At 39.3% G+C, this 72,089-nt stretch overlaps 3 protein-coding genes across 5 annotated transcripts; 1 reads left to right on the forward strand and 2 right to left on the reverse strand.

Annotated features, from left to right (window-relative positions):
• Positions 1–12,816: 12,816 nt before the first annotated feature.
• Positions 12,817–25,729, reverse strand: ndfip1l (Nedd4 family interacting protein 1, like). 3 transcript variants are annotated; one of them, XM_079586800.1, is made up of 9 exons: positions 25,223–25,414; positions 22,787–22,874; positions 18,861–18,991; positions 18,677–18,727; positions 16,262–16,349; positions 15,559–15,683; positions 14,725–14,791; positions 14,401–14,501; positions 12,817–13,954 (listed from the first exon to the last, which is right to left on the reverse strand). In XM_079586800.1, exons 1-8 carry the CDS (start codon positions 25,250–25,252, stop codon positions 14,401–14,403), a joined length of 681 nt encoding a protein of 226 aa, XP_079442926.1. In that variant the 5' UTR covers positions 25,253–25,414; the 3' UTR covers positions 12,817–13,954. The 3 variants fall into 3 exon arrangements, with proteins under 3 accessions (XP_079442926.1, XP_079442927.1, XP_079442928.1); XM_079586801.1 differs by lacking the exon at positions 18,677–18,727 and adding an exon at positions 25,599–25,729 and having other exon boundaries at positions 12,817–14,501; positions 25,223–25,417; XM_079586802.1 differs by lacking the exon at positions 18,677–18,727 and having other exon boundaries at positions 25,223–25,437.
• Positions 25,730–27,372: 1,643 nt separating this feature from the next.
• On the forward strand, positions 27,373–30,112 carry LOC306984631 (uncharacterized protein). Its single transcript, XM_079586139.1, has 2 exons — positions 27,373–27,659; positions 28,726–30,112. The coding sequence occupies exons 1-2, from the start codon at positions 27,461–27,463 to the stop codon at positions 29,892–29,894; spliced, it is 1,368 nt and encodes a 455-aa protein (XP_079442265.1). The 5' UTR covers positions 27,373–27,460; the 3' UTR covers positions 29,895–30,112.
• Positions 30,113–40,543: 10,431 nt separating this feature from the next.
• On the reverse strand, positions 40,544–68,503 carry mpp1 (MAGUK p55 scaffold protein 1). Its single transcript, XM_079585106.1, has 12 exons — positions 68,093–68,503; positions 49,985–50,113; positions 49,697–49,775; positions 48,653–48,738; positions 47,044–47,112; positions 45,639–45,835; positions 45,436–45,542; positions 44,864–44,944; positions 43,530–43,610; positions 42,148–42,350; positions 41,918–41,992; positions 40,544–41,261 (listed from the first exon to the last, which is right to left on the reverse strand). Exons 1-12 carry the CDS (start codon positions 68,213–68,215, stop codon positions 41,085–41,087), a joined length of 1,407 nt encoding a protein of 468 aa, XP_079441232.1. The 5' UTR covers positions 68,216–68,503; the 3' UTR covers positions 40,544–41,084.
• Between the last annotated feature and the right edge of the window lie 3,586 nt (positions 68,504–72,089).

A 72,089-nucleotide genomic window follows, 5' to 3' on the forward strand; every position in this document is an offset into this window, starting at 1 on the left:
GGGTTATGCTACTGCTAAACCGGATGTTGACGTCACTTCTGTGAGTTGAGAAAAGTCAGTAAAATTCCTGGCAGATCTCGGATCGTCATCACACTACATCTTTATGCTTCGCCAATGTCCGGTTTAGCAGTAGCATAACCCATCAGGCAAGTGTTATTTTAATAAACTTATGATGTACTTACAAACTTTCCAATGCCTCGTTTTATGAGTACAGATGAGTATGAGTACAGGTAATTTACGAGATACATATTTGGAGCCGTTAGCATTGCACTAAGGCATTTGGCTGATTTCTCTAAATAAGCTATAACTTTAATATTGTTCGACCAAGGAAAAAAGGCTTCTGGGGGGGGTGTTTGGCTCGAGGTCATGGTGCAAAGGATCCTAGGTTGATATCACTCCGGATCATTCCTTTAAGATGCCGCCAAAGAAAGTAAATGGAGTCAATAGGCAGCGAAGCTGCTTGACGAATACAAGTCTCTTCCCTTTATGGTATTCCCTTCATTTCCTTGTTATTCAGGAAAAAATACAATATATTGGAATTGGAACTAATGGAATTAAAAGGTCAGGCCTTCAGGTAGCCAATGATGTGCTGTTTTTTCAGGTCAAATGACATTTGAATGTTCCTCCAAAACTCTCGTTCCCACTGTCACCCTCACACAGAAGACCCCCGTTGAAGTGCTACAGAAATTGCTCTATTAACCTCATTTCTAAATATCTCTTCTCAATAGGGATCATTTTTGCTGCATCTTTGGAAAGTGAATTAGATATTTTTATTCACAAATCAACTTTGTCTAACATAGTTTTACTGTGAATTGAGAAAATATAAATGTTTACATATGGCAGTGCAGTACCACAGTGGAACAGTAGGCTTATGTTTTATTTTATTTTATAGATAGTAGCATCAGTAATATGATTGCAGTTATTATAATAATTTTGTTAGTGTTTATTGTAGTATAGTTGCATATAAATAACAAATTGATTTCTTCTTTTCAGAAAACGAATACAGCAATATTGTACGGAAAGGGCAATAGCATTCTCCTTCAGTTAGCCTTCAGTGACTGTGACGATTAGATGAGGATTCATGAGGATTCATTCAAAGTTTGTATGTTCGACAAGGTATTGTGCATGTTCCAAGCTACCATATATGTACTTACCTTTTTTTAATACTTTCTAAAAAGGCTTTTTTTTTTTTGGTTTCTAAATGCCAAACAATAAACAGCGGATGAATTTTAATCCAAATGATGCATATATGGTACAAAAGTGCCTATTTCTCATCCGTTTGTAAGCAATATTATAATACTTTTAAGAACCATTTTGAAGGTTAAATGATAGGGATCTACTTATTTTTGGTTTGCATTTTTTTCTTCTTCCTGAAAATCTGTTTTAATTTGTATGATTGAAGCTAGTTACATATTTGAAAAATATGCATAATTCATACCATAATAGTTAGATTAAGTTTATTTTGTTATTATTATGTTTATTTTGTCGGCAGTTAAAGAGTACACTAGCATATATGACCTCATAACTGATAGATATGCATTAACATTTTGATTTCATGTGTTTTTAAATAGCTAGTAATAATTATTTTTTTGTCATTTTTAGATTGAAGTTAAGAATACAGGATTACATGACTATAAGGTCAGGCTGTAGCTCTTTCACTGAGGCGGCACACTCCGCTATCACCTTAGTTAAATGTGCTGCTGTCATAATAACAAGCATGAATGACTACTTCGTACAATGCTTTTTGACAGTTTAACCTAACAGAGTTACCACATCCATTTACAGACTTAACCCATTAGGCAGTTATCAGGATCCTTGTGTAATGGTTCATATAACAGGGTTATGTCCCCTACTGAGAACACTGTGCCCTTTGCCTTGAGCTGTCCTGCCAGATTAAGTTAACTACCAAATCCCACCTACAACTCTTTTATAAAAGTCTTACAAACTTTGCCACTGTTAAAGAGGAATGCAAAAGCCCAAAAGATTCCCAGGGTCGGTCCCTTTGGCCGCTGAGAGGATGATACAGTCCCGGGCCAGGATGTCATTACAATGGAATGCATTCTGCAAGACCAAAAACAAGATCTATAGGTTCCATATGCGATTGCAGCTGGCGGCCAGTTTGCCGCAGAAGAGAGAGAATGCTAATGCTAAGTAAACAGCCCTCTGTGTTTCCCCCGCTCGCTGTTTAGCAATCCCTGTGCTGGGATTGATATACTGATATTTAGATGTGTTCTGATATAAAGTTGCTCAATTCATCTTACATGTTTACGGATCGAGTAGAGGGCAGAGCAATCATTTTAATTTTGTGTAAACAGACGTCGTCATTACCGTCAATTCAAGTAAAACCTATTATTATTAATAATTAATTTACACTGAACACAAGCCTTGATTACTATATCTAGAATGCATGTCATTTTTTATGCTAACATTTGTCCAAGTTTTATCTGGATAAGAATCTACTACTAATCTCCCTCTATCCATCCATCCATCCATCCATCTCCCTCCCTCCCTCCCTCCCTCCCTCCCTCCCTCCCTCCCTCCCTCCCTCCCTCCCTCCCTCCCTCCCTCCCTCCCTCCATCCCTCCATCCATCCATCCATCCATCTCCCTCCCTCCCTCCATCCCTCCCTCCATCCATCCCTCCATCCATCCATCTCCCTCCCTCCCTCCCTCCCTCCCTCCATCCATCCATCCATCCATCCATCCATCCATCCATCTCCCTCCCTCCATCCATCCATCCATCCATCCATCTCCCTCCCTCCCTCCCTCCCTCCATCCATCCATCCATCCATCCATCCATCCATCCATCCAAAGTTTTGGATCGGTAAGATTTTTAATGTTTTTAAAAGAAGTCTCTTCTGCTCACCAAGGCTGCATTTATTTGATTAAAACAACAACAACAACAACAAACAGTAACATTGTAAAATATTATTACAGTTTAAAACAGTTGTTTTCTATGTGAGTAAAGTGTCATTTATTCCTGTGATCAAAGCTGTATTTTCAGTATTATTACTCCAGTCTTCAGTGTCACATGATCCTTCAGAAGTCATTATAATATGATGATTTGGTAATCAAGAAACATTTCCCATTATTACCAATGTTGAAAACAGTTATTACAATTTTTATTGCAGGATTCTTCGATGAATAGAACGTTTAAAAGAACAGCATTTATCTGATATAGAAAGCTATTTTAACATTAAACACTACTGTTCAAAAGTTTAGGGTCAGTAATTTTTTTGGGGGAAATAAATCAATACTTTTATTCATCAAGGATGAATTAAATTGATCAATAGTTACAGTAAAGACATTTATAATGTTACAAAATATTCTATTTCAAATAAATGCTTTTCTTTTTAACTTTCTATTCATCAAAGAATCCTGAAAAAAAATTGTACACAACTGTTTTCAACATTAATAATAATAATAAATGTTTTTTGAGCATCAAATAGACTGGAGTAATGATGCTGAAAACTTAACTTTTGATAACAGGAATGAATTACATTTGAAAATATATTAAAATAGAAAACAGTCATTTTAAATTGTCATAATATTGAACAATATTACTGTTTTTTGTTGTTGTATTTTTAATCAAATAAATGCAGCCTTGGTGAGCAGAAGAGACTTCTTTTAAAAACATTACAAATCTTACTGATCCAACATTTTTGACTGGTAGTGTGTATATATTGCATCCTGTCTTGTAAGGAAATGGACTGAATTTCCTTCTCTGTGTGATATCTTCTGGATGATGCATTGAAGACTCCAGCCTGGCCAGTGTGGAGGCAGGAAGACCCGACTAGAGATGGGTTAGTCAGGCAAGAATAAGTGATTCCATGGAGATCCCACTCCTGGCAGAGAGGAACAGCAGCGGGGGAGTGTATGACTCACTGTCCATCCCGAGAAGATTCCACACACACCAGCAAACAGTGATGCGGACACGATGAGTAGAGGATATGCGTGTGGCTTTAAAAGCCCACTCGAGACACCATTGCTGAGCGCCAAAACTGTACTAAATACAACTGCTTCCTAAAAAACAGATGCTAAACAAGCTTTTTAAATTGTAATAAACAAGTTGTAGGATGTCATAATCCACTAATAATTATGAATTGTGACACATAACTATATTTGTAGTTACTCGATGTTCCTTGCAAGAGCTTTGTTTGCTGGACTCTGCTGATTTTGAAGATCTAATAACTAAGCAGAAAGAGGCCCGTTCTCCCACCATGAACTCACACTAATGACAAAAACACATTTTGTTCGGGAGGACATGCAGAAACACACACACACACACACACACACACACACACACACACACACACACACACACACACACACACACACACACACACACACACACACACCAGAGTGTTTCTGGACTGCAGGAGAGGCCGCAGTGGCATTCTAGGTTTACTCAGCTCAGCATCTATTCTTTCGTCCTTTTCTTTCAACCACCTCTCGGTTTCTTCATCTCAGTGGAATGGTATTCTGAAGCATTTGGTTGGATCATTCCAGGCCATAAGTCGTGCAGGCGGCTAATTATAGGCCACACTGTAGACCCGAGGGCCGGATGTGACAGCATGCAGTGTGTGTGTGTGAAAGAGAGAGAGAGAGAGAAAGAGAGAAATCATGCATGCGAGTATGTTGAACTGGGTTTGCAGCAGGGGATCCAACCTTAGCTCCTCCCACAGAGCACTGCAGCAGTGACTCATTCAGGATCAAGCAGAGACGGACAGGGTCTGAACACGCAAACGCATTTCTCCAGCCCCGCACACACACACAACGCACTCACATACACACAGCTTCAGCTCCCCAGTATGCACTCAAATACACCCCGTGTCAAATCATTCACAAAAATATGGACATACAGGACGATAGTTAGCAAAACAGTATAACTAGATCATTCTAGGCAAATAAGATAAGATATAAAGACAATATATAGAATAGAATTGAATAGAAACAGAACACCGTAGAAGAGTAAAACAGAACAGATCAGAATAGAATAGAAACAACATAAACAAAGCAAAACAGAATACAGCAGAATAGAAATAGAGTAGGAGCAGAACATAGCCTAATACATCTGAGTTGAACATAATAGAGAAAACTAGAATGTACATTTCCAGAAGAAAATGTGAATGGTGCTTGCAGTGGCAAAACTCGACACTCGGTTGCTAGAGTGTGGTACATGATTGCATACGAGCCAACAACCATGTACGATGTTCTGCTGCTGAGATATGGCTTATTCATGTTGTTTGGGTGGTTGCTAGGGTGTTCTGGGTGGTTGCTAGGGTGTTCTGGGTGGTTGCTGGGCAGTTGCTAGGGTGTTCTGGGTGGTTGGTAGGGCGTTGCTAGGCAGTTGCTAGGGTGTTCTGGGTGGTCTAAATTAATTAAATAGAACAGATTACTAATATAACAAAACAGTAGCAGAATAGAATTGAATCAGAATAGCATGGAAGCAGAGCAAAATAGAGCTTGAATGGAATCAATCTGTGTAGAACATAATAGAATAGGAGCAAGAGCAGTATGAGCAGTACAGAACAGATTCGAATATACACAAATACAACAGCAGAATACAAGAAGAATAGAATAGAAAAATATTATAATTGAACATAAACAGTAGAATTTTATAAGAACAGCAAAGAATAGAATAGGAGCAGAATATAATAAATCTCAGTTGAAAATAATAGAGAAAATTAACAAAATAGAACAGATTACTAATTTAACAGAACAGTAGCAGAATAGAATTGAATCAGAATAGCATGGGAGCAGAGCAAAATAGAGCTTGAATGGAATCAATCTGTGTAGAACATAGAATAGGAGCAAGAGCAGTGTGAGCAGAACAGATTAGAATATAAACAGAATACAACAGAAGAATAGAATAGAGTAGAATTTAATAAGAGCAGTACAGAAGAAAGCTGAGTAGAATAGAATAGAAGCAGAATAGGATAGGAGCGTAACAGAACATGTATGAGCAGAAGAGAATACAACAGGAGCAGAACTGCACACAATAGAAATAGAACAGAAGAATAGAACAGGATAGAAATGGACAGGAACAGAGTACAATGGAGTAAAACCGGTACAGAATAGAGCTGATTAGAACAGAATAGAACTGAGCAGAAAGTACAGTAGGAACCGAACTGAATAGAGTCAAACAGAACAGGAGCAAAGTAGAATAGGACTTCAGCAGCAAACTGACATCACACATTTACAAGGTTTGTTCCTCATTACTGGAGACACGGTTCAGTTACGCTTCCATGTACAGTGCACTTAATATTTGTGTTAATGCTGGTGTCTGTAATTATAACGAAACAATAGCTATTACATTGTCATTGTCTGTAATGAACGATATTAATTATGTATATCCACCAGCACACGCACAGTGTAAAGCGAACACTCGCTGTCACCTTCATGCGTTCTGCCTACATGTGTGACAAAGAGTGAGATCAGCATTGAACTCAGTGAAGCTCTATTCAGAGCCGATGCCAAGGAAGCCAGCAGTTTTTTCTCCACTTCCTTCCCCCCCCCCCCTCGATGAACAAGTGACGTGCTTCTGCCTCACTCCACCCAAACCCCCTCCCCACAGGGAACAGAGCGGCTCATTCATACGCGCACTCAGCCAATCGGCTGCCAGGAGGAAGCGGGGGTGGTCTGTGACGAATAGGTCACCTGTATTACATCACTGGGCTCCAGGAGCAGCGAGCGAGAGAATCAGAATGAAGAGCGAGCCCTCCCCACTCGCTCTTTCTCTCAATGTCTCCAGCATGAGTCAGAGGCAGTCTGATTCCCTTGATGCACTGCGGAAGCGTAGCATGACGTCTCCTCGCTCTTTCTGTGTGTGTGTGTGTGTGTGTTTGGGGGGTGTGTGATTGAATGAGTCTTCTGCAGCCAATCGCAGCATCCCAGCATCCATTCAGTATCTCTCCTCATTCATAAAAATATGAAATGTGGATGTAGATAGCTGGATAATAAGGCTGGCCTGCATTTCAGCATCTCAAAGACTCCTTAGGACACTTGCATCACTGCATGATGCTATGCCTCATAGAAGTGATTCCCATCTGGGGGTATACTTTTTTTAAATGTAATGTTTGTTAATGGGATAGCTCACCGAAATATTAGAATGTCGTCATCCTTTACTCATCCTCATGTCGATTGCAAGCCTGTATAGACTTAAATGCATTTTTCTGTGGAACACAAGATAAAATATTTTCAAAAATGTCAATACAGTTAAAATCAGTGGGATCCATTTTTGTTTTGGACCCCACTGACTTTCATTGTTTGGACAAAACGGGTGACACTTTCTTCAAAATGTCTTCTCATGTTCAACAGGGGGATTTTTTTTTTTTAGTTTGGAACAACATTAGGGTGAGTAAATTATAACATGTTTTTAAATCAATTATGCAGTTATTTAACAAAAAAATTTTTTCACTTCATGCACTCATCTCTCACAGCTTTAATTACGTATTGGAGGGGGAAGGGCAATCGTACTCAGACGCTGAATGATATAACCTTGTAAAAAGTATACACTAGACCAGGGGTTTTCAAACCTATCCTGGAGCATCCCCAGCACTGCACATTGTAGGTGCGTTCACGCCATGTCGTAATTGCCGTCACAATTCTGAACTTAAAAAACCTTCATATGCTTATTGAAGTTGTAATTACAACGTGTTAACTCATAATTTTCTGACTTGTACCACGTGGCCGCTGTACCACCTGACCACTGCAGATATAAGATGTGTTCAATTTGAAGCAGCGCTGTGCAGGCCGAACGGTGTATGACATCAAAGTACCGCGAGAGTGATTCGAAAGCATGCAGAGCTTTATTTACGGTAATTACGGCATGGTGTGATCGCAGCATTAGCATGTCTCCCTCATCTAACACACCTGATTCAACTCATCAGCTCATTAGTTGAGATTGCAAGACCTGGGCTGCGTCCAAAATCTCCCCCTATACTCTATTTGGGCGCTATTTGAAGGGACAGCCTTTTGTAGTGGTGTTTGAAACCATAGTGGACGTTATCGAGTGAACTCATTCAACCCCACAATGCACCAGAATAACGACTGTACAACCGATGTACACTCAATGGCTAGAGAATACCCATAATGCACTGTAAGAGTTGTGCGCCGAATGAATTGCTGTGTCTGACCAGAAGATGGCGTCTGCATCTGAATCATCCATTTTCCAAAACGCTGGTCAAATGTGGGTACAGCGCGATATCATACAGTTATAAATTCCTTTTTTAATCGATTATTAAATTGTTTAATTAAGGTTTATACATAGTTTCAATGACAGAGTTCAAGATAAATCTCTTCATCTTGCTACTGGAGGAGCTGCCAGTTTTCTAAGTTGCAAACGATTATTAAACGGCAAGCATAAACTATGCAAAAGCGACAGCCCTTCCGGTGCACTCAGGCCCTGTTTACAGCTGGTATTAAGATATGTTTTGGTCAATCAGATCACAATTGGACGACGCTAAATACAGGAGTAAACGGGGTCTAAATAATTTTTAGCTTGTCCATATTCGATCGTAGTCAAACACGCATTCGACCGGGTTTCTGTCAGGACCACTATGGCAAATATAATTGGTGTCGTGTTGGCGGCCCCTGACTTAATGACTAATGATCTTCGCAACTTTACTGTTACGCTAATTTCTATTACCCCTGTAAAGCTGCTTTGAAGCAATCCATACTGTTAAAAGCGCTATATAAATGAAGGTGACTTGACTTGACAATTAGCATACAGTTTGGATTGGCGGTATGGTTCCACTGTGGGTGGGAACTCCCTGCGTATCCAAGCAGTCTAGCATGGATAAGAGCAGGGAGAGCAGCAATAACCCCCATTGGGGCAAACAGAACAGAACCACCATGAATGTATGCAAATATAATTAATTCAAGATTTTAAAGTACAACAGAATTTGAGAATTTATTCTGATTCAAGGGGAATCAGAATGCCAAATCCTGACTGGGCGAGAGGAGGAGGGTAATTCGCTCATGAGAACGCGATAGCTGCTGATAATACTGAAGGAGCTTATATATGTATACGGTGATAGGCGTCGTATTCCTATAGGTAGATGTGGATCAGCTGAGAGTCAGCTGATGCGAGCTTGACTTAACGTGACCTGCCAGAACTAACGCTACGCTTGATTGCTTTTGTAGTGCTCATGTGGTTGAATGCGCAAACATTATGGGAAGAGCGCTAGCCAGACGGGATTTAAACTTTGTTGGCTGGAGACACAAGTTTGGTTAGAAGATGAAAATGTACCAAGCACAATGTTCTCTCGCCATTCTTGATTTCTGACACACAAATCACGTGTTCGGCGTGGTCCTAAACAAAAACGGATGCTCTCCGTATGTTTTTCCATTGTCTCTGGGCGCGTTTAAATGTAAATTGCGTGAGTTTATTTCATCTATTAGAACGAAATATCTGAAAAAGCCCATACATACATTTACCCGCCCCTTAGACCCTCACCTCAAAGAAATCAGGACGAAGTGGAAAAGAGACTGCCTCTTCTACTTGTGATCCGATTAGACTAAAACGTATCTTAAAACCAGGTGTAAACAGGGCCCCAGTGTCCGAGTTCACTCCCTCAAGTGAACTATATTAGTGGACCAATGTAGGGAATAGTGAATGAGAGTATAGGGGGCGATTTAAGTGTGTCAGATAAAGGAGTACTCCAGGACAGGTCTGAAAACCCCTGCAGACCGTAGAGTACATACGGCATAGTATAAGTGCATAGTGTATTTGGGACACACTATTGTAATTTTAATAATACAAATGTTGATGCTATGAAGTGGTTTTTGAGCTTCATTTGTGTGGCTGTGTGGACTCATAAAACCAAAAAGGTAAGGAAACACTGTAGAGTCATGGCAGCAGTTTATATGACCGTCATTGATTGCCGGCTGGGAAATCAGTTGATATGGGATGAGCAAAAATACAGAGATTGTGAATGAACGCCATTCACAAACAGAGGGATGATAGAGAGAGGCGCAGAAAGCAAGTGTGAGCAGAATACATTGGACTCATCACCGCCAGCAGCAGCAGCCGCCGATGAGTCACCAATCTCTTGGCCGTCACTCCTGGTAACTGGTCCGCCTTCGCCACGGTAACCAGTCAGATTCCTCGCGCCGTTCGATTGACTTTATCAGCGCAGAGACAGAGACACACACACACACCAACAAAACATCTATGTCAAATGTGTGTTTATGGGGGTAGGGGGGCTGTATGAGTCATAAGTGACTAAATCCCCCGCCCCCACCTTTGCTAAGAGCTGAGGCGGTACCATGGTACAGTCAAATCAAGGCAGCTTTATTTTTATATAACGCTTTTTACAATATAGATTGTATCAAAGCAGCTTTACAGAGATAACAGGAAAATAATGCAACTGTTTGTTTCTGCTGTACAGCAGATCTAGAAGAAAATAGTGTCATATTCCAGCTTAAGTAAGTTCAGTGATGGTTTATTTCTGTTGTAAAAAAGTTATTAAGTTCATTTATCTATACAGCCGCTCAGGAGAAAACAGTGATGTTATCGTCCAGCTCAGTTCAGTTCTCATATAATGGTGTCATAAGGAAGATCAATAATATTGTTGAATATTAAGCGTCTGCTTTGCATCTTCTTGACACTGGAAACCTGCAGTGTGTGGAAGGAGAGATGGATTCATTGAAGTATCAGGAAATCCTAAGTGATAAAAGCTGAAGCTTGGGCGTCATTGGACCTTCCAACAGGACAGTGATCCCAAGCGTACCTCAAGTTTAAGGCTCGGTTGCAGAAGTCGTCCTGGAAGATTCTACAGTGGCCTCACAGTCACCTGACTTGAATAGCTGACAAACAGCTGTAGATTTTGCCAATAATTTTGATTGCAACTGTACATCGACAGGGAGGTAGGACATCATATTGTTGCATTTGGATCCAATGCAATGATTGGACAAACATTTTATGGCCCTACACCTTCGGACAAGATATAAACATATAAATACATTTAGACCACTTCACTTAGTGATTGCTATCAAGATGTGAACAGACTTTTTAAACCAGCATAACACAAATGTTTCTGGAGCAAATCCCCTACCCTGCCTTGTGCCTTTAAAGGAGAACTCCTGTATATTTTAACATTGAGCTCTTTTTTTTTTTGTAAATTTGGAGTGCTGTCAATACAGAGAACAACGACACAAATCTGTATTTACTTCCTGTTTTCGGTCGAAAAACAAAGTAGTCGATTATCGAGTTCACGCGCGTGAACATAGGTAACTAAACCTATGCGCGTGAACTCGACAATCGACTACTTTGGACTTCGACCGAAAACAGGATGTAAATACAGGTATGTGCGCTGGCGGAAATAACATTTTTATTCATATCTTTCACATCTACTGCAGTCAGATTCACCCGTGTTAACTCTAAAAGAATCATCTAACATGGCTGGGCACTTGTAATGACACATCAAGGATGTTAAGAGGCTAAAAGCAGGTTTAAAACTTGCCCCATTGAAGTCAACAGGGTGCAAATTTTAAAAAGAGGATAACACAGTGTAGGCAACACCGATTTTTGTCATTGTTCTCTGTATTGACAGCACTCCAAATTTACAAAAAAATGAGCTCAATGTTAAAATTGACCGGAGTTCTCCTTTAAGGGTTCACTGAAAGGTTATTTTGGGGAGCCCAACATTGTTCTTATATGGCATCACTGCGAAACACCCCTTTTGTGCATGTTCAGGCCAAAAAATAAAACATAATAATAAATTATTGCCGTGACAACTTTAATTTTTACAAACACAGTCATCTGTTCGTCCCTGCAAACACCTCCCTCCAAATTCAAATGGGACTCTGGTCACCGTCTTGGAAAGCTATCCTGGGATATATTTAGGACCCCAGAGCATGAGCGTGTTTGTGTTTGCGGAGATGATTGTCAGTGGTAGGAGAGTGTTAGGTTATTAAATGCTGTGCGCTTCCCCCAGGAAGTCACACCAGAAGGAGGAATGAGAGCTGTTGGCTTCACACCTCAAATGGACGGCACAAACAGACAATAACAGGAGACAGCCTGTGCCTGCTCCTCAAACCCACACTCAACTACACTGAATTCATCGGCTATTAGACGGGCATCGGCAAATATCGCCACAAAAAATATCATTGTATTCAAAACCAGCTGTTTATGTTCTACATTCCACATGATTCATTACTTTCATTTCGCTGACATGATATATTGCCTGTCAATAGTCTCCAGCTGCAACCACAACAGAAATGTGCCCTTGTTGACATGAATACTTTCCTCTACATCCGACCAAGGAAATCAGGTCAGACTAGTTTTATAGGTTCAGCGACTCAGGCTAACAGCTGAAAACAAACCTTTGGTAACAGATTATTCTTTTCCAAAGTTTGCAAAGGCTTTTGCTGTTAGAAAATGGTCAATGACAAGTAAGATTGTGCAAAGAAAAACTAAATGAAAAATCGTTTTAAAATGGAGGTGCAAGATTTTTTTTCATATGGTTTTGAATATCTTTTATACTACTTTTAACAACAGTTTGAAACAGTTTAATAAGGCAAGCAAAAAAGTAATTAAGTACTACAAAATATATTTTACTTTAAGTATCGTGTAAACATTTTAATTTAATTATAATTACTGATTCAGAAATGCCAGGTTATTAAAGGTTATACAATTCAAGCTTTGTGTGTGTGTGTGTGCATTTCTGTGTGTATATATATATATATATATGGTAACGGTTATTAGTTTTACATTTAATTGCATAAAAGCTGACTGTAAATGTTAACTCTCATTTCTCATATTTGGATATACATCAACCCAATGACAAAGATGCAGCAAAAACATTACCACTAAACGTTGAACACCAGACACATTTAATAGCAGTATCTTATTTACAAGCAAATACATGTGCACATCCACTGGAATTTGAAGGGTGACCGCAAAGCTGTATGGAAAACAGAGCACAAAAGAGTAACTTCCTGTGTCATGGACGAGACCCAAGGTGACAAGAGCAGACAAGCCAAAGCAGAATCATGCATGATTAGACAGAGAGATCAAACGGCCCGTATCATGGCCACTGCACGAGGGGGAGAGGCATCCGGCTACACGGATATTCAAAGGAAAAATCTGCAATGCCATAGTATAAAAGGAAAAGGTTTGACTGCTTGAATTGCATCGCAGATAATATCAGGGTTTTTATTTTCTTTGCAAAGTTGCAAGTCAAACATGGTGCTCTGAGAGCCCCTTTGTGGACACCAAATGTTCAGTGTAAAAACTATTTGCATTTGCTGATGCAAGATGCTATTCATATGCCTTCTGGATCTTAACTATGGTCTTACTAAGCCATTCCAACAACTAAAACATGTCTAAACCACATCAAGTGACAACTTAAAAAACAGTAACTTTAATTTCATGTCATGTAGGGAGGCTGAGAGAAAGAGAAACAGTAAAGAGAAAGGAAGAAAAGAAAAGCATTGACTGTTTTAGATTCAACTCATTTCACACTGCCATTCACAAAGAGAAAAGCTCTTCATGAATGGTGACCAGCAGTGACTGGTTGCTGTCTTGTCAAACGTGACTGAATGAGAAAAAAAAGAAAGAAAGAAAAAAAAGACTAAAACAAAAGCAAGACTTCCCCCTACTGGTTAACAGGGAGCATAGCACATGCCTTTACTACAAACAAGATCTCATACATTACAGACTGAAAATAGAAAATAGCACAGGTGATTTCAGAACAGGTACAGAGCTCTTAGCATCCACTACTTTACATCTCGAAACGTAAAAAGAGTATCTTGCAATCTGACACAAACAGTATTTTCAGAAGCAGAGGGTGGAAAATAAAAGTTCTTCCTCCATCGCTCTGGAATCCCGCAGTCTTTCATTCAGATAGGTAGATTACAGAAGGAAGGGTTTTTTTGTAAAGATATTTTCCCCGCCGGGTCAATGGCTCAACACAGGCCCATACATGTGGTTTCATTTCCAGCAATGACTAGAGTAGATTCAAAAAACGTATATATCATTATGCGTTTACTTGACTGGCCAGTCATTATTTTCAACTTACGAAACGCTGTCAAATCAATTGATTAATCATGATTAATTGCATCTAACATGAAGATTTTAAGATGTGATTAATCGCAACTTGACAGTACTAATATATATGCACAATTATTAATTACATACGGGGAAAAAAAGAAAAGAGGAATTCATTAGATCCTGAAAAAAGGGTGTTCATAAAGTATAGGAAAAAGGGCTTTTAATTTAATATTGCATAATTTTTTTAAACACACACACACACACACACACACACGTCATGTCTTTAAAATGTAATTACACAATAATAACAATAAAAACCAGAATGAACAATTGAAGGTAAATCCCAAGACAATTAAGACATGTAACATGTTGCCTTCATTAAACGGGCTGACAAAAATGAACCTAGATGAAGAGAATTCTGGTCCGTGGAAGAGTAGAAAACGAGTCTGACATTTTCCGGATCTTTGCGTAGTTGATAAAGCCTCTGAGGAAGAGCAGGAAGCCTGCAGGTCATAGAAACTCACGTCAGCGCGTGCGCCTTTTAATAAGCCCAACAATGTACAATTTCTACACTCAAACTAAGGTTTGGTATTTATTGAAACACACCTAAAGCCTATTTTACAACCAAAACATTTTAGATCAACAAGAAAATCGACTGCTATCATTCAATCTTTCGACTGGAAAGCAGCAAAAACTTAGTTGTGTGTTTAGTGCCCTTATACTTACCAAGCACCAGAAACACCCACCACAGCCAGTACTGTCCATCAAAGTAACCAGGGAAATAAGTGGAAAACTGAGAACGCAAAGAGAGAGGAAGAGTGAGAACCAGAAGCAAGAATAAAACACCAATCGTGTTCAGGCTTGTAATGTCAAGAAAACACATTAGGATAAATCACAGCCTGTTCAACTCATTCAGTCAGATCCTAATGCGGTGTAATGTACTTCTGTAATGTTCTCACAAACCCAGCCAAGCCAAAACGGTTAACCAATTAGGGGTGTCACTTTTTATTCGCTATTCGAATATGCATTAGAACGTGACGTGAAATATCCATAATCGAACTATACATAAACTATCCGTTTTTTAAAGTGCCATGTGTAGCTCTTTTTTTACAGTCGACCGTTTGTTTTTTATTTTATTGTTTGCCATCTCATCCAGTAGCGGGCGCTCTAAACGTATTGTACCAAGCGAATAATAGCCATAGCCAGATTTGAAAATGGAAAATAACGCACAGAACGGCCAGCCTGAGCGGACAGTTACGACCCCAACTCATCTAAAAAGCAGTGTCTTGAAATATTTTGAGTTCTACACTGTTAGATGGTAAAGTAAGTTGATAGATTGGTGTTTCTAGCAAACAATATTAAGAAATTAATTAGGCTAGGCTATAGGCCTTAATCCTGCTGCTGTTTATGTTGTCACGTTATTGACAATATATTCGAATACATTGCTTGATATTTGTTATCCGTTCGAAATTGATTTTTCTCAAAAGTGCCAGCCCTGATGATCGATATACTAAAACTAAATGTGTAAAATTAGCAGCAGTTGTCTAGGTGGTGGCATACCCGTACGATGAGGATCCATTTGATGAGTGACAGACCAAACCCAGATATGGCACCATAACGCCCGGCCGCTGAGGTTGTAAGGCAGAATGATAGAAAGAAGCCAATCCAGTTGAAGAGGAAAGCCACTGAGGAACAATAATATACATTCAATTATATCAGATTTGTTTTCTTTTCTTTTTTGTCTATTCTAGGAATCTTTCCTGTACCATCGTCACATTCCTTCAAACATGACCTTCATTTCCATCATTTCCTTTTTGTTTCTTTATGTGGTTGTCAACATTCATGCTTTAAATGTATAGTTCATTTCAAAATGAAAAAAATCTGTCAGCATTTACTCACCCTCAAGTTGTTTCAAACCTGTATGAGATTCTTTCTTCTGCTGAACACAAGAGAAGACATTTTGAAGAATGTCGGTCACCAGACAGTTGAGGGACCCATTGACTTATACTATGGAAGTCAATGGGTTACATCAACTGTCTGGTTACCCATTTTCTCCACATTATCTTCTTTTGTGTTCAGCAGAAGAACAACACTCATACAGGTTTGAAACAACTTGAGGGTGAGTAAATGATGACAGATTTTTCATTTTGAAGTGAACTATTCCTTTAACTTATGCAAGGAAAGTCCCACTTGATCATAAGGAAATAAAAGAACAAAGAGAAAGTGCAAAAACTGTTTCTGAATCGAAACCGAAAACACTTACTGAAAAACGTCAACATGAAAATGCCGTCGTTGCCTATCCGCAGCTGGTCAGCATCTTCAAAGTCATCTCTGGCCACAAAGTCATCATCCTGGAGGAAGACACAGAGACATAGATGTATATCAATCAACAGAGAAGGAAACTAGACTAGAACAACACTCTGGGAAAAAAAAATCATGTGATCGTTTAAATGAGAAAAACAGAGAATTTCATAATGCCAGAAAAGAAACGTGACTGGATGCAGTGCATAAGATTCACAGAAACAAAAACCACAGACACACATACATGTAAGTGACTCCTAAAGCAACATTTAAGAGCGAACTTGGCAGAAATGTAGCTTTAAGGCCCGGACATACTTCAAGCGAAATTAAAGAATAATTGGTTCAGTCCGTCAAGGTCAGACGTCCACGAGTAAAAACATGGACACACCTGAGTGATGCAAAGAAATACTGAGTTTTCCATGTTTAATACTGTAAAGCAGCGTGTGTTAAAGCAATATTGTATAAAGTGGTATAAATGACTTAATCGGAGAGGCAAATTGCAGAGCTCATGCAAACATATCCACATCGCTATACTCTAAAAAATGCTGGGTTGTTTCAACCCAATTTTGGGTAAAATATGGACAAACCCAGCCGTTGGGTTAAATTTTTACATTACATTTTTAACCCAACATTTTGGTTTGTCCATATTTTACCCAAAATTCAGCATTTTTTAGAGTGTATGATCAGATGCTCTCTTATCTGATTTATTTTGTTCTCATGAGAAAAGCGTGCAGCTCACATTTACAAATTCCAAGTAGCAGTACTACAGTACTACTGAGGTATTTCAAACTTTTACACCCCCAAGCAAAAAACAAAAAAGAACTGCTGTGATTATATCAGGGCCTTAATGGTGCTTTCAAACGTGTCCGATCGCGTGATCAAAACCAGAGTTTGATTGCTCACTCCTTCCTCATATGGATTCTGCTCACACTGCATTTACTGGGTCAGTGGCACGTTTGCATCAAAGCGCCCCGTTTGCTCCCGTTGCGAAGTAATGGGTACGCAGAAGGCGGCAGCAAAATGTAGCGTTTGCTCACCTCACTTTTCTACTTTGGTTTTTTTAACCTTAGTTTCAAAACCATCTAGGGTTGCAACAACTAATAAATAAAAATTATACATTCGATAATGAAAGTAAAAAACAACAAACTTGATTATTGAGTAATACACTCTGCGCAATATGCACAGAAAACAACCGCCAGTCACGCCACTTTAAAGCAGCAAATAACACATTTCTATGAACAAACCGCATCAGCAGAAATAGCAGAGGACGTGGAGTGAGCACGCGTCCCTCATGGGAAATTCCAGATCATGACTGAGATGACAATTTCACGTACAAAGGTCAGTGTGACGGCTCCTCGAGAGCTAAAGCATAAGAAGCACTGAGCTTGTTCATTCAAGCAATGCTTCAACACATTATCTAACTAATCGAGGCAATATGTTTTCACAGTTACAGTATGTTTTAATGGTACAATGAATTCTTCAAATATATGCAGGATTAATTTGGGATAATAAAGACATTTCCCCCACATACAGACAGATAGATTTGTTCTGGCTAAAAAAAACCTGAAAGTCATAAGTTTTTGAATAAATATAAATATTTTAGCAGAATTACACATTTTAAAAGTAAAATTAGGGATGCACCGATATGAAAATTTTGGCCAATACCGATAACCGATAGTTCTTTATATTTGAAAGCGGATAACCGATACATCTAAATCCTAAGTTTTTATAATTTTGAGAGCCTGATTACAAAAACAAGTGTCTCATCATTAAAAGCCATGTCCCAAACACTATTATAATTGATGTTCTCATCATAATTTTATCTTGCACATAAATGGATGTGCACGTTGCACTTAACTGTATTTTCCTTTTTGAAGTGATTCCAATCATATTTCAAGCAATTCAAAACCATCATGGCGAACAGTGTCTCAGCTGAAGGAAATAATACATTATTTATCAGCTTTAATATATCGACCATTTTCTTATCAGGCCGATAACGAAACCTAACCATAATATAACATATATCGGCTGATACTGATATGGTGACCGATATACTGTGCATCCCTAAGTAAAATACCTCCAGAAATAAATATTTAAAATACTCTATAGAAATCCTCACGTCTAAAATCGAACTCTCTGGGGCCTATTTCATGGCCTGAAAAGCACCAACCCAGTGCTTTTCTCCTAATGCTAATAATTTGATCAAATGTGCAAAGTCTGCTGTTAACTGTTGTTCTTCTGCACAGCAAATTATATATTACATTCCAAAAATACTATATATATGCCTCTCTCTAGTCAAGACATGCAGCGAGGTTCAAGCCCATGGACCTCCCCTGCACCACCACACTTTACAATCTCACACACTCTGTTACTGTACCTCCAGCGCACAGCGAGTTACATCATCGAGTGTGTCCAGGCGCTCCCTGTGCTGTACGCAAGCAGTGTGTGGCAGAGAAACAGAGCAGTGAACAGGGGAAACCACATCACATTAAAACAGTATTTCCTGTGGTGATGCTGTTAAGGACGTTTGCTGGATTCGTGAGTGAGTTTGTGGTACTTACTCGACCTGACACCAGCGGGACGGTAACCTCTGCTTTGGATCTCTCGGCCTCATCGTACGATGGAAGTGAGGTGGCCACGTTGTAAGACGGGGGCTTGGGAAATGATGCGTCATCTTTGTAATCAAAATATGCTGAGAAGAGGGAAAGAATATGAATAGTTATTACTTACATGCTGTTGCATAATGTGATTAAAAAGCATGCTGGAAGTTTACAGGGCTCGTTTAATTAGGGCACTATGATTTCCACAATACAGATTTTTTTGTGTGAAAGAAATATCAGATGAAGGGCTGCACACTTAATCAAATCACGATACGGACTAGCGTCTGTGGATATTAAACTTCAAAAAGACTGCTAATAAAAAATCTCCATGTTCAGCATGTCTCTGTGTGAATGAACAGCGCAGTTTCTTTTACCACACACTCAAGCACGCGTGACGCTTCTGGTGTTTTCAGCATCTGCCATCTCACTGTATGAGAACTACACACGATCTCCATCTCCAGAGCTGCTCTGAGAGTTCAACATTACATTTGATAAAACTATCTTGAGATACACACAAACTAAAAAAATTGGTTTAACATGAAGAAATATTATTATTATTGTGCAGTAGAATTAGCCTGGCTAACGCCAGACCCAATTCTCGTTGAGACTTGGGTCTGGGAAGCACATGTGCATTTTCTAGTATTTGAGGCGTGGTTTACGAATGCCCGGCGCCGTTTATTGGGTGCTAAGAATGTCTATCAAATGCGCCTGTACGTAGCTCATAGCCAATCGTTTCCATTATACCAGATGACGTATGTAGAGCGACAGAAATTAGACAAGGAAGAAGACGATGGGTAAGGTATTTTTATATACTTAGAACAACATCTAAGGCTGCATCAAAAGTTAGCTTCGCGTCTGCTGCCATGTTGAATCCATAGGTATAAAACTGTTTAGTTGTGTCGCATAGATGTCGTCATCGTCTTGCTGCTCCCTCCCCGTTCTGTGATTGGTTCCCTAGATGTGGCGAAAATCTGGTCCATGGTATCCAGACTGCCTTTCAGCGTGAATAAAATCGCGCTGCGCAAAGGCAGTATGGGGAAACCCAGGCTACAGTAGAATGTACTTCTCAATGTAACAATAATAATTTTAATTTAAATAGTAAACCTGTTTTCCCAAAAATAAAATGAATTGATGAATTTAATTTGATTACATTGTTAAAGTTTTATGAATGCAGGGATGTCCTGAGCCTATCTCAATAATCAGTATTGGGCAATGAAGCATGTTTTTAACTGATCGGTATCAGTTATAGAGACAAGCACATTTAGGCCACGGCCACACGGGGAGGGGGGGGGGGGGGGGGGGGGTCAATCCAACCCTCGCCATTGACTTTGTTTTGCGTGAAGCTGCCTCCTCGTCATTTCTTGCTTTAACAAAAGACAGAACAGTGCCTAAAAGCTGGGCGTACCTCAAACAATCTAAATAAAAAAATAAAAAATTTTATAAGCTACCGAACCGTAAAAGCCAGCCTTTAAGGAGACACAAGTGGATACAGGCAATAGGACGTTTGAGCTTCTGTGTTCTGCATATTTGATGCAAACTTTTGTAAGTAATCACTCAAAGTTCATTTATTTACTTTCATTTATTATTCAGACTTACTTGACTGACTGGATTTCTAACACTGAGCTTCATGCTCTCTAACGTTATCTTCACTCCCCCAAAATACAAGAAGTTTGTATTGTATTCAGTAGTCCCATATTCATAATTGTGAACCTACAGTCTGTTTACAATATATACCATTGTAACAATTTTATATCTACCAACATCTTTATACTGATGGGCCTATAAATATAATTACTGTATATTGAAACTACATGCTTTTTTTTTTTTTACAATTGAGCCCTCTGCACATCCCTTTATACATTGGATTGCTTTTAATAACTTTAATGTACTTGAAGTGTGCACCAAGCAAGATATACTAAGCAATATATCAGTATCAGTATATCGGCAGATACTCAATATTCAATGACTCGGATCAGGACTCAGGAGCATAAAAAAACTTGATCGGGACATCCCTATACATTTGTCATAAGTCATAAACAAACGAATCTAGAAAAATTAGTCTCAGCCTCAGACGTCACGTGACACCCATGGACCGTTGGCTGGACGTCCAATGCATAGAGCACACAAAAAGTGAAACACTTCAGGAGTTTTAAAGTCATCATCTAATTCAGGGGTTTTCAAAGTCAAAGTCAGTGGGCCTCCATTTTCAGGGTATCTGCAAATTTTTTAAAGTCAAATTTAAGGCTTTTTAAGACCTTTTTAAGACCTGAAGAAATAAAAATTAATACCGTGTGTGCAATATTAACAAAAATATATCTCGATATTTTCAAAGTTTTGTTGATAATAATTAGATGATATTTTACTGATTTTGTACTGGTACCATTAGGTTTGTTGTTGACAGCAGACTCACAAAGATATTCATATTTAACATATTCTATCTGTGCAGTGGTCAGTTCACAGTAGTGACTGAAATAAAACATTTTATTAAGGGGCAATATTTGCCGCCTTAAATTGATTTCCAGGGGCATTTTCACCTAAATATGGAAATTATTTCTAAGCGTATTTAGAGGTATGCATCACCTTTTATGTCAAATTCTAACATTCAAATTAAATTCTATTAGAATAAGACCGTACCACTGTCAAATTAAATAATTAAATTAAAATCCATCCTTGCAGTGCAGAGGTGACACAGAAGCGGCATCCGAACTGGCATTACTATATTTACACTTCATTTGCAATTGCATAAATAAAGCTATTCAAGATTTAAATATGAAATTATTTATAATTTTAACATTTTAATTAAAGGGTACTTTAAATATGCAACTAAACCCGCCAGTAGGTGGCAGTAAGTCACTGTCTTAATAAGCGAGTTGTTGGAGTCATATTCAACCGATTTGTTCAAACGGCCGATTCATTCATTGAATCAAATGATTCGTTCAAAACGCGGATTTCAGTTTTTAAAAAAGAATCGCTGTCTGTTGGACTCCAGTTTCATTATAAAATTCTCGGCGGCGAAATAAAGGGGGAAACAAACAATATTGAAAATATAAAAAGTAACACATAATGTTAACTTTATTGTTAATTTAACTGTTGTATAAATTGTGCACAGGAAAACGGCACTCTTGCTCGTGATATTCTAATATAACAACATAATATGATATAAATATAATAAGACAAAAACTCATTTGGGGACATACCTATAACTGCACTGACACATCACGCAGTGAAAGCAAGCATGAGAGACAAACGCGATGTCAGCTCGAACTCGCGGTGCCTCGTATGTAGTTAAAACAATAATTTCAATATCATCCTAGTTCATAGACAATCCTAAGCACAAAGAATGGACTATTGAACTGACATTTACTCGTTCTCTTATCCTCTCTCCTCTCGCGTGCAGGAGACAGACGCAGGCTAATACGCTGCCGTAAATGACGCGAATTGTCACGTGAACATGCAAGCAAATCCACAAAGATAGAATAATAAAAACAATACGTACGCTAATTAGATCGTTTTCATTTGGAAAGCATTTAGATATGTCGTCAAAGTGTCATCTAAAATTTAAGACCTTTCATAGGTAAAAATAAGACTTTTCATAAGTAAAAATAAGAATATAAGACTTTTTAAGGCCTTAAATTTTAAATATCGAATTTAAGACCTTTTAATACTTTTTAAGGATCCGCGGGGACCCTGATTTTGACACAACGTACACAATGGCGCCTCTAGTCTCCACCACCCAATTTTGACTAATTTTCAATAGCAATCAGTTTATCAACCATTAAAACGAAACCCAGAAAAACTAAAACAGAAAACACGCATTTTGGGAACAATTAAACAGGATTTGAGACAAAATAAAACAGATTTCATAGAGCCCTATAACAGTTTCATACCTGCATTGTCAGCTGCAATACTGCTGTAAGGGGGCGGAGCATCACAGGCCAGCTGAGGCCCCTCCTCCGGATCCTCCTCATTGGGCAGCTGGAGACACAAGAGACAGTTCATTGGCTGCATCAAACGCTAAACTTTGCCTGCCCGGTTTCAATGTGATATGGTTGCACTGTAAACACGATCCTGGTGTAAAGGCTGATGAAAATATGAGATCATTGTTTTTGGTTCAAGTCAAGCCTAAATGAATGGGTTCTGTATACTATATTCTGTAGTACTTCCTGAAACTGTAAAACGCCATGACAAATGTAACCCGAAGCTGAAACTCACATGACTTTCCATACACTTAACACTCACGAGTGTTCCAAGAAAGAGTTCACCTTCAGCCTTTCATAAATAAAGTAAAGGTTGGGCTAGCAAACCGCCTTTCATTAATGATGACCAGAAACATTCATTACATAAAACAACATTCAAGGAATCTGGACAATGCAACATTTTTATTTTATTTTATTCACTAAGTAATAAAATAAACAGTCCCATAATAAAAACACGTCAGAAACAGTAATAACAATATTAACCCTAAAAGGCCTACTGTATCAAATTTGAAACATGAATTTTAAATTATGAACATGATCAAAACTGCAGAAAAACACGTTGAACAAAATCTATCACATTGCCTTCTGTCCTTTGATTGGTAGTTTAACTTTTTAGTTGAACTTTTTTAGAGTAAAAAGGCCTTTTAGCATAATTCTAAAAATGGTTCAGGTTGTGGTTCACATGTTGTTGTTTTTGGCTGTGACATTTTAATGTTTTTTTTTTCTAGGGTAATGTAGGAATAACCTTTATATTGTTAGTACGATTTCAAGATGGATATTTAAGAAACTTAGGTTTACTTGATCATCCATACAGGCCTGGTTTCACAGACAGAGCTTTTGATTATAAAAGTATTGAGTATATATGTTAAATGGGATATTAATCTAAAAATGTTGTCATTACTTACTTAACCTCAAATTGTTCCAAACCTGTGTGAGTCCATTGGACACAAAAGAAGATATTTTAAAGAATATTGGAAACCACACAGTCGACGGCACCCAATGACTTAGAAAAACAAAAAACACTATTTAATGGGTGCCGTCGATTGTCTGTTCACCAATATTCTTCAAAATATCTTATTTTGTGTTCAACAGAAGAAAGAAACTCATACAGTTTTGGAGCAACATGAGGTTGAGTAAATGATGACAGAAATATTGTCTTGGGGGTGAACGATCACTCATAATACATTATTTGGGAGATATGGGAGGTATAGAGTGACTGATGTTTGGTATGTAGTCTGCTATACTGCTACAAATCTCATTGATTTACATTACAATCTTTTTTTTTTGTTGTTATATCATGTATATATATTGTCTAAAGGTTCAATAAAGTGTTCCATTTCAGTTTATTATACATTTATGTTGACCATTTCCAGGCTTTAAGTCAGGCTTTAGCTACATGGTTAAGGCCCAGTTTTAATCAGTGACAAGGCTTAAAAAGAAAAACTTTACTGGTGTGCATCTTGAGACAAAATGTCACTGACATATTTTACAACATGACAGTGCAAGGCAAGATGCTTTCAGTTAAAACAGCTCATGCATTTATTTAGTCAGTCTCCACAAGGCTTAAGCCTTGTCTGTGAAACCAGGGGTAAATGTAGTGAAGTATTATAATAGTAAGGCTACATTGTTTTCCAGACATGAACCATAGTCACATCATGGTAATACAGTGTTTTTGGGTCATGTCTCATGGGAATGCCATGGTTTTTGAGATATGTTAAATGTTTACCATGCAGATGAAGAAGCTTGGACAAAGTATGAATATGATAATCATAGTATCAAATGATTACCATCTGATACCAGGACTGCATCATAGTACCACATAAAGGCCATTGTAATAACCTTGACAAAATATGTCATTGAGAAGTTTTTTTGTTTATTAATAATAAATAAAAAATTATGATCAAACATGTCTGCTGTAGTGGGATATTATTACAATGGTCTCTACAAGTTATCAGTAATCTAACCAGATATTTTGCCAACTTGTCAAGGCTGGTTTCTACTACATAAATATCAGCCCAGTTTGCAGTAACGTTAACCCTCCCTGCATTCATTTTATTTGCTTGCATGGTAAATGAGATACGAGGATTATGTTGCATGAATGAAAACTTTGACGTAAGCAAGGAACTATAGTATTACCAACTATTTTAAAATAACAAACTGGTTAAACACAATATGTTCACAAATGCAGTCTATGTGTTTGTCATGCCACAATCATTTAAATATTCGTGTTATTCGTTTTAAAATACTGCGGCCTGCATCCTGTCAGAGCCTCGGTGTTTCACGAAAATACTTTCCGACGTGGACGCGCATGCCGCTGGTCTGCTTTAAAAATAAGGACACACTCACCTGCTGATATCTCCCACTTGGCTCAGCCATCCTCAGCGAGCTTGAAAAGATAACGAAAATTCCCGTAAAGACACAATTCAAGCAACAAAATGTCTAAATGAAAATTTGTAACAAGTTAATGGAAAAGCCAGAAGCCACAGCCCTCATCAGATCAGATTTGAGAGCTTCCTGTGATGTCAGTCAGACGGCTGTGATCTTTAGCGCCATCACAGGACAAACCGAGAACAAAACACCCAAAATTATTTATATTCAGAATATACAATCGATCTGACTGTAGCCTACTGACACTATCGAATGAGAATAAATAAAAAAGACATGGGCCAGTTGTATTACATAGCATTATGTTTAAGACAATTTAGTAGGCCACCAAATTCACTTTTGCTCTGATCTAGGACGTGTGCTAGCATACTAGTACATAGTGTATTCATAGGCTACTTTACAAGTTTTACTTTATCTTTATATGGCAGAAATAAATGTAAGTAGCTGTGTGCTAATAAGCAGATCTGAAATTCAGCAAGTGCACTACTAGCCTATATAGTTCACTCGCTAATTATTCTCTATCAACTTAAACACGATCCTATACTGACATCTAGTGGTCTGAAATGTTCAGTTTAACAAAAACAGAATGCAAGGATGTTATTACTAAACTTTATTAAGAGATGATGTGTGATAATTTACAAAGATAATGCATTTAGCAACATGCTAACACTTTTTCCTCGCCCCTGCACGGCACCCACCCTGAGACTAGCGCTGTCCACTGTCCAATATCACCTGTAGCCCAAGACTGGTTGCCCACTGAAGCTAAGCAGGAATTCATTGAAATATGTATTTATTATGTTTATTATATATTATTCAACTGCTATTTGTAGATGTAAGGAAGTGACGTTCTGCACCTCAGTTAAATAAACTGGATTTGATACAGTATATCTGGCTTTGAGATTATGGGGCATAAACCACTGTGGCTGCAATCCAGGTAGAGATGGGAGAGATGCCTCTTAAATTAAGAAGAGAACAGTTGGCCCTATTTTACTGGGCAAATTTGAAGGGTCATAAAGAGGATCATCCTAGTCGAAGGTTATATGCCCTGTCAGGTGAAGGAGAAAACACAGAAGTTTTGGTTGGATAATAGAGTAGGCCTATATTGCTATAAATGGACATATACGTTAAGTGTATACGGTAGCATATTCGAGTGTTCCTCCCTGGATGCTTGAAGAGGTAGCAATAGATCTAACACTACTGGAAGGAAGAAAGAAAGAAAGAAAGAAAGAAAGAAAGAAAGAAAGAAAGAAAGAAAGAAAGAAAGAAAGAAAGAAAGAAAGAAAGAAAGAAAGAAAGAAAGAAAGAAAGATATACAGCTCAGTTAATTATATGGGTGGAGGAATATGGATCGAAAGGTGTAGTGATATGGTCTGATTCTAGTTCAGTTTAACTAGGTATAAAGAACCTGCACCCAGGCAATATAGTTTATGATATAGTGCATTTAGTGAATAGATAAAGTCAGGAGTTATAACATTGTGTTGGGTTGGGTGACTTGGGTCCCAGCTAAGTAGGAGTAATGAAGTTGCAGATAAATATGCTAAACAAAAGCAAGACTGCATTGATATTCAATATAGTAAAGCAGAAATTAAAAGTATGATTCAAACCAAATGGGACCATTTATGGGACAATGAAAGCACAGGCAGACGTCTTATACATAATTCAAAAGAATGTTGGATGGAGCAGGAATTCCAGCAGAAGCAAGCAGGAGGAGGATATTGTCTCAAGAATGAGGTATGGACATGCAGGATTGAACAGCACATTAGCTCTACTGAGAAACCTGTGAGTGCGGTGATCAAGAAACCATAGATTAGAACATAACATTGTCCTAAATACATCCGGAACGACAAACACTTACAGGTTGCGGAAGTAAAGATACAACTGAATGTTACAGATATATTGCAAAGAAATTCTGGAAACAATGTTTTAGATTTATTTTGTATTAAGTTAGCTACTTGAAATTGAAAACAACAGTTCCATAGAATTTAGCGATGTAGAATTCAGACCCACACTCCTATTCAAAAGGTGGCAGTAATGCACCTAAAAGCGGTTTGGCAACCGCCAAAGAAGAAGAAGAACAGAAGAAGCGGACGGAAGTGACGTATTTGGTCCTCAGATATTTCCGGTTGATCAGCGCGTACAGTCGAAACATTAGCAGACTCGGGTGGCGCTTTGTTTACTTAATAATTTACTTAATAAAACATGTCAAAATTAAAAATAGGACCATGTTGTTCGGTGATTGGATGTTCTCTCAGGCCCGGAACTAACTTGCTTTCGGAAATCAAAGCGTTTAGATTTCCGAGGAACAAACAAAAGTGCGACGCCTGGATTGCGGCAGTGAGGAGAGAAGGCTGGACACCAACGAGCAACTCTAGGATATGCAGCACACACTTCATCTCTGGTAAGTAAACGACATTTTTGTCACGGAATAATTTCAATTTCCATACATTCATCAGTTAAGTGTGATTAATCATTATTTGAGCTAGCAGTGTGGCTCCGTCATTGTTTCATAACTTATAGCATGTAAATAGCTAGTGTTTTGATACATTTGCAGTGAAAAAGCCAGGTTTTTATTTCTTTTTCATTTCTAAATGCTGTAATTAGGAAAGTAGCCGCACATTAGCTATCTATTCAGATGCAGTGTGTATGTATAACACTTACAATATTTTTTTTATTGTGTAACATTATCTACCTTAACTGCAATATTTCACAAAAGATGATGATAAACATTTTTTTTACATCAAGCTTGTTTAATGTTAATTCCAACATTCAATAATGCATTAAACAATATTGTTATTTTTTTCTTCATATATTAACTACATTTGCATTTAATCATTTAGCAGTTGCTTTTATCCAAAGCGACTTTTAAATGAAGAGACCATTAAAATATTAAAGTCATATTCTTTTATTAAAAATCTTTTTAAAAAGCATTTGACCCGATTTTGCCATAAACTGGAATTATGTGAAACCACGATCAAGCTGTGCATTATAAACTTGTGAACAATTGTAAATGTATTACATTAATTAGAGTTAATATTTTGTTATTAATATATTAATAATAATCTTTTATTTTTTTATTGTTTAGGTGTGACATAATAAGATCTGTCCAGGGACAGCAGATGTAAAATAGCCTTTTGGCTAATTTTGGCACACTGTACATTTATTTATTTATTTATTATTAGTGTGTATTGTCCCTGTTAAATAAACCTGAAATAAATAAATAAGCTGTAAAATGTTAATTGTTTGTTCATGATACCTAAAATATGTACTAATGTAAGACCTTTTTGTAAAGTGTTACAGTGCAGTATGCAGTGGTCATACTGATAGCTAGCTAGCTAGCTAGTTTATTGCTAGATTACATTATTATTATTAAAAATAGTCTTGGCCTTTGTCATCATCTATCTTCAACCAGTGGTGTGTGAAAGCTATAACCTATCCCACTAATGTTTTTCTTCTTTTGTCTTTAGGAAAGCCATCAGATGACCCTCTAAATCCAGATTACGTACCATCAAAGCTTCCTCTCATACCTGCCACCGGAGTTCAGCCAACTGAGGAAGAGGAAGAGGACATAAATGAAACACAAGTTAAGTCCTACAATGATATGTGTGTTGGAAAAGATCTCACTATGAGTGATTTTGAAGATATGCTGAAACTGAACACATCTTACCAAGAGCAAGTAAGAAGCCTGGAGTCAGAGGGACCGACTCTCACCTGTGAGACCAAACTACTGAAATCTGATGTGGATTTAAATAACGATCAAAGCATTCACTTCTACACTGGCCTCCGCTCATCCAAAGTGTTTTTCGCCCTATTGACACATCTCACCACTTCTTGGAGTCCCAGAACACAGAGTCCTCCAACACCCCTCCAGTTTTACTTAGTCTTAATGAAACTGAGACTTGGCCTCACTCATAAAGAGCTCGCCTCCAGGTTTCATTGCACTTCTGCAACAATCGCTGCAATATTTCATGACTGGCTGAACGTGATGACACAGCGCTTCAGCGCTCTAATTCATTGGCCTTCTAGGAAAGCGATTAGGAAGAATCTTCCTGCCCTGTTCAAAAGCCCCCCTTTCAGTTCAGTGAGGTGTATCATCGACTGCAGCGAGATCTTTATTGACCGACCAACATCTCTCAGTGCAACACCAACGACAGACTCCAACTGTAAGTCCCACGAAACCATCAAATTCCTGCTTGGCATCAGTCCAACCGGGTCAATCACGTTCCTTTCCAAGTCTTGGGGTGGGAGAGCCAGTGACGAAACCATCACCAAATCGTCTGGGTTCATTGATCTTTTGGAAGAGGGAGACATTGTCATGGCTAACAGAGGGTTCAGTTTCCCCGAGTATTTTGCTGCGAAAGGAGTCCAGCTACTCATACCGGCTTCATCCCGTGGAAAGACGCCGCTTTCAGGACCGGAAGTGCCGGCGGCACGTCACATGTCTAGGTTGAGGATGCATGTGGAGAGAGCTATTGGTCGCATTAAACAGTACTGCATTTTGCGACAAACACTCCCCATGAACTTGGTGAAGAGAAGATCGAAAGACACGGTGGCAACCATTGACAAAATTATATTGGTTTGTTCTGCGTTATCTAATTTGGACAAGTCGTTAATTCAGCAAAAAAAACAACATTAGACACTGACAAGTTATTGAGTGTACATAATTAACATTTAACATGAAATGTTGCACTGTGTATGCTTTGTATATAGATTTGTATTGGATGTATGTTTGACCTTTAGTTATGTCTTTCTAACTATCTACAATTATTAAACATTTGTGTAATGAGAACATTTGTTGTCCCGCAGTTGATTGAATGTATTTCATAACAAAATAAAAAATTCAACAAATGATTTAAAAGGCTGTGTATGATTTCACATTTATTTGGATTATGGTGAACACACTGAACAAAACTATTGCTCACCAGGGTGCCCGTTTAAGCCTATACATATTTCAGATGAAACGCATTGAGACGCATGTTTTAGACCTACTTTTACACAAACAGGAAGTCTCTGCGATCAGAACTGGTGTGAATTCCTGTGCGAATGTGCTGTGTGTAGAAGAGATGCATTCTGGTCTGAGCACAGATGTTTTGAGCGCACACACTGCCATTTGCCCCTGAGCTTGTGCAGTATGCATGGTTCTGTTTAAGCTCAACGTTTTTTTTCCCAGACAGAAATTAATCAGTTATGGACATTTGCATACTTTTATTTCAAGTGTAACTTTGGATTTACTACCAACCCTATTTCTTCCGCTGTCGGGACAAGTCATCTGGTTTGAAGTAAAAGCTTCTCTAGCTAGTTTTTCATTCTTCTCACCCCAAGCTAAGACTGGTGCATTTCTGCTGGACGTGTAGTCCACGATTTTAGATGTCACGCTAGCTTGACTTCTTAACACTTCATTAAAGTGGCTAGTGGTGATTCTGCCCTGTCTCTGCTCAAACCACGGTTCAGACTGTTACAATTCAGTTCACTAAAGTCAGCAGGAACGGGTTTGCAAGATTTTATCCAGCTCATTTTGTAGTTCATCTTGTAACAATAAACTGTGCTTCTCATCAAACAGCTTTGGTAAGTTTGTTGCATCTACAGTGCCGTCAGCACAAAGTGTGTCGCTCTGAACCGCTACGTGTGATTCCTCACCAGTGTGCCTCAGCTGTAGTCCGAAAACTCCTGTCCTCCCTCAGATGCAGAGCCACTACCTAAGCTTATAGTGGCAAACGGTGTCATATATGAGTCAGTCACATTTATTTGTGTAGCACATCACACAATACAGAAAATCTCCAAAACTTTGGAATGGTAAGAGTGAATTTATATCCTGATGACAGTTTAGTATGAAGGTAAATGAGTAGCAAAACTCGAGAGCACGTAGATGTGAATTTGAGAACTTGTGAAATAAATATTTGTACTTGTATGCTCAAATTTACACTCACAGCTCTGATGTGAAAACCTGTAAAATAAAAATCTGAAGTTGAATGTTGAAATTTGTACTCGCAGAGAATAGTCACAAACCTGTATTCTGAATTTGAAGCTGCAGACAAGTAGTCACAGATGTGTAATTTTTCTTTTTTTGTTAATTTCAACATTCAACTTCAGATTTTTATTTTACAGGTTTTCACATCAGAGCTGTGAGTGTAAATTTGAGCATACAAGTACAAATATTTATTGTACAAGTTCTCAAATTCACATTTACGTGCTCTCGAGTTCTCTTACGAGAGGTTCTCTCGTACTGCGTACTGAAAGTACGCACCGGGTAAAGTCTCTTTGCTCGAGATATTGAAACCAAAATTTATCCTTAAATTTCCATATCTTGTAAACGCAGTGCAGCAGCAGTCAGACCTAGAGCGGGCAATCTAGCGCGCTCATTGGCTGCTCCGCGGCAACTGCTGCAGCCTACCACTGAGCCCCTGGCGTGACGTCACGCCCAATGAGGACGCTTCGCGCCCTCACGCGGCCAAGCCCGCCAAAATGGGAGTGGCTTAGCGTATATAAGGGGCAGTTCAGGCTGCTAACACTCGATTTTAATCTCTTCAGCGACGCTCTTCGCTTCGCTGACCTCCGAGAGAAGCCGCCGCCGTCGAATCCAGCGACCAGCCAGCTTAGGACAGCGCCTGAGGAAGCCGGCCGTCTTCGCCACCTTCAGCCGTCCGTGCCAGCTACGCTATCCGGCGACAAAGTATCCTTTTTCCAATACCTCTCCGTGAGCTCGCCGCCGCGACTCACGTCCTAAAAGAGCAAAGGCGTTTGTACAAAAATGCCTCGTCTTTCCTGCGGTTCGTGCCGAACCGCGCTCAGCGACGGAGACCGCCACGTGATCTGCGCTCTCTGCCTGGGCCGAGACCACGCAGCCATCGCTCTCTCGACGGGTGGCTGCATCGAGTGCGACGAGATGGCGATTTCGACCCTGCGGGCTCGACTCGCCCTCTTCAACGTCGAAGCTGTCGCTCCGCCTCTCTCCAGTGGCCCGCGGAAGAAGAAGCGCCGTGCCCAGAGACTCCCGGAGCCCGTCGCTCGCGAACGCTCGCCGGAACCTTCCCCTCGAGCTTCGCGTTCCCCTTCACCGCCCCCCCTTCCCGACGCGCAGATGACGGCTTCGGCCCTCACTGCCGTCGACACAGGGGACGAGGCGGGGGACGACGCCATCGACAGCTGTTCTCTCCTGGCGTCGGACAGTGAAGAGTGGTCTGGATCTACACACTCCACCTCCTCTTCGACGCAGGAACCTGGCAAGGCCCGGTCTAATGTGGACGCCGAACTCATCCGCCTCCTCACCATGGCCGTCGACCAACTGGGCCTGGACTGGTCTCCACCGGAGGCGCCCGCGCCCAACAGGCTCGATGGGTGCTTTTTACCTAGCCGCCGCCTAGCGCCTGCCTCTAGGTCAGCACCCTTCCTGCCGGAGCTCCACAGCGAGCTCTCTAAATCGTGGAATGCTCCATTCTCCGCGAGACTCCGCTCCCCTGCTTCCTCGACTCTCTCCCAAGTGGACGGAGCCGTCGAAAAAGGCTACAGCCGGATTCCCCCAGTGGAAGAGGCGGTCGCAGTGCATCTTTGCCCGCCATCACCAAAATGGCGCTCAAAGTCTGCCCTCCCGTCGAAAGCCTGCAGGACCACTTCAGCCCTTGTCGGCCGCGCTTTCGCCGCCGCCGGACAAGCCGCTTCCGCCCTGCATTCTATGGCTGTCCTCCAGATCCTCCAGGCTGAACTCCTCCGCCGTTTGGACGAGAAACGCCCGGTTCAGGACATCGTGACGGATCTGCGCAGCGCGACGGATCTTTCCCTCCGCGCCACGAAATCCGCAGCACAGGCGATGGGACGATGCATGGCTTCACTCACGGTAACGGAGAGGCACCTTTGGCTGACGCTCGCCGAGATGAGTGAGTCTGAGCGCGCCGTGTTCCTCAACGCCCCGCTCTCCCCCGCCGGCCTCTTCGGCCCCGCGGTGACCGGGATCGTGGAAAGGTTTTCTGAGGTACAGAAAACGTCTCAAGCCATGAAGCTGTTCCTCCCACGACGCGTTAGCTCCGCTGCAGGCCGCTCCCAGCAGCCTCCTGCACGAAGCTCATCGCAACAACGCCCATCGCAGCCTCCATCAGCTTCGCAGCAGCGACAGGGCGGCCGCCCTCGATCGCGCTCAAACAGCCGTCACAGACCGCCTCCCCCCCGGGGACCGCGACAGAAGATCGTGCTGAAGCCTGAAGCCGCGAAATCCTCCTAGCCACCGCGAAGAGGAAAAGATGCGCGAGTCCCGCCGCCGCCGCCGGACCGCCATCAAAGTTAGCCGCTCTGTCAGTCCCCTTAAACAAGGCTACTGCAGTTGTGTATTTAGCAGCCAACGAGCCACTCACAGTACACGCTCGCCTGCACACAAACGCCGTTTTCACGGCGACCCAGATAAATCACAAAAAGAGTGTAATGTCTGTATATACGGCTCACGCCGATTGTGTTCTATGTGTAGAAAATGTGCCCACTCCAATGTGTTCACCCCTACACACAAGCACGCCCCCCAGGTTTGTCACAGAGCCCACTCATATAAAGCGGGCACGCGCCGCTCGAGTGTTAAATGTAGGATTTGTGCCCACGTCCCAGTGCCCACACCTACAAAATGTCCGCTCTGCTGTACAGTTATCACGGGGGGCGAAACTAATAAAGCCAATAGGCCGTGTTTCAGATATAAGCGCCGCACGTGCTCACGAGCACGCGCGCTCACTGACGAACACTGTTCCCCCCATATCGCTCACAAGCACCGCTGTTCGCGCCACAGACTGTTCTCCGTCCCTAGCGACCGAGTTACTGAATGCGAAACGGCAGGCTGCTGTAACCAGCGAGCAGCATTACTCAGCAAACGAGGGCGCGCGCGCCGCGCTGATACCTCCGTTTCAGTCCCTCGAGCCCGCGCAGTGCGGCGCTCAGGACGCGGAGACCATTCTGCCCCTAGCTATGCGTGCGAAAGCATGGGAAGCTATCCCGGGCGTGTCAGAATGGGTGCTGAAGGTTGTAAGACAAGGCTATACACTGCAGTTCGCTCGCCGTCCCCCGCGCTTCCGAGCCCGTACAGTGACGAGCGTGAACCCAGAAGTAGCACACCTACTTCGCGCAGAAATAGCAAAACTGTTATGCAAGGGGGCGATAGAGCCGGTACGTCCTTCTATGAGCGAGTCAGGCTTTTACAGCCGTTATTTTCTCGTGCCCAAGAAGGACGGAGCGCTCAGACCTATATTAGATCTGAGACATTTGAACAAAGCTCTTATGAAAAGACCGTTCAAAATGATCACGACCAGACAAATCCTCGCGCAAATTCGCCCGAGGGACTGGTTAATTTCTCTCGATCTGAAAGACGCGTACTTTCAGATTCAGATCATACCCCGTCACAGGCCATTCTTGAGATTCGCCTTCGACGGTCAGGTATATCAGTACACCGTCCTGCCGTTCGGCCTGTCTTTAGCACCCCGTACATTTACGAAGTGCATGGACGCGGCGCTCGCTCCCCTGAGGCGTCAGGGGATGCGAATATTGAACTATCTGGACAATTGGCTGATTTTAGCACAATCAGAGGCGGAACTTGTGTCTCACAGAGCTGTGCTACTCAGTCATCTGGAAAACCTGGGTCTCACGGTCAATTGGACCAAGAGCTCACTGCTGCCCCGTCAGTCAGCTTCCTTTCTGGGAATACAGCTCGACTCAGTGGCAATGACGGCTCGCTTGTCAACACAGCGCGCGCGCCGTGTTCAGCGTTTGGCCGCATCTTTCCAGAAAGACAAAGTGTTTCCCCTGAAAACGTTTCAGAGATTGCTGGGCTTTATGGCCTCAGCCGCAGCAGTGCTCCGGCTAGGTCTATTGCGTATGCGCCCCCTGCAACGATGGCTCAACGCTCGTGTACACCACCGAGCGTGGGCTTCCGGCGGTTACCGAATCAGAGTGACTCAGAGCTGTGTTTCAGCTCTGCAGCCCTGGCTTGTGACCGACTGGTATCAGCAGGGAGTTATGATGGGAACTGTCTCGTACCGAAAAGTTATCTCGACGGACGCTTCCAACCTCGGTTGGGGCGGGATATTCGAGGGCAGACCGGTCTTTGGCCTATGGTCAGACACGGAGAAGCTCCTCCATATAAACTGTCTGGAGATGATAGCGGTCGAGTACACTGTGAAACACTTCCTCCCTTTTCTGCGGGGCCACCACGTACTGGTTCGAACGGACAACATGTCTGTGGTATCGTACGTGAACCGCCAGGGCGGTGTCAGATCCAGGGCACTCTGCGATCTGGCGGAACGCCTCCTCGTCTGGGCTCAGCACCACGTGCGCTCGCTCAGAGCCACGCATGTGCCAGGACGCCTGAACGATGGACCGGACAGACTGTCCAGGAACAACGTTCCCCTCGGGGAATGGTCCCTGCACCCTCAGTCAGTCCAGTTATTGTGGCACCGCTTCGGCAAGGCGGAAGTCGACCTATTCGCGTCGACAGACAACGCCCATTGCCTAAGGTTCTTTTCGAAGAGCGAGGACGCTCTGGCCCAGACATGGCCCAGATGCCCGTTATACGCGTTCCCTCCGGTCTCATTGTTACCACAAGTAATCAAGAGAATCAGGGAAATGCGTCACTCGGTGCTCCTCATAGCCCCCCGATGGGAGAACCAGATATGGTTCTCGGAGTTGGTGCGGCTGTCAGACTCAGCCCCATGGCCGATCCCGGTGAGGAAAGACCTCCTTTCCCAAGCCGGCGGATCGATTTGGCATCCTCATCCAGAGCTATGGTCTCTGCATGCATGGATAATCAATGGGTACCCGTTGTTTTGCCAGAAGGGGTCGTGAACACGATCACGCAATCTAGAGCTCCCTCTACCAGGCGGCTTTATGCGTCTAAATGGTCGGTGTTTACTAAATGGTGCACGGACAAGGGCTTACAGCCTCAAACGTGCGGAGTCTCGTGGGTGCTTTGCTTCCTTCAAGAGATGTTGGAAAGGGGCAGGTCCCCTTCCACGCTCAAAGTATATGTCGCGGCCATCGCAGCGTTCGCCGAGTCGACGCTCGGCCAGGCGATAGGAAGGAATGAGCTCATCATCCGCTTCCTTAGAGGAGCCAGGAGGATGAATCCCCCACGGCCCCCCTCGGTTCCTTTCTGGGATCTTTCCCTGGTCCTAGAGGCCCTGAAAGCACATCCCTTCGAACCGCTTCACTCTGTGGATTTGAAGTACCTCGCGCTCAAAACCGTGTTTCTGATCGCTCTTGCATCAGTTAAACGTGTGGGTGACTTGCACGCGCTCTCTGTGAGTGCTACGTGCCTCGAGTTTGGACCTAATGACTCTAAAGTCATCCTTAAACCGAGACATGGTTATGTCCCCAAAGCGATCGGTACCCCGTTCAGAGCACAGATCATTTCGCTCTCAGCTTTGCCGGCATCAGACAACGAGGTCGATACGAACCTCCTTTGTCCTGTCAGAGCACTGAGAATTTACGTCACGCGCTCCGCCGCCTTCAGGCGCTCGGAGCAGCTTTTTGTTTCGTTCGGTGGGCGCACCAAAGGTCTCGCCGCCTCGAAACACAGCCTATCCAGATGGATAGTGGACGCTATTGCTGCGGCTTACGCGTCAAAAGACCTGCAATGCCCCTTGGGCGTTAGGGCTCATTCCACCAGAGGCATGGCCTCGTCGTGGGCTTGGTCCAGCGGGATTTCTATTCATGACATTTGTACGGCGGCAGGCTGGGCCTCCCCGTCTACATTTGTTAGGTTCTACAACCTAGAAGTCCCCGCCTTGCAGGCTAGACTCCTTTCAGTCTGAAAAAAAAAAAAAAAAAAAGTCCTAGCGACTCACTTGTGAACTGCGCTACAAGGGTAGATGTGTTCAAATATAAGACCGGCAGTGCCGCTCTGTATGTATATCCCCTCATATAGTGCTTATGTACAGGTGCGAGCCCACTCTGTTGGCCACCTAATTTCACTTATCCATGTCCCCCGGGGCGTTCCCCCCTGGGATTCATATAGTGACTGCTTAAGCGCACACGGCGTTTACAAGGGGTTCCCGGTGCGTACTTTCAGTACGCAGTACGAGAGAACCTCTCGTAAGAGAACGTACTCGGTTACTTACGTAACCTCGGTTCTCTCTAGAAGAGGGAACGAGTACTGCGTTCCCTGCCGTGTCGCGCTTCGAGCTCATTTCGCTTCAGCGATCAAAATCGAGTGTTAGCAGCCTGAACTGCCCCTTATATACGCTAAGCCACTCCCATTTTGGCGGGCTTGGCCGCGTGAGGGCGCGAAGCGTCCTCATTGGGCGTGACGTCACGCCAGGGGCTCAGTGGTAGGCTGCAGCAGTTGCCGCGGAGCAGCCAATGAGCGCGCTAGATTGCCCGCTCTAGGTCTGACTGCTGCTGCACTGCGTTTACAAGATATGGAAATTTAAGGATAAATTTTGGTTTCAATATCTCGAGCAAAGAGACTTTACCCGGTGCGTACTTTCAGTACGCAGTACTCGTTCCCTCTTCTAGAGAGAACCGAGGTTACGTAAGTAACCGAGTACGTTTTGCTACTCATTTACCTTCATAGTTTAGTTACATATCTGTATGGCATTTGGTTTACATTATTTTATGCATTACAACATTATGTACAATGTCAAAATCATAACTACTTTTGCTTTGCCTTTACAAAGTTAATATTTGGCAATTTAAGCCATATAAACACACACACACATTAAAAACCATTGTTTGATGGTTTTCACAGATCTAGTTACATACATGGATATATGGTGACTGTATCCATGTATGTGACTATAACCATGGAAACCATATAGGAACATGTCGTGTTCTGCATATATTTTCATCAGGTTTCTGCAAATTCCTTTCCTTCGAGGACCTAAAAAGCATGTTTTGTGAGACCGGTGTGACTACACTGTATAAGAACTACCCTCCTCTGAACTGCTATTTGACAGGCTTGGAAAAGTCAATGTCTCCCACTGGATTTGGATCAATCTAAAAGAGTGGGATTATCCACTTACTGCAAGTATTTACTTTTATCTAAAAGCAGCAACACATCCCTTATGAAAATTAACTATGGTTATTAACCAAGTAACCAATTTTGCAGATTGATAACCATTTGTTTTACAAGTGCCATGGTTAAACTATGGCACTTGTAAAACTACAATAACCATGTTTTTTATTTGCAGTAAAACCATGATTCATTTTCACAAGGGATGTGATGAATTAGAATTTAATATGAATTAGAATAATAATAAAAACACGTTGGCCAGAATTGAATTGCATGCACCTTCAGATGGAGAATTCAAACCCTCTCTAACACACTGTTCCACAGCAACATGGCTACACACTTCACCTAACCACAAATATTTCAAAACGTATTAAATAATTATGTTTGCAATAGGTAATAATGGAACACAACAATTCGTTACTAAAGGATTAGCAATGTGATTTATTATTTGCATAGACACACTTACCCAGCCATGCAAGTGCAATGCCCACTAATAACCTCCCCGGTCACCTTAGCAACAAAATTTGCTAAGATAATGCCGAATGTCTGTTACCAGTAAAGTGTCCTACATTATTTAAAATCTAGTCAGTGACAGCGTGCACGCATATTAGCGTGCACGCATCTAAAATAATTCTCTATTTTCATCTTCAGAATCATGAATATTTTTATTCTGGTGTCTCTATTGTCCTGTGCATTGGACTTGTACTGGAAACCCAAGCCTCTTATACCAAATTTAGCTTTTTAATCAACAGTTAATTTTTTGTTAAAGGGATAGTTCACTTTAAAATTAAAATTCTGTCATCATTTACTCACCCTCAAGTTGTTTCAAACCTGTATTAATTTATTTCTTCTGCTGAACACAAAGAAAGATATTTTGAAGAATGTCAGTAACCAGACAGTAGTCTGTACCCATTGACTTCTATAGTAGGAAAAAAAAAATACTATGGAAGTCAATGGGTACAGACTACTGTTTGGTTACTGACATTCTTCAAAATATATTTCTTTGTGTTCAGCAGAAGAAATAAATTAATACAGGTTTGAAACAACTTGAGGGTGAGTAAATGATGACAGAATTTTAATTTTAAAGTGAACTATCCCTTTAAGCTTTCATCATATGTCTTGGAGTACCGCAATAATATCATATCGTGAGATCAGTATTGTGATATCGAATCGTGACACGAGGGTATCGTTACACCCCTAGCAACGATTGTATTTAATTGTACAGTACAATCATTACATGGTATAGACATTATCTTAGTTTCATAATGTCCTTAAACAACAATATTGCTGGCCATAAAGTTGACCGAGTTGAGGCTGCGCTTCTCGTCCGGTGTGTGAGCGCTCGAGCCAGTCCCGGCAGTCAGGGCAGATATTTGTGTTTCGGAGGCGCTGTAAGCGACTGCCAGTTATGAAGCAGAGACTCTCTCATTGGATAGTGGACGCGATAGCACTAGCTTACAAGTCCTATAGGGGTGAGGGCCCACTCCACCAGGGGTATGCCCTCCTCTTGGTCTAGCGGAGTTTCCATCACGGATATCTGTACAGCGGCCGACTGGTCCTCGCCGTCCACCTTGTTGGAACTGGATATTCTGATTGTCCAATCCAATCTGACCTTTGACCTATAATGCTGCCTGAATCATAATCATACACTGTTCATTCATTGGCCAGAGGAGAACTGGCCCCCGACTGAGGCTGGTTTCTCCCAAGGTTTTTTCTCCTCTGTCACCTGATGGAGGTTTGGTTCCTTGCCACTGTCGCCTTTTTTGCCATTGGCTTTTGGTTTGCTTGGGGACATTAAATTTAACATTTGATGAAATATTCAACAATACTAATATTGATCAGCCTGCATTGACACCATTATATGAGAACTGAACTGAGCTGGACGATGACACGGTTTTCTCCACAGCGACTATATAAATTAACTATATTAATAACTTTTTTACAACAAAAATGAAACATCATTGAACTTTTTTTAAGCTGGACTGTGACCTTATTTTTTTTTGGAAACAAACTTTGTTGCATTATTTTCCTGTCATCTCTGTAAAGCTGCTTTTAAACAATCTGTATTGTAGAAAGCGGAAAAGCACTATATAAATAAATGTGACGTGACTTGTTTTTACATCGCCAGGTTTTACAACTTGGAAGTCCCTGCTCTTCAGGCACAGATATTATCTGCAGCTTAACCAGTCCCCAAACGCAGGGTTTTTCCTAGTGGTGGAAATATAAGAGTCTATAAGAGTCAGTAACTGACGCAATGCTCATTCCCGTCATCCCGTCGAAACGTTTCCCATTCTTTAACACAGAGAGTCACAATTGAAGTGTGGGGAGACGTTTATTCAGTTCTTTTAAAAGTGCCGTACATTATGACTTGAGATAAATCCATATATCATAACGAGAAACATTTCAGGACAAGACAAACCTGCTTTCAAATATAGATTGATACAATTTCCCTGTTTTTTTAACACATATATATATATATATTTTAAAACATAATTATATTTAAGAAGAACACCATGGCACATGGCATAAAAAATACACTGAAACTCCAGGGAAGATCAAAAACCAACAGACCTTTCTGAACTGAGTGGTATTTTGAATCACAGTAGAGGTCCTTTTTGCATCGCTAACAATGTCATCGCTTACTGCTATATATATATATATACTGTACTGGTATGGTTTTAGCACTCTGGCATTTAAAAATCATTCACATATTAAACAAAAAGAACAAACTTATTGCTTTTTTAAAACATTCTATAAACCACTTATTCATGTGCAAACTGTCTTGATGACCGTGTGAGTGTGGTTTACTCGTATGGTATATTTGGAGGGGTAGATTAGGGAACGGGACTGGGGTTTTTAGTACACCCATGAGACTGGCACCCACTGCGGGGTCGAGGAGGCTCTCTCGATGGCCTCCTCTACACTCTTAACACTCTCATCCACATCATTGTTGACGAGCATTTCATCGAAGAAGTGGCGGTATGAACTGAGGATGCCATCGGACTCTTTCTGGATGTTCTGCACTGCCTCTGACTGAAAAGTAGAAAAGCATAGATCACAAATATTGCTTTATTATAAACTTCAGGTCGTAAGCATGGATAGGCTTATTGGACCAGATTCACAAAAATCTTCTTAAGAAATATGTTCTCAAATATTGTTATTGTTTTTTCTTAAGACTCGCTGAAGACTCTTTGATCAACTTGATGTCCATCTATGTTCACGATTGTGCTGCATTCACTCACAAAAATAAATGTTTTATATATTTACAGTAGGAAATTTACAAAATATCTTCATGGAACATGATCTTTACTCAATATCCTAATGATTTTTGGCATAAAAGAAAAATCAATAATTTTGACCCATACAATGTATTGTTGGCTATTGCCACCCGTGCGACTCGTGACTGGTTTTGTGATCCAGGGTCACATATATGTATTTTAAGTCATTTTATTGGCTATTGTTCACATAGTCTGTTATTATTACCACAATTCATTAGTGAAAGTTAGAAACAAATTTGATTTCTTTTCAAGTTTTGTCTTAAGAACAATGTTATAAACATTCTAAAGAAGTATTTTTGGAAATACTTTTTTTATTTATTTTTATTGGAAATACAAAAACAATTTAATTGTTAAGAATGTTTTGTGAATCGGGCCCCTGGGGCTTAAAGCCTGAATGAATCCGTTTCTAACCTGATTGCCAGTGTTAGTAGGAGCAATGAACATCACAAGAGGAGCAAACTCTGCCGTTCTGAGTCCTTTCAGCGTCTGCAAAAAAAACACAAAAAAAAGAGTTCAGAAAGCAATTGACTGACAAGGCGAAAATGAGAGTGTTTTTTTCTGTGCAATATTGACACCACAATGCTAGGGATCAAATGCTATGGTTAAAAGCTATGGTTTAATAGCTGACAGTGTGGCTTTACCTGTGGTTCCACATCAAGCAGAGCAATTTTCCCCTGTTCGTGAATCTTGTCAACAGTTTCGATCTTAGTACCAAACATGTGTCCCTGGTGACTGCCGTATTCAAGTAGCTGATTCCCGACGATACATTTGGTCATTTCATCATTGGAAATAAAATAATATTCTTTGCCATTCTCCTCGTCCTTCTTTGGAGGTCTAGTGGTGTCTGCAAAGAAAATTTGTATTTAAGATTCATTATTTTGTCATGGTTTTCAAAATAAAACTATAAATTAAGAAAATTATTTTGCAGCAAAAAGTTGTCAAAACAGCTATAAGTGTTTTAAACATGTTTTTGCATTTTACAATTTAAAATGACAATTTTAAAAAGGAGCAAGGCCTAGTGACACATTTTTTAAAAGTTGAACTTTGTTTAACATGAGTGCTGCATTAAAAGAAACACAAATGTTCATCTAGCGCATGCTTACATAGAAAAACAGTTGACGGCACGCATTGACTTCCATAGTATCTTTTTTTAACTACTATGGAAGTCAATGGCTACCATCAACTGTCTGGTTTCCAACATTCTTAGAAATATCTTCTTTAGTGTTTAACAGAAGAAAGAAACTCATACATGTTTGGAACAACATGAGGGTTAGTAAATGATGACAAAATTGACAAAAAGAAGGAGGAGAAGAAGATATTTTGAAGAATGTTGGTAACAAGAAAATTGGCGGTAGCCATTGACTAACAACTTGAATTGAATTTCAACTATAAAGTAGCACTCCAGTGTTCATTTGTACTCGTGTCTGACCTTGATGAAGAAATTGATTGAGTGAAGAAATGAACCTGAAAGATTGGCCCAGAGCACATCTACCTATTACGTAAATAGTCATGGCTTTGTTTTGACTAGATTTTGTTCAAAATGACCTCGTATCCATTTGTTTTCCATTTGTAGTACATAAACAATAAAAATGGTGTGGCATGTCAACTTGACATTGTTAATGAGGGTGAGTAATAAATGACAATTTTTTAGGTGAACTACTGTGCTGAAAATTCCTAAATAAACCAGCGCGAAATCCATGTTGATCCGGGCTTGTTAGAGTTGGCATGATGCTGGTCTAGCCGGTAAACCAGCATAGTCAAGCAAAACTGAGTTGGTCCACCAGCACACCTGCTTCCCATGCTAGGGATCAGCAAACCAGAAACCAGCATCTCATGCTGGTCCAAGTATGCAAACATACCGTATGCTGGTGAACACCAATGCTGGATTTTACAGTAGGGTATCCATACATGGATTTGCGAAGGTATAAAATAGTTTTGCTCTGTTTAAACATTCATAAACACTGTTTGAAATTCCTAAATACGGGTGGAAGACTTTGGAGTTATGCAGCGGGATTGTACATACGTGGAGCTGGGTAGGCAAACTTCTCAGGATATTTGGTCAGCAGTGAATTTTTAATATGGCTCCTTCCAACTCCAGGTGCACCTTTAAACAAGAGCAAAACATGAAATAACATATTTTAGCCTGTGAACTTAGCTGCACATTTTCAAATATTCAGCTCATTTTTGTGGATCTACATGGTAATTTACCCTAATGAAAAAACCTATACCAAAATGTATTTATATATATATGTATTATATTTATAATAAGAATACTACAAATCCATTAACATATTTACTGATGTATCACTTGAGACTTCCTGATATAAATATTATAATTAAACTTTATTTGGAGTGGGGTACAAAGGGGCTGAAGGCACATCTTAAGAAAAAATTGCTTTTTCACTTCTCCCATAGTGTATGATTGCAGAAAATAAAAATATGTTTGTATTGAACATTGATGGAGCAACAGATTTTGTCTGAAAATAAACCATAAAAGTGGTTTATTTTGTTTAAAAATCTGATAAGTGTATGAGGTGGTGAGGTGGACCTTTTGCCCCACAGACACACGGGGTAAAACCAGCATGGGCAAAAGGCACACGGTATTGATACAAATACTTTGGCTAAAATAATATCTTTTTAATAATATCTAAGTTAATACTTTTTAAAAACAATCACTTCAGCAAAGTTTGTACTATTTTTGGTTTATTTTGATAAAATAATAGATTTTTGTTCAATAAATATACTGTCATTAAAATATGTTCATTTTAATAAATACAGAAACAAAATTATAAAAAAAAGAGATCTTATAACTATTAAATATATTTACAGTAGTAACAACACTATACATTTTATTACATGATATGATTAATATTGTATTTTTTAAGAATGATGGTTTAATTTATAAATATGGTGATTATCTCTAAGGTGGACACCCAACTTATTTATCATTTAAATCTAACCATGTCATGTCAACAACTGGAAAAGTCAGCCAGATATTTATTATCATGTTAATAATTGTGCCTTGCGCCTCAACAGCAGGGGCGCCTTTTACCCCAAATACATACTTTTACATATTCTTCTGTTACTGACAAACTGTTGCTTAAATTACCTCGAACAAAACTGAAAATCATCAAGAAGACACAAAATATATTCAATAATTTTAGTGACTCTCATTTGCTATTTAAATCTACATTATTTAAAAAAGCATAAAATATTAGATGAATGGGAATACAGCATATATACAACCATGATGTGACACATAAATCCTCCATTCCCAAACATTCCCAGCTGGTCTAAGCTGTATCAAAGGTGACGGAGACACAATATTTAAAGTTAACAGGGAATGATGATGCTTACCGATCAGAACCAGAGTTTTTCGGATGAATGCAGGAAGTCTCACCACTTCTTCATAGGATATTACGTCAAGCTGGTCAAAGACTAAGGAAGAACAAATTCATCAGTAAATGCTTGACAAGTGCATCTGTCTAAGACCTGTTCATAAGACCAGACACATGTTGTTGCTGTAACTCAGACACCATTTGAGCTGCGTAACAGAACTGAAGCTCTATACAGAAAACACAATGATTTCTGGGTTACCACAGTGAGTATTTTTTAATTACAGCCATAAAATGGTTATTGGGAGATGGCATTGGAGAAAAACTCATCATTGTGAAATCAAATTTACATTAGTAGGATTGTCTGTCAACTTTATATCCAAAAAGAAAATGAATCTACATGGAATGGAACACAAATCTAAAGTGCAGATCATCAACAGTGCAGCACAGAAAGTGCATTTTTAAGTAGTTAGCACTATAATTTTATATTGCTTTATAAAAGCCTACTTTTCAAAAGAGTGTTATACGAGCATTTTCTCAAAATAATGACGTGAAACAAGCCTTAGAAATGATAAAGAGGTGAGCTTCACTAACTTGAGCTGTGTTTGGCCAGGTATTTGTCTTTGCATTTCTTCTTCTTGCCAAAGGGACTGCAGGACTGTCCGGCTTCCCGCGTCGCTTTGCTTTTGCTTGCTACTCGCCTGAAGAAACATCAGAAATGTTTAGCTTGTGAAGGAGAGGGAGATCTTAAACGTACATCACTAATGTTGAACTGTTAAATGCAGGTCAGAACGCACCATTCCTGAAGTTCTGGAGAAGGGATGAGTCCTGCAAAGTCTGTGGAGGAGCTGTCCACCTTCCCTTGCCACCAGTTTGGATCTTTCTTATTGATGATATGAATGATGTCCCCCGTCTTGAATTTCAGGCCAGCTTCTTTGCATGGGATCAGGTCATCTTTGGCAGGGTCATAGTCAAACTGTGCTCTCATATACATCTGCAAAAACATTATCCGGAAAACATTACTCTCTCATAAAACCATCACAAGTGCTTCATAAAGATGATTCAGCCAATCAGTGCCTTCCAATTTTAGTGGTCGGTTTCTCCAGGGTCAACGAATCCAGGAACATGTCCTACTTGTGTGCATCATGTTGTGTATATAAACATCATCCTGTTGTATAATTTAGTTCCATTTAAGTTGAAGCTATAACTAGCATCTTCAAAATAAATAAATGCATAGATAAGTTTCCCATGTAATGCATTCATTTTTGGTTAAACTATTCTTTTAATTTAATTGTCATATACCACCGGTCAAAAGTTGTTGTTTTTTTGAATGCTCATCAAGGCTGCATTTATTTGATCAAACATAGCAATATTGTTACAATAAGCAAATTTTATTACAATTTAAAATGTAATTTATGCCTGTGATTTACTCCAGTCTTCATTGTCACATGATCCTTCAGAAATCATTCTAATATGCTGATTTTATATATAAAATACAGAGACAGATAGACAGAAAGCAGACAGACATTAGATAGATAGATAGATAGATAGATAGATAGATAGATAGATAGATAGATAAAGTATAGATAGATAGATAGATGTATAGATAGATGTATAGATAGATAGATAGATAGATAGATAGATAGATAGATAGATAGATAGATAGATAGATAGATAGATAGATAGAGATTTTAGTGACAATATCTACAGCTAGTGCCAATACAGTCTAACACAGATAAGCAAAACTCAACTAGATGTTCTGACTGAAACGTGGCACAATGGTTACTTGTACATGGTGAGAGAGGAGTCAGAATACTGCCATAGCTCATCACAACGTCAAACAATGCTTCACAATCAACTGCAGTGCAGTTTGACGCTGTGTGACCAGAAGATGGCAGAAGAGGGTTTGAAGTTACTTCATCTAATCAGAAAAGTAAGTGTACAGTTATCTGCTATTGATGCTTAAATAGTCACCTGTGTCTTTCATTGGTTTCCCATTCCCATGATAAACCCCACACCTTAATTTAATCAAGGATACAGAATAGACAAAGAAAGAAGTGATCAAATCACATTTGAGCGCATATTTACAGATCAAAGCGTAAAGCGAGATGAGTAGATTGTGATCATACAAAAAAGAATAATAATAAAATGAAGCAAGAAAAAGTTATGATGTGAGATTGATTAAGCTGCTGTTTTACTCACCTCACATGCCATATGGCGACTTTGCTGATTGGGGATGATTTTCAATGTGACAACACCGTTTGTGTCTTTCTGTAATGTTAAAAAGCATCCAACAACATAAAATAAAGAGTAACAATCACAAATATCATGTCTGAGTGTCAATTCTTCTTAAAAACTGCTCAAAATGTGCCAGTGTTGGGGAAGTTGCTTTGAAACTGTAGCTAGACAAGCAACAAGAAAATCACAATTTAAAGTTAATCTTTTAATAAAGTATTTACTCAAAAATGTACTAACAGACAGTAGCAATTTACATTGACGCTTTCTTTGCTCAGTTTCACAGCAAATTCGAATTAGCGTAATGCAAAATACATATCTTTATTATTTATGTAAACAGTAATTTACAGTATATATATCTATATATATTTAAAACTGTACTTGCCGATAACAGAGTATTTATCAAATAAAAGGTCATTGATTACGTTTCTTAACACACTGAAGTACACTTGTATTTTTATATTAAAGGGGTCATGACATGAGAAACCAAATTTGCCTTGATCTTTTGGTATATAAGAGGTCTTTGTACCATTAAAACGTCCTGCAAGTTTCATAGCTTAAGACGTCCTCCCCATTATAAACGAATCATTTATTTAATCAAGCTCTAAATACAGCTCGTTCTGGATCCATGGTAAGAAGTGACGTCACGGTACGAAGTGACGTACCAGCGTTTGCATATAGACCGCCTCCAGCACAAGACAACTACGCTTTAAGCGCAAGGCAACTACGCTCATTTCGTATCATTGTCGCGCCCGCACGCCGCGCGCCTCACAAGTGTTCAGTCGACGGACAGCGAGTGGGTCTGTGTACAGGGAAATTACGATGCCATGCAGATGTGCTGTTCCTGGCTGTGGACAAACAACATCTTTGAATACGCTGCGAAAGATCCAGACGTCAGGGAAAAATGGATGCACTTTATTTTTTGCGGACGTCCCAGTCACGGCAGTGTTAGTTTAAGCGTTTGGTTCTATACATTTTAAGGATGACTGTTTTGAGAACAAATCCCAAAATGATGCTGGCTTTGCCAGAAAACTGTTGCTCAAAGATAAGTCCGTGCCGACTATTCTGGGCTCAACAACGACGACGCAAACTGTAAGTAATGCATTTAAAACTTTAAACTACTTTTTAAATACGCCGAATCCGCAAGTGTTCTGGCTGGGGGCGTTAATAATTGATGCATAGGCACTGACGTTAGCCAATCATAACAGTGGGCGTTAACACTGAACTCTTAAAGGGGAGACACCCCCAAAACAGACTGTTTGAATCAGAGGATAAGAAACAGGGTGGGAAAAGGTCATAAATCACTACATTTTAAAAGTTTTTTGTAAAAAAAACTATAGTAATAATATAATTGCACCTAAGGGAACATAATAATAAAATAAAAAAAACCATGTCATGACCCCTTTAAATTCAATTTTACTTTAAAGTTACATTAACATGCAATTAAGTGTACGAAGACATTGCATTCAGTTTCCACTTTAGCATTTTTTTAAGTGTTATTTCTGTAATAAGCACACTTTTTAAAAGGTAATGTTAAAGTGAACTTCTTTTTCAGTGTGCAGACACAACAACCCACCAGAATCTTCTGCAGTTGGTCTACACTTTCATTAGCAACACTTTTCCCATTGATCTCTGCGATTTCATCGCCTTCATGTAAAGAACCTGTTTAAAAGAGAGAGAGAGTTAAGCACTTATCCATTGAGCTCTATGGAAACTAGGGATGTCCCGATCAAGTTTTTTTGTGCCCCCGATCTGATCTGAATCATTGAATATTGAGTATCTGCCGATACCGATCCGATACTTATATTTCCTTAATGTTTGGTTAAATTTTTAGGCTTGTATATATACACACACACACATACATAAGGGATTAAACTATTTTAATGCACAACGCGAAACTGAGTGAATTCAAATAATTTAATGCACAGCTAGTCATGGATTATCCCGCTTATACCATTGTTGTCAACCGACGTTGACAAGTTAAAGCTGTTAATGATGTTTGCTGCACGATATTTGACCAGAAGGGTAAAAATTGGGGATACATTTATTTAAATTAATTATAGCATTTATTTGAATTCTTTATCAAGAGAGAGAGAGAGAGAGAGAGAGATAGAGAGAGAGAGAGAGAGAGAGAGAGAGAGAGAGAGAGAGAGAGAGAGAGAGAGAGAGAGAGAGAGAGAGAGAGAGCTGACAGTTGCGTGTGTGAATTACCTGTGTCTGTTCAGGATCTCTCTCTATAAACAATGAAGCTGTGAGTTTAATTACTTCAAAACCAGCGCTGTTACCCCCTCGTTAGATATATAACTTAGTGCTAAAAGTCGCGGGGAAGCGTTAATAAGTTTCTGACGTGCTAGAACAGACCTCATTGGTTCAATTGAGCTGCTTCTTTTCCTTTTAACGGCAGTTGGAAAATTCAAATTCACTTGAAGGCTCATAGCGCTACCTACTGCACGACACCTGCGTAACAGCTGACATAAAATAAAGGATCAGGCTTTGGACAGTACATACGATCAGTAAAAAAAATGCTTAATCGGACCAATACCGTTCCTGGAGATCGGCTCGGGACATCCCTTTTGGAAACTGCATAATTGTTCACAAACAAACCAAGAATGCACTCTACCTTGTCTGTGTATCATCCCTCCATGCAATATTCTGGCCACTGTACACCTCTGCTTTTCATTCAGCTTAAGAGTTACACCCTGAATAGACAGTCATAGAATGGATAAGATCTTCTTAAAATACTAATTTTTTGTTCCATTGAAAAAATAACAGCATACAACACAACACAAGTAAATAATAACATAATTAATCTGAATTATTCCTTTGAGGAGAATTCAAAGTTTAATGAGTTTAATTTTGTAAATACAAAAGAACACATATTTACACATGAAAATAAAAGGTATAATACCAGTGGCTCAGAGGGGTTCTTCTCAAAGGCCACTTCTCTCATCTTGTTGACGTCTTTGCCGTTCATGTGTCCCGCGCTGCCGTTGGTTAAGACTTCCTGTCCTTTGTTGTCATATGTCTGCATGGCGGCCTGGGAATGCAAACATGGAGCACATTAAGCTCTGCATTACAGGAACCAAACCTTTGAGATCCTAATAATTTGTTTTGTCTTCTTAGCTGACTCCATGTATCTGTGATGAGATATAAGGAACAGGGTTCGTACAGATCTTACAAAATTAATTTCAAGCACTACTTTTTTGGATTTCAAGCACTTCAATCAGCACTTATCAAACAATATCTTTATTATTTTTTACTCAAATTACATATGGTATCTGATGTTTCACATTATAGAGATCAATCCATTGACCAGCGCTGTCAGGCATGGGAAATCCCCTTAACCATTGAAAGAATATTGAAACTGTTCCATGAATATATGATTGACCTGAAGAATGAAAGTTGTATTATATACTTATCATAAACTTAATATCATGCTCATAGCCATGTGAAATAGCTCTATATCTCAGACGGACTGCAGCGTTAATTTTGCGTGAAACGATTGTACTTTCCTCAAAAAATTCAAGCACTTTTCAAGTAAAAAATTATGGCTGTTTTCAAGGATTTTCCAGGACTTAAATTTCAAATAGTCAAATTCAAGCACTTCAAGCACCTTGTACGAACCATAAAATTCACATTTATAACATTGTTATAAATGTTACATCTACTTAGCAAATTATTCATAATTACATGCAACTATCAATAATCCTAACCCAGTGAGTATATGTTGTTAATTAATATTACTCGATAATTAAATGTATGATTATACTGTACAGTAAAAAGGACACCTTAAAATAAAGTGTAACCAAACATATATACGGTAAGCACTTTGTGTAGGCATAAAATAAAGTGGTATGATGGAGGAGAATTAAGGAGTCATTGTGGACATCTGTCCTGGGTTAACGATTAAACGGTCACATCTTAACACTTCATTGAATCCTGCAATGCTGGGAACAGGTTGGCATGGTAATGTTGTCTGATGAGGGGGCTGGATTTCAACTAGCATGACTAAACAAACTTCATCACAACTTAATAATGGTACCTACCTTCTATAATGCTCTGTTATTAATATGTTAAATAGAGCAGTCCAACGTTTTTATTTTTTTATATATATCCAACTTTTCATTAGTGGATTAAAATTTATTTTCATTATGATTTAAACACTCCCATCTTTATTTTTATTTTTGATTCACATAAGAATAAAGTTGCAAATATACATTACATTGACTATACTCATCTCTGTATTTACCTTTATGCTGGATTGTCAAACTAGCCTGTGTTTAGGTAACTGCCACAGAAAATGGCCAGTTCAATACCTAACATGGAGATCAAGTTACTCAAGTCAATAAAATCACAAACGCGATCCATTTGGTGAAGTCCCAATATTATGTGACTATTAGAAAAGAATACATAAATTTATTCTAGTGGGGGAATTAAAAGAGTAAAACGAGTACAACTTTTTCCTCACTTTTTTCCTAATTGTAAGATGCTTACAATTAAAAAGTGTGTTTAAAAAAAAAATTCTAATATTGTATATTAATGAAGTTTTGTTTTCTCTTATACACTACATTTATGAAAACATTATTAACTTGATTTTTACAAGCGCGTACACTAAGAAAACAATCTGAAAAGAACATGCTACTGTATGTGGAGATTTTGTCCTTTTACTCCGATAGATACATTTAATGACTTTATTTTCAATTAACCCATTTATTTAGTCTGGGTTTCCCCATACTGCCTTTGCGCAGCGCGATTTTATTCACGCTGAAAGGCAGTCTGGATACAATGGACCAGATTTTCGCCTCATCTAGGGAACCAATCACAGAACGGGGAGGGAGCAGCAAGACGATGACAACATCTATGCGACACAACTAAGCAGTTTGTTTATATCTATGGATTCAACATGGCAGCAGTCCATATATACCTTCGACCCTCATGTTTATCTTGCACAAACGGCAATAGTCGCTGAACGTCATTGTTTACACAAAAATATCTTACCCATCGTCTTCTTCCTTGTCTAATTTCTGTCGCTCTACATACGTCATCTGGTATAATGGAAACGATTGGCTATGAGCTACGTACAGGCGCCTTTGATAGACATTCTTAGCACCCAATAAACGGCGCCGGGCATTCGTAAACCACGCCTCAAATACGAGAAAATGTACATGTGGTTCCCAGACCCAAGTCTCAACGAGAATTGGGTCTGGCGTTAGCCAGGCTACCATTTATTACAAACTAGAAACCTAAACCTGCTAAATACAGGGACGAATGACATCTCTTTCTTTCCACTGACTACTATTCATACCCATGTGACTGTGAATGCAAGAGACTGGAAATGCACTCTTGTGCGAAACGTTTTGCTGCCTTCTAAAATTCATGTTTGGTGAACTCTGACATGCATGAAGATGTGTGACCAAAAGAAGAACAAGACATCTCAGCGTGATCTAGAACACCGTGTCTACACAGGACGTGACAGTTGTTGAGTCAGCTTGAGGATGTCTACGAGACAAAGCAGACATTGCAAATCCATTTGTTCTTCATGTCAGAAGTAGAGCGAGCGCTTAAAGAAATACATCAGAAATAAATCAGTTTAGCGTTGGGTATTTGTTGTGTCGCGCCAGATCCAGTGTAGACAGCATCACTGATTATAATGGGTTCTATTTGCTTGTGCCGTTTGCGTCTGCTGTAAACGCGGTGTTAGCTGAATAAGAACTTTTCTGAATTGCAGGAAAGTGAAGTAGTGTGTGTTTTTACATAAATCAATTAATCTAGTTCTCATTGCAGTGTCAGAAGTGCTCAAAGTGTGACCGAAGCTTTAGGCTTAAACATTTTTTACTCAAGCACATTAACATTTTAGTTACAAAAGCATGATTTTATGTGTTGTTCCACCGATGCAATTCACAACAAGCTTAATATGTTGCATTCTCAGTCATTTTCTAATCAGGTCAACTGTAATTATGTATTGTTCAGGACTGTGGTAAAACCATTTCTGGTAACCTGCCCTCAAGCATTATTTTTGAGCAAAATGATCTCACAGAGATGCTCAGTTAGTCAATCATCTGCTTTCACAGACACAGCAGTGGATCTAGGGGGCAGCAGTCAGCCGTTTTAATCATATTATGAAGACATGCATAAAAAATGCCATGTCTTACTTTTACAACGCTTCAAGCAGTGATATAAGAAAAGCTCTTACATGCTGAACATCAAGTGTATCAATGACCCGAGCTCAGGGCAAAGTTTACACCACATTAGTATTACACGGACTTTGGAACTCGGCTTTTAAGACATGATGACTGACGATTGGCTGATGTCAGGTTTTGATAACCAGCATAATCCGGTGTCAGCTAGATATTGTGATGAAGTATGATGTTTTTCCCACATTGTGAAATCCATGTTTTTATGGGGTTTCCACATGAGCGGCAGTGGGGTAAGATGTAACACCTTTTCCCTAAAGGCATAGTTCACCCCATAATTAGGGGCCAAGCACTGAAGGTGCGGGCACCTATTGTATCTGTTCCCGTTCTTATTCTTCTTTTTCTTTTTCTTTTTCTTCTTTTTCTTCCGACTGGGCGTCTATGGCAGCCTATAGAACCGTTTGCGGGAAACTTATACAAATTGGCACAGTGATAGAAGACAGCCTGAACTATCACCATAGCATATTTGGAGTCTCCAACTCATTCCCTCTAGCGCCACCAGCTGTCCAAAGTTTCACTCATGTTTATGCTAATAACTTTTGAACCACAAGGGCTAGAAACAAAATTATTTTTTCCTCTGATTCCTGAGCTCATGACGATTCGACTGCACCCTATGACGTCATTTTCCGTCATAATAGTTTTCCCGCCATTTTGAATTTTCCGAAAAACCTACTTTTTCGAACTCCTCCTAGACCGTTGCTCCGAATTTCACGAAAAATGAACCAGATCATCTCCAGACCTTGACGACCAAAAGTTATGGAATTCAAGTTGATTCGAATTACCGTTCTCGAATACCGCGCAAAAAAATTTTACGTAGCGCTTGCGAAAACAGACGTAAGGCTGTAGCTCCACAACGCTTTATCGGATTCAGACCAAATTTGGTACATGTCCTCAAAAGCATGACCTGAGGCTACATGCTGCGTTTCGGCACAGCGCCACCTACTGGTCCGGAGATATGAAGAATTTATGTTTTTGCTTATAACTTCTGAACGGTTTGTCCAAAAATCATAAAAGTGGTCTCGATAGATTCAGGGCGTCATGCTGAGTTGACTGATATCCAATTTTCCCATATCGGCCATTTTGGCTGTCGGCCATTTTGAATTATGTGCTAAAATGCTGTATTTTATGAACGCATGAACGTATCGTTACGAAACTCAGTATGGGTCATCAGTACAACGCCCTAAAGGTACTCAAAAATGTATGAGACAGCGCCACCTTTTGGTCAAAAGTTATAATGAAATTTCCAAAAATGCTAATAACTTTTGAATAAATTTGCCTATAGTAATGACACTGATCTCAATAGATTCCTTGGGTTATGCTGAAAACATAGATACTAATTTTGCCATAGTCAGTCAAACTTCCTGTCCGCCATCTTTATTTTCTTTTAAAACATACTTTTTCGAACTCCTCCTAGACCCAACGTTCGATTTTCACCAAAATCGGATCGTGTCATCTCCAGAGCGTGCCGAGTAAAAGTTATGGATTTCGTGCCGATAGAGGAAACCGTTTTCGTAAACCGCAGTGGCAAAGTTGAGGCACAATGCCAAAATTACTATTAAGGCTTTATATCTGCAATGCCTTGACAGATTGACACCAAACTTTGTATGTGTCATTGTCACTTCACTCTGATCACATCACATCAGTTTCGTAATTGCGCCACCTATTGGTCGAAAGTGATAATCATATTTTTAGTTAATGTATGTGATTTTTCAACCATTTTGCCAAAATTCGTCTTCAAATGTCTTTAATTGCTCCTTGCTGCAGTTTGTCTCACACTTTCAGCCATGTAGGCATTTCTCGTCGTCTGCTTTTGCGCTTGGCCCCGTAATGGCTGCTTGCAGCTATATTTTAAATATGATATCATTCCCCTTCATGCCATCCCAAAACTTAATGACTTTCTTTTTTCTGTGGAAAGCAAAAGTTATTATTAAAATATTTTGAAGAATGTTGGTAGCCACACAGTATTGGTGCCAATTGACTTCACTAAAAAGGCAAGGAGAAAAGAGCAGAACTAAAACACGTAATTAAAGTGTCCCTTTTTTTCTTCATCAGTAATTAGGTTAGTCTTACTTCCTGCTTGAACTTATGTAGGTTTGTAACAAATTAGCAAAATACCAGCATGTCTTCATTGGCTGCCAGTGAGGTACGTCTACTTTGACCCGTCCTCAAACACTAGTTGTAGCTGAGACTGGAGAGTTTGGTTCATGTTGAGAAGACGCTGTTTACTGCGCTGCAAAATCAATTCCACTTCGCATATACAATGATGAGAACTCGCGCTCGAATTTATACAGTGAAACCAATTCCATCGTTACTGTTCATAATACTGTGTATCAAGTGCTGAGAAAGATCTGGAGCTGAAATTCAAATATGGTAATGGGTTCTTCGTTTCTGACACGCACTGTAAGCAGTAGACCAATCACAACAGACTGGGCAATCTAACCAATCAGAGCAGAGCAGGCTCTTGGAAAGGAGGGGTTTAGAGAGAAATAATCCTTTTTTAAACCATTTCAGACAGTGTGAGAAGACAGGTGATGCTGCAGTGTATATTATGGGAAAATTTAAAGTGACCTTGGATGCAGGTAAACCCAAATTTAGGAATGTATAAAATAGCATAATAGGGGCACTATACAATTGACCCTTCGCTAAGCCCCGCCCTCCTTAGTTACTGTTGCTACGCCTGGCAAGCTTTCGCGCCTGGCACGTCTATTACAGTGTGTATGGACTGGTGTCAAACATTCCCAAGGAGATAATTAGTCATTTTTGGCGAACAGGTGAAATATCTGAGAGAGCGAGACAAAAGGGACTGCAGTATGCATTCGAGGGATATATCCACGACATAATATGCACCCGATTAGAGAATTATTTCATCAAAATTGAAGCTAAAGCCTATAGGCTGAGTCCCAGCGCAAGCAGCAGCCGCCTCATATGCCGACCATTCAAATGGGAAACACACAAATTGAGGAACAGCTTTGTTCATGCACAGCAGGGAAAGTGAAATGTGAAAGTAAATTATAATCTAATAATTATAAATCAAACAACTTATCCATACATCTTGTGGAATAACACCGGGAGAGCCGCGATCGGATTGGGGTAAGGTAACCTTAAAGTTACTCAGGGGTAGACCGTCGATTAACAAAATGCTTAAATAGCCTATATTTTAAAGTATGTCAGTGAGCCTCCGTCTTGTCTTTAATCCTTTTATTTTACGTTCAAAATATATGCATTATGAGCAAAGAACCGTCATTATTTCCAAGCAATATAAGGTTAGGTGTGTTTGTTAATCCTGTCGACATTTAGTTGTGAATGGGGCGTCCCACACTGCTTGATCCACGCCAGCATTTCTCCCCTCTGCTTTTGGGTTTCGGGAAGGAAAAAAACTCCATCCCACCGTCCAAACTTTTAGGATACCGAGTATCAGATTTGCACAATTCATACGCACAACGCTTCGGCATGTTTCCCTCGCTCGAAAGCTTGCCAGACCTACCGCACCTAGTTACGGTTGCTAAGCCACGATTGGCCAGTGGTGGTTTTCGGGCGTGGCTTAGCGAAGGGTCAATTGCGCTGAAACGGATTTAGTGACAGATTTGGCAGGGGTGTGTTTAAGCAGACTAAATGTCTGAGAACTTTTGCATCACCGGAGACAAGTCTTTTGTTTTCACCAGAAAGTACAGTATACTGTATATTTTTTACGCTTTTTTAATGCTAGTTAATTTTCCTTAAATAACCAGTAAAAAGTTTAATAATGTGAATATAGTTAAACTATTTTCATTCATTTTAGTTGAGCCAATTGCACACTTTACCTCAACAGCTACCATTCCCCATTTAGCCTAATCATTTATGGCTAATTTTTGGCTAAAATGATGGCATGGTTTTATTAATTGACAATTAATTTTTAATTGGTATTATAGCTGGACCCTTCCATTGGACCAGGGCAATTATTAGAATCAGAGGATTATACTCAGCCTTGTACAAAATTGTCAGACATCTTTAACAAGTCGTTGTTTTTGAAAGCAAAGAATGAGACAAAATCTCGCTTGTCATGGTCTAGCCATGAATCATTTCGGTTTGAACTTGATACACCTCAAGTTTTAGTGAAAAACAGCAGTGTAAAAACATTATTTGAAATCCCTGACACATGACAAGCTTTGGCAATAACCTGTTTAACAAATGGAACAAATACATTTGATTAGTCTGCGAAATATCGTCACAATTTGTAAACTATATCATTACCCAGCTCTAGTCTGCTAAATGCGACTATATGCATAAGGATATTAAGATGTTATAAATATTAACATCATGATTTTCTGTAAAGCTACTTTGAAACAAACAATGTGAATTGTGAAAAGCACTATATAAATAAAATTGACTTGACACATTATATGGCATTTAGGTCATAATCAACTAACAAAAGATGCTTTGTCTACACCTCCATAAGAAAACTTGAAGTCAGTAATTGAATAAAAGCATGTTAGAAATGCTCTGCATTTATTTCTCTGCCTAAACAGGATAGTGACAGTGAAAGGTATTATGACCGGGTCCATTAGTGTGAGATAACAGGACAGAAGGGAAGCCCCAAGTCTGGGAGACTAAACTAATCAAATCAAATCAGGGCTTTAGTGTTTCACACTCACACTCACACTCACACACACACACACACACACACACACACACACACACACACACACACACACACACACACACACACACACACACACACACACACACACACACACACAGCTCAATGGTGACACACTACTGTGAACACTCTATTCAAACCTGTTTGGGGTAAAACACTGCTTTCTGGTAGTGTACTTAGTAAACCGACAATATATAGGCTATATATATAATAGAGTGATTAAATGTATATTGAAGGCCTCGAATATAATGCATGAATCATATAGACTACTTTTTAATCATTGCCTAATTTGTATGGAAGAGAGTAGGCTTTTTTTGTATCCCAATTAGAAAATAAAGTCCTACATTTCATAAAACAATCATCATATTAGGCCTACACACATCAGCTCAATGGTGTTTGACAACTCGTTACAATAAAAGTTCAGTTTAAGTTTAGTTTTAAAGGAATTGTTACATAAATATGTAATCTACTGTGCAGTACAGGTAACTAGAATGCACAGCTCAAAGTACTAATACAAATACTAAAATGATCAATTGTTTATTTTTTAAAGTCGGCATGAAACAAAAGTTGTGATAGTCTTTTCTTCCCTACTTTAAAGCAGCCCTCAGTAAGATCGGGATTTCTTTGTTGTATCCTCGCGTTTTGCTCGGAGGTTTCTCTCTAGAGCTCCCCCCGCAGCTTCGGAATAGATATTTGACAACAACTGTTAAAAACTCGCTGACTATTCTCAGACACTAGAGGCTTAGTAGATCAACGACATCAAAGCAGATGGGAAACTCTTTGCAACGTCGTCTTCATTCGGGTTCCAACAGCGTGAGGGAGCGCAATAATGACAGCATTATAGCAGATTTCTTTTTGCAGTAAAGCAATTCTTTACCTCGCGAGACTTGGGATCACACGATACTTCCAGACGAAGAGGCCGGCCCAAAGTTGCAAACGCTGTTTTTCCGAAACCACCACCATTCAACCCAAAATAAGTAATATAACCATTCCAGTGACTCCGAAGTTGATCATGTAAGGTAAAAAAGTTACTTAGTTCACCTTTAATGTATATCTGAAATTATAGGGAATTGATTGGATATTGATCGTGCCAGTAAACACATCATCAGAGAGAGAGGGAAAGTCATTTTGATAAAAGATTATGAGGGCACATGATTTATTATTATTTTTTAAATTAGTGGTCTGCAGGGATAAATCATTTATAATAAATACTGCAATGTTCCATAAAAAAATAAGAATTGTCCATTTTGATGACAAGATTACTTTAACGACTATCACATAATTTTTGTCCGTTTTAATTTTAATAGGAGACCTCTGCAGCACTTCCTTTGCCAGAAAATAGGCAAATTATTAAATTTAATGTGACTGCATTTTAAAATATTATTAAATTACACTGTTTTTGATAATACATTTGTATCAAATTAAAATAGACATCATTTAAGAAGAAGAAAAAAAACATTTCACAGGGTCCTATTATTGTACAAATAATTATAAAATATAAAATTGTTAAAGGTACAATAAAAGTTTTATTAATTAAAATAATTAGTCAAATTTATTTCCGTAGGACCCTATTAATCATCAAGTGTTTCACTTTATCAGCTGTTACAGTGTAAAGAGAGAGAGAAAAATAATATCTAGCAGCTAAATATGCATTTTTGATCGCCAACAAATTTACCAACTATACAGTACAAATTAAACTATACAGCAACTATACAGTACAAATTAAACTATACAGCAACAGTACAAATTAAAAGGAAGGAAGACCCAAGAAAGTAGGATAGATTTCCCGTGTGACCAAAAAAAAAAAATAGAGAAGTCCACACCACAACTACAATGATAACGAGGAACAATAGCCTAGCCTTGGAATCATTTTCAGAATTTTATTTTTCTAGCTGATAAATGATAAAAACATTAACGGCCAATCAGAAAACACCAGACTTTAAAAGCTCAAGCTTAACTACAGTACATTGGTGTACTACAGTATGTTACAGTACAGTAATATATTTATTATTATAGTTATCACTCTAGGTGTGAACTGGCCTTAAAGAAAAAAAAATTCTATAATTAACTAAATATAACATTGTAACTATAATTTAGTCTGCTTCATCGGTTTTAAATCCCACCAGTTGCCACTGCCAGTTGATACCAACCATACCAGCCTGGAGACCAATCATCAGTAAAGCCTAGGGTTGGGTACTGTTCACATTTTAACATGCAATTCGGTTCCGGTACCCAACGGTACCTTTTTTCTGTATTTTAGACATGTTTACCTCAATAACTGTAAAAAAAACGAAGTCATTTATTGAAGTGTTTTTGACATTAAGCCAGCGCTGCCTTGGTCACTGACCGCCATTGTCTGGGATGTTTGTATACTGTTTACTCGTAAATAGCAGGCTACCAGCTACTTACTTAATTTAATTCATAAAAACAACCTTTTACATATTTAATTTCTATGAAATGTTTTGTTTTCCACAATGTGTGTGTGTGTGGTAAATGAAACCACGCATCTACGCCATTCATTCACACAGAACATGTAGGATTCATATTTAAATACTCTAGTGCCCAGATGCGTTCTCTCAGGTACATTTGGCACCGATTGATTTAAAGTGAATCGGTACTCGGTAGTACCGACGTAATTCGGTCGGTGCCGTTGAAAGTAAAGTTTGGTACCTAGTAAAGCCTCCTGTAAACTCGCTTCATACTGCTGACACAGCTGTCGTCATTAGAGGGAAGTCACATGTTCATAGGAAACAGCCAAACATCCTGAGCAAAGTTTGCATGCCATGATTTGGCTGATAAAACATCAATGCATGGGTCAGCTAAAGAGAACCTACTAATGCGTGTCCATGCAAAGAAACTTGTTGACTCAGGTCTTGTGAAATCAACACTTCAAGTAGAATTCACTGTTGGCATAACTACAGATATTGCAGTTTACAGCAGCCAGAGGTCATATTCTCTGGAAGCAAATCCATATCCAAACATTGACTGTAATGTTAATGGGGCACTTTATTTGTACACTCCCAAAATTGTGGTGGATATGAGAAAGATGACAATCTGTGGCAGGCCCTAACACATCCTCATTCCCAATGTCAAAATAATGATCTCCTTATTCAGCTCGCTACACTTCCTACTTTAGAGTTTCACTGTGTCAGGACTGTCATGTGACTCAATAGATAAAGACAAAACCCCTCTGCTTTCAAGGCAGTGTCATGGCTTGAGACGGATTTTCAGCGCTGAACACAAAAATGAGCAGCAGCAATAACCAAGACATTTGAAATCATGTATCATGTAAATAATCACTTCAAACACCTCATTCTGAAACTCTGCAGTCTTTTATTCTCCACCTAAAGCAAGCAAACACATCTAAAAGGAAGTAGAGCTCTGGAGATACGCACTGCAGTGCACTTCACCAAAACAAGTGTGATAGACTGGGTGTCTCTGCTGATATCTGCAGTGTGTTGACTCTCCAGTCTTGAGCCCTGGGGGACAAAGCTGATCTATGACGACTGCATCGAGCGAACACAAGCCAAAACAACACTACTGAGATTTAGCCCTGTCATCTTCCAAACCATGTAGACCAACCTGCCTGAAAGGGTCACTTCATGAATCTTGTTCGATTGGACTACTAACCGCTATAAAGCCAAAACAATCTGTTTCCTTAAATTATAAGTTTATCTCTGTAAAGGAGGTTTGAAACAATCTACATTGTTAAAAGCGCTATATAAATGAAGATGACTTGACTTGACTATGGTAATTTGTACTTTGATTTTTAATATGGCTTGATCAGTGTAACAATTTAAGAGGAATACAGTGTAGCTACTTTTCTGAATTTTGAAATCAGAATCAGAATCTTTTCTGGCCTGAATAACTAGATGTATTTACATTAGAATCCTTACACAACTCATCACACCAGCACTAACCTAAAAAAATGGTCCAGCTAATTTATGTAAGGAATAATTGACGACAGGCCGTTGAATTATTATAAAAATAATGCACACCCGAGGTGGTAATGCGGTCACGACGCGAAGCGGAGTGGCCGTTACACCTCGGGTGTGCATTATTTTTATAATAATTCAACGGCCTGGAGTCAATTATTCCGCTTATACTACAGTTACCACACCTCAAAATATTGTTCAGATGATGTTTTCAAGACGTTTGTAAAGTTTTTGTCATTAAAACGCTCTTGTATGTAGGACTAATTCCTTGCGCATCTAAACCCATGCTCCGTTGCTAATTCCAAAACGTCATTTTAGAGTTAGTAACGGAGGTTTGAGCCGCTGATAGCAGAGTAATGCTGGACACACTAAACGACTAGAAACATTCTCTGACTGTGAATGGAGCAGATTTTAAACACCACTGTGAACACAGACTGAACGCGCTGAAAACGCGTGCATGATCAGTCATAACATAAGTATCAAATTACATTCATAACCGGCCTTAGAGAGAAGCATGTGCGTCAATATTATTATTTATTTATTAATTCAATTCGTTTTAATTAATTCGTTCATTCTTTTTTTCTATTAGTGACAGTAATAAATGAAACACAAAGCCCTTTTAACAAGTACAGGCCTATCAATTTTATTTATTTGTTATATTATCTTCAATAATTACGAAAACCCGTGCAACAGGACTATCAATTTATTTAAATATTCAGTTTAATTTTCTATTGATTATGAATAGGACTGTTTACTTTATTTATTAAAATTAAACTGCATGTTTTCATTGATTGTGAAGTTAGACATTGAAAATTGCAGATCAAGCGCATGGGGCTGCAGCTTTTTCTTGTTATGAATTGTATCGTATTGTTCGTTATTACAGTTGACTACGCGAAGTGATATGGAACTGTAATGAGGTCAAGACCTGCCGGAACTACTTTAGCCGTGCGGTTCCCTGAAAATAATTGCACACCTCAGAACGTTCGTCAACCAATCAGATTCAAGCATTCAACGGCCCTGTAGTATAAATTTATATAAGGTGTGCTCACATTTTGGCAAGATTTTGCTAAACGTTTACACGGGGAATATCCATTTCCACGGTAGACCAGCGACTCATAGATGTACTAGAGTCTCAGCACTTACAATCACCCATGTGTGAACAGGGAAGCTACATGTCTTTTGCTTTTATCTAAAGCAAACACAATACAGGGACACTGTGTTTTACACAAGCAGCTACAAACTGTTCTCCAGACTTCCCCCCTTTTATCTGCAGAGAAAGTTATGGCTTCTATTTATAGAAAGCGTGTGCTTCTTCAGTTTGACTAGTGAAGTGAAGCATTGTAGATCTACGACTAATAAGGTGCTGTGCCAGCAAGCCAGCACCCACAATGCTCAGAGTCCAATAGACAAGCCTGTCAGCAATACCTGTACAGGTTTTTGGTATTCTGATGAGATGTTGGTGAGTAGATTTGCAACAGTTTTGTTTATTATCTCCACGATTCTCATTTAAAAAGAGTTAAAGTGTTTCTAGGTGGTATATGCTTACAGGGTGGGTAGCTTACATGTTCAGTCAAAAGATCCACTTACAAGTGATATTCTGATATATGACAATTCACAGTATACTGGTGCCATAATGTCTATTGGCCAATATTAGTGCTGAATTGACTTTGTAAGGAGATGATATCAGGACAGTCAGCATCAGAATATATTTAAGGTTTCCATATCTGTACCGTAAAATAAATTGTTTTGATTTCAATCAAGCTTGTAAACATTAGATTTTAGTATACTGATTATTACATGAAAAGATTTATTGGCTATCTATCGCTACACACCAATATATCTAAAAAAACAAGGGAAAGTATTTGCCAACTTGTTTAGAGCAGATTTTAATTTTTGTTTACATTTTTGTTCATGCTAAATACAGGGTTAAATGGGGTCTAAAACATTTTGAGCTTTCCCACTTTCAACCACTTCCAGAGTGCGAAACGCATTTGACTGGATTGCTTTTGTATACTCTCTAATTTGGCCGAATGTGTTCTAACAGTCACAAATGACCACCTACTCTCCGCCTACTGACCTAAAGCGTAATCATTGTGTGACGTGTTGTTGGGAAGCGCACTGGTCAGGTGGGTTTTAAATTTTGCTGGACTGAAGCAAAAGGGTTTTTTGGAAACATGAAAAAGAACCATTGCATCCTCATGAATGGACATAATACAGAGCACAATGTTCTCCCACCAGTCCTGACTTCTAGCGTAAACCCACAGCTTTTAACAGGGTCTTGCGGCTATTATTGCATAAACAAACGTGGCTGCTCTCCTTTTTCTGTTGTCTCATTATACAAGCATATTAAAGTTCCGTGAGCTTATTTCATCCATTGCATAGAAATAACTCAAAAAGCCCATACATATACAGTTTTATTTATTTATTAGGTTATTTTTTATTTAATAATAACACTTGTATTGGCAAAATGTACAGACTTTTAGCTGTTTGCAATGAAACAAAAGTATTTGAAATAGCTCAACACAACAAATGTTTCAAGTGGTTTCCCCAAATTCAACTTTTAATGTCTTCTGCAGTCTCAAAATTATTCAACCCCTTCATGGTAAGCATCTGTTCTTAGTAGAACAGGCTTTTAGTGTTCTGACCTGCTGCAAACAAGATGTATAACCAGACACCAGCTTCTGGCAGCATTTCTGAGGAATCTTAGCCCATTCCTCATGAGCAATGGCCTCCAGTTCAGTAATATTATTGGGTTTACGTGCTGCAACCACCTTCTTCAAATCCCACCAGAGATTTTATGGGTTCAAGTCAGGTGACTGTGAGGCCACTGTAGAATCTTCCAGGACTTCTTCTGAAACCGAGCATTGGTGGAATTTGAGGTATGCTTGGGATCATTGTCCTGATGGGAGGTCCAATGATGCCCAGACTTCAGCTTCCTCACTGGCGGCATGACGTTTTCTACTAAGATTTCCTGACAAAAATGAATCCATCTGGCCTTCATAACTCTGCAGGTTTCCAGTGCTAGAGAATGCAAAGCAGCCTCAGAGTTCCTTGTTTGCAAAGGGCGATGATATCTTCTCTTAACTTTGTGGACAATTTTTTGCCATAATATTTCTAACAGTCAAACGTGAACACTCAACAAACCTAGCCAGTTCATATATTTCATGTGTTCTAGCTCAAGCACACCTGCGGCAACTAATGAAGCCCTTGATTAGTTGCATCAGGTGTGCTTGAGACAACACCTGTTTTGCAGATGTGTGTTGTTATGAGGCATTCTATTCAGGGTGTTGAATAATTTTTCATTTTCACTTGAATTTGGGGAAACCACTTTTGTTGTGTTGAGCTATTTCAATTACTTTTGTTTAATTTGTTCATTGCAAACAGCAGAAAGTCTGTAGAATTTGCCAATTAACCTGATTTGCAATGGGGGTTGAATCATTTCGATTCCAACTGTAGCCTACATGCACAAAACTTTGTGCAGCATCTTTGTTTGCTAACAACACAAGCAGAAGAGCTCTGCGGTATTATTAATATGCATCGACATGTAAACCTCCCACTGGTGTTTTGATGAAAACAGAGAGACCCGCCCATAGACCTCCCCTCGAAGTAATCAGGACAGAAGTGGGACAGAAGTCTTACAAGTAAAACTGATTTGCCCCTTGACTAATCGCTAGTTGGTCATACTGAGTACTTAGCCATTATGTTAAGACTGTGACTTATGTTTATGCAATTGGCCCCAGGTGTTGGCACAACAGGAATGTGTCTCCTTTGTCTACTTGTGATACCAGAGGTGTAAACAGGGCCAAATGGATAATATGCAACATTTTCCAGCAAGAGAGGCCCAGAGACGGACACAATTCATAATAATGAACATTCATAACAATACATGAGTAGTTTCAGTGGGTCTCCCTCTAACTGACAACACACATTGGACCAAGAAGACTAACTACTAATATGACTTCTAATGGTAAACCAGAGTTATCATATCTATTGAGACTCCTTCTAATAATCCAATTCTCGCCACATGAGTACTATTGTCACATCATCAGTGTCTTGAAAAGTTTATCATTAACCTTGTTAGTTCACTAGACCTTCACAACTGGAAATGTCTTTACAATTTCGAACATAATGTCCCAGGTTGAGACACACCAGTTGACCGGCCATTAATATTTCTTTTTTTTTTTTTTTGGCTAATCTGTGTTTCGGAAGTACCCCCATGCAAAGAAACTTCATTGTAATAATTTCCCACAATGTCATATTACAAAGTCTGTGAACAGAATGTTAAGATTGCAAGCTGTAATGTCTGCAAAGGGACAAAAAGTTAAATCGCAGAAGAATTCCAGTGAAGACATTCGGCACAACAAATTTGTTCTGACATTTGGAAGTCCATCACCCAGAAGAACACGATGAGTATTTTAAATGTGTTGATGATGCTAAACATACGCAGATACCAAGAAGCGAACGAGAGTTGGTCAATTGCAGCAACGATTGTGAACGTACCTGTCTGCACCCAGCACGAGACAGTGAATGTTTGTTCAGCTCGGCTTAACGTGGTGGTGAGAAAAGAAAAAGTCTAGCTTGTGACAAAATTGAAATGCTTGTTTTTGTAAAAAAAAAAAGAGAAAGAAAACATCTTACATAAGCTGTTGAAAGAAAAGCCACGCATAAAGGCAATATAGGCTATTTCTGTGTAGGATTGTAATTTCATTTTATCTTAAACTTACATTGTTGACATTAGATTGCATAACATGATGTTTTAAATTATTTTATGTGGGTTTTATGTAATTTTACAAAGCTTCTATAACGTCATACCATTCTGTTTTTTGCTCTAATATTAAAATAATAATAACAATTTTTAATTTCATTTCAATTTCATGTTCATGTACCATTTGCAATCTTTCTTGCCTGTTGCTTAAAGAAAAAAAAAAAAATCGACAATTAGGTTAGTATTGGAATCAGCTCATTTGGTTGTAAAAAAAAAAAAATATCAAAAAAGGAAATGAAATTGGACAAGAAATCTGATCATCCCTAATCCCAGGTCTATGAACTTCTTTTGAACAATCACCAGCACTGCTGATAACAAAAGGAAAAGCGGTTAACTGCGTTAACTCATAAAATTGAAAAGTGTGATTATAATATTTGCTAGCCCATAGGAATAATAAATTAGATCACTGTTGTCTCTATTGTTTAACCAAGAAAGGAGCTAAATTAAATTGAGACTTTACCTGATTTAGTGATAATCTATCTCCTGAAAGAAAGTCCCCAGACCCACTGCTCAGAATTTATATATTTTTTTTTCAAATCATCTGAGCTATTATATCTACATTCAATATTAAAACTCTTATACTTTTATATCCACAATTGACAAAAAAAAGTTCACACATACACTAACTGAACTCTACTAGGTGTCTTGAGCTATAAAAGAGCAACCTTTAAGCAATACAAATTCCTTATTTGTTTGCAAACTAGTCACTTGATATGACCAGTGATTCGAGTATATGACATCAACAAATGTCATATACTTAAATTATCCGAGACCATAAGAATATGTTTCCAGGCACAGAGAAGAAAAATCCCCACCAGCATTAAATTACATTATATAAATGAACATTTGTTTTGTTCCAGAGAGAAACGACGCGCACACATAGCTATTGCGTAAATGAATCGTTTCTTTTCAATGAATTGGTGAACCGGTTCACTAAACATTATGAAAGATTTGTTCACAAAGCAGACTGTCTGAGCGATTCTCCGGAGGCTAATCACGAAACACGTAAAACGTACTGGAAAAACGTCATGGCATTAAAATAATCACCGAAACTTTTTTTTTTTAAGAACTGTTAATAGTGTTCGAACGAACCGATTCGCCAAAATGAGTCGGACTTCCCAGCCACTATTACCGTGACGTCACGATGCGTCATGCAAAATAATATTCAATAATGTATTCAAAGCCTGTATATGTGAGTCATGTAAAATTTGCGAAGTATTTCAGGCTGATATCGTCAAAACATCTAATGGTATGAAGAGGAAAGTTGTTCTGAGCAGCGGTGTGATGTCAAACCGGGCTGCACCAGACCAGTCTAAACCAGCACATCTTCATCCCTCATCATGTACACAAGAAGAAACTCTTATATCTGTGACACTGATAAAAAACTATCGACAGACACGGTCAACATCCGATTGTCAAATGGAAAGGCTGAAATAAGGAAATGAGTCGCGTTCTAGATCGTGTTGTTTAATGCGAATCCTCTTACCTTGTCAGACTTGGGTTTATTCTGCAGCAGCTGTTCCAGATAGAGATCGGAGAGAGCCGTTCGCGCGCTGTTCACACGCTCCAGAGTGACAGCAGGTTCGTTTTTATTGGAATTTAATGTCATGTTTCACAGTTTGAGGGGGTGGGGGTAGAAAAAAAGGGAAAATAGTGTTGACCGCGTTGGGTCTGCTCAAGGTCCGAAAGGGGTGGGTCAGTAGAGCGACACGACGTGATAAGAAAGCTTGAGATAGTTGAAGATAAAGCTTGAGATTTGGGCTCGGAGTCCAGAGTTTGCGCAAGAGACAAGACACAGCTGACAAAGCACATAAACATTAGTGTGAGGAGGGGGCTGGAACACTGCAGCTTCCCTATAGAGTGCGCACTTGCGTAGTTACTGTCTCTGACAGAACGTAGCGGGGGAACCGCAAGCGATTTCTACTATGGCAAAGACTAAATTATGAATATTAATTACGTAACGCGAATGGTCCAAATTAATTGGCTGAAATGCAGCGTCGGTGGGCGGGCGCCAGTTCTCTGGCGAATCATGTTATTGAAGGCGTTGATCATGAATATTAAGTAGGTAATGTGACTGGATTCTCCATGACGGTTCGATAAATATTAATGAGCAAAGCCTTCTCCGTAATAGGATTGTAAAATTAGCTGACGGTCTTTCGAAATACAGTTTTGTGTTTACCACTTTCTGCTGATTGGAGTTGTTTCGTTTCCCTATGGAACTGAAAATGTCATAAGACAACGAGTTTTCAGCTTGTTGTTCAGTGGTGCTTCCCAGTACCAATATATGAATAATACAAATAAATAAAAAACAGCGCGAAAGAAAACTAATCCTCATGTCTCTTAATATAGCAATGAAAATGAACGTTTCCTTTCCATATTCAGTCAATGTCGATGTGTGAAATTCAGACATAAACTTGAGTGAAATCAAATGTAAGACCATGTACGCCCCCTTGCGTCCCAAACTCAAAACGATAAATCGTAAATCTTAAATTGCCATGGAGGCTTCTTCCGTAAACAAGTGCTCAACAGGTGAGATTAAAATAAAGAGTTCATATGATTTCATATTCATAGGACACTTTTATTTTATTGTTGTTTTCTTATTTTAGGAGTTTGAAGGTTTTTTTTGGGAGTAGTATTTCTGAGGAGAGATTATTTTTTTTATTTCTATTTTTTATTAGTCTTTTTTTCTTTTTTTTGCAGTTTGAAAGAGGATGCTCTAGTTTGTTTATGGTGTGTTATGACGTTGTACAATAATTGACTAAATGAATGTGAAGAAACTTGTGCGAGGTAACCCATTTGATCCCCCAATTTTCTCAGCTAGGTGATCACATATATTTGATTTTTTGCATATGAAATAAACTTTTAAATTTGAGTAACTATAGTATAACTATAGTAACAATTTGTAATTGACCACTGACATTGATTATTCATATTATATTTAAAATAAAACAGTTTTTGATGAGTGTAATTTTCCAGCCTCAGGCTGCTCCAGATCCTGAAGAACTGCTTCCACAGATTCTTCTCCGGGCATCATGTAATCATCAGCTTTGTCCCTCTCTGAGGTCAATGGCGAGCGCTGGTTCTGTAGAGAGTCGTTGAGTCTGAGCAGCAGAGGCTCGTACAGCGTCGAATGGAGGTGAAGTGGCGATGAATCGGAGAGCCGAAACCAACAGGACAGTTGCAGCAACTGCAAATACTCGCTGGTTAAATACTCACTCAGCGCCTCGGTACGCTCCTGGCGTTCTAAAAATGCGGCGTTCCCATTGAAAACAATTGAAAAATAAAGCCAGCCGCGTGAAAAAAACGCTTTGGTGGACACACGGCCTAAGGAAGGTAGCTGAGAGCTGATGAGGGCCCAGGCCTGCTCCCCTCAGTAAGGTACAAGGGCTGCAATGCAGTTTTTACTAATGACCAGGAGCTCAGCTTGGTGTCTTATATCATGACAGCGGCAGCCTTGTATTATGGGCTACCCCCCAAAGAGGTAGGAATGCACTAAAAACCAACAATAGGGAGAGACCAGGTTAGGCACAATGACAAATAATCCAGTATTACAAATCCATTACAGATTTTTGCTGCACATACATTTTCTGTATAGGCTGAATGTATTTTTCAACAGTCTTTAACTTCAAATCATGAAATAATTAAATTATATATGGGATATCTTATAAAAGTACAACTGCATTATCAACTAATTTTGTTTTTCTTTATCGTTGTAGATTCGCAAATTGGCTTTTGAATTGGCCGATTTTTACAGATTGCCTTTTCCACAGCAGTGGACTAAAAATGGCAAGGCAAGTGCAAGCTGGTTTACCAACTTTATGCGGAGTGGAGGCACCCAATTCTCTCTATCAGAAGGCCTCAGGCTACAAGTTTGCACAGATCAACAAACTGTAATGAAGTGAACGTGGGGTCTTTCTTCAAAAGTCTGAAAACTGTCTACAGCAAACATGGATTTCAGGCCAAATATATCTGGAATGTAGATTAGACGGGTCGTGACTGTCCAGAAACCTGGCTTTCTTGTTGCGACGAAGGGGGAAAGACGAGTGGGTAGCATAACATTAGCTAAGAGGGGGGTTCTTGGTAGTTCTTTTGTAGTCACTCAGTGAAATGCCAAAAAACACATAAATTGTTAGAAATATGTAGATATATTTATTTTATTTTTGAAAAAAGAAAGTGTGATTAACTTTACCATTCCAGCTCATTGCTTGATATAGGTGGCCAGTTAATGGCCTGCAATATAAGCTGAAGTTAAAGTTGTCATTCAGAGTAATGCAAATTATTTCATCCATTACACTGAATGACAGTGTCACTGCATAAATAACAATTTTAGCATCAAATTTATATTACAGATAAATTAGGAATGCTTAGCACTGACAAATATGTTAAACTTAATAAATATTAATATTTTAACGCATTTTTGTATTGTTTAATTTGTTTCGTTTTTTATTGTATTTTTTTCAATGTGTTTATATTTTGTACGCTGGTTTCTTTTTATGCTTCCTTTTTATATGCTCAATGTTTTATTGTACAGCACACTTGTGCAACTCTGATGCTTTTTTAATGTGCTCTAGAAATACATTTTGACTGGACTTTAATTTTATGCTCATGAACAGAGAGAGTTGAAAGGCATTGTAAAAAGCCAAAAAGTAAATGGAGACCCAGAACTTTTAAAGCCCATTCACACCAACTATATTAGCATTCACACCAATGAACGATAACACTGTTCATTCCAAGCATGTACTGCAGTTTTGTCGTCTACCACTTTAAAGGGATAGTTCACTTTAAAATGTAAATTCTTTCATCATTTACTCACCCTCAAGTTGTTTCAAACCTGTATTAATTTATTTCTTCTGCTGAACACAAAGAAAGATATTTTGAAGAATGTCAGTAACCAAACAGTAGTCTGTGCCCATTGACTTCCATAGTAGGAAAAAAAAAAATACTATGGAAGTCAATGGGTACAGACTACTGTTTGGTTACTGACATTCTTCAAAATATCTTTCTTTGTGTTCAGCATAAGAAATAAATTAAAACAGGTTTAATATAATTATGAGCTCATCTTTTGACAGGCTGGGATAACTCTTATAATGTGTCTGAAATGTTTGTTACTATCTAATGCATATGTTGTTGCTTTTACTTTGACCTTGTTGTAGAACTGTGAGAACCTTCTATGAAGCAGTTCTGAGAAAGATATTCAACTGCTTTCCACTTGACTCCCAACTCCTGAAGCACCAGACAGTGCTGGACCCTGCATCTCGGCTTCACATCGCTTCAGGGAGAGGTAGAGATTAGGGACAGTTTACAATTAAAATGTTATGAAGTTTTGCGTGGTTTACATAAATCAGCAATGTTCAGTCAGCAACACTATGGTTTTATTTTACAGGGACAAGGCTAGTAGCCCTGTTGCCTCAGTTAAGCTTGAATGAGGATAGGCTGAGAGAGGAACTCATTGATACCAGGTGACAGATAGCAAGCATCTGCCC

This window comes from Phoxinus phoxinus (genome assembly GCF_949152265.1).
Source record: "Phoxinus phoxinus genome assembly, chromosome: 17".
Classification (NCBI taxonomy): domain Eukaryota; kingdom Metazoa; phylum Chordata; class Actinopteri; order Cypriniformes; family Leuciscidae; genus Phoxinus; species Phoxinus phoxinus.

Excerpts from the sequence above, each read along its gene's own strand:
- ndfip1l (XM_079586800.1), bottom strand. The coding sequence starts at position 25,252 with ATGGCTGAGCCAAGTGGGAGATATCAGCAG. Across the intron at positions 22,875-25,222 it reads CAAGTGGGAGATATCAGCAG|CTGCCCAATGAGGAGGATCC; the intron begins GTGAGTGTGTCC and ends TTGTGTCTCCAG. Across the intron at positions 16,350-18,676 it reads TAACTCGCTGTGCGCTGGAG|GATGATGACTTTGTGGCCAG; the intron begins GTACAGTAACAG and ends GTCTTCCTCCAG.
- LOC306984631 (XM_079586139.1), top strand. The coding sequence starts at position 27,461 with ATGTCAAAATTAAAAATAGGACCATGTTGTTCGGTGATTGGATGTTCT. Across the intron at positions 27,660-28,725 it reads CAGCACACACTTCATCTCTG|GAAAGCCATCAGATGACCCT; the intron begins GTAAGTAAACGA and ends TTTTGTCTTTAG.
- mpp1 (XM_079585106.1), bottom strand. The coding sequence starts at position 68,215 with ATGACATTAAATTCCAATAAAAACGAACCTGCTGTCACTCTGGAGCGT. Across the intron at positions 45,543-45,638 it reads TCTCCAGAACTTCAGGAATG|GCGAGTAGCAAGCAAAAGCA; the intron begins GTGCGTTCTGAC and ends ATGTTTCTTCAG. Across the intron at positions 42,351-43,529 it reads GTTTGCCTACCCAGCTCCAC|ACACCACTAGACCTCCAAAG; the intron begins GTATGTACAATC and ends TTTTCTTTGCAG.